The sequence below is a fragment of the Schistocerca serialis genome, chromosome 2 (assembly GCF_023864345.2).
Source record: "Schistocerca serialis cubense isolate TAMUIC-IGC-003099 chromosome 2, iqSchSeri2.2, whole genome shotgun sequence".
In the NCBI taxonomy this organism is placed as follows: Eukaryota; Metazoa; Arthropoda; class Insecta; order Orthoptera; family Acrididae; genus Schistocerca; species Schistocerca serialis.
In genome coordinates, this window is record NC_064639.1 from 742,349,078 (window position 1) to 742,421,166 (window position 72,089).

Genomic DNA, 72,089 nt, shown 5'->3' on the forward strand with positions numbered 1-72,089 from the left:
AATAGGAACAATTAAAACAGAGATGGGAACTTTGGGATCTGAAATTAAAACTGATATGGAAACAATGGCAACACGGTTAAGCTCACAAATAAGGACATGTTTCAAAAACATGAAAGATGAATTAAAGAAATAAATTAAAGAAGAAGTACAACCGATTTTGAATGCTCACAATAATAGATTAATTTCAACAGAAATCAGACAAAAGGAACAGGATTGAGAACAGGAAGAAAGAGCTCGCGTGATAGTACAAAAATCTTCAGAGTTAAATTTACAACGTGCACACGATAAGGAAGAAATATTTGAGAGAATCGAGGAATCCGTACCAAATGACAGATTAAATAACCTAAAACAACAGTATGAACAGTTAACTACCAAATGTGTTAATACTGAAACCCGAGTCGCGACACTTACGGAAGACGTAAATAAACAGAAAGAACAAATAGGTGATTTATCGGAGAGAGTTGAGGAGATTTCAGATAAATTGACAAGTCTTAGTTTAAATGGGGACAGAGATTCAGATGATACAGCACCATTGCCATTTGCAGAAACTGAAGAGTACCGGAACATAAATAAGCATGTTGAAAATCAGGGAAAATTTAATGAACGTGTCAAAAGGGAATTTGAGGCATTACGAAAGCAAGTCAAACAAATTGAAGGCGAAATCGTAGGAAAAGACAGCAGAAGAAATTTAGAATCACAGATAGCAGAGGGCTTTGAAGAAAATAATTTGTTTCATTTACGGGATGGCCAGGCGCGTGAACTTGACAATAATCGACATTCGGACTGGAACAGTCACGGTAGGTCTTTGTCGCCACTAGGAGAAAACTTTGACTATAAACACTTCTTAACTGTTCGGAAATTTAAGATCTTTCGCAATTCTAAGAATGACATACATCCATGTTGATGGATAGATCAATTTATGTACGCACTTCCACGAAACTGGCCACTAAGTCACAAACTGGAAATTATGTGTGGCTATTAATGTCCTCAGGGGATTCACTACACTAAGTGAATATGTGCCGTAGCATGCATAGGGCCCCGAGCTGTAGTGGTGCTATTTCCCTTTTAGTTTTCTGCTCCGCTGCCTACTCTTTTACTATTCTTTGCATCTGTCAAAACAACTCTTCGACTATCAATCTATCTAGACGGTAGGTAAAGAATAACTGGATATGACTATTTTACCCAGAAGTGATTTCGAAAATTACCGTTTGGACTTACTGTACCTTCAGCAGCATTCATTCGTAGTTTAAACGAAATTTTACCTGTTTATCTTCGTGACAATATTACTTAATATGTTGACGATATTCTTATTGCTAAACGTTCTTGGAGTGAGCACAACAAAATTTTGGATTCATTATTACGTATTTTTCCAAGAGTTGGCATTACAGTGAACTTGGAAAAATCTGAATTTGGTCGTTCTCAGGTGAAATTTCTCGGTCACATTATTTCTACAGAAGGTATTCTTCCTGATCCAGAGAAACTAGACGCTATTCGTAATTATGCTGTTCCTACTACAAAACGTGATGTTTGTAGTTTCCTTGGTGTGTGTAATTTTCTTAGACGCTTTGTTAGATTGGACGATTTGGCCACACCTCGTTTTTGCGAACTATCTGGAAAGTTCTTTTTAACCGAAAATCGGTTGACAACTCTTTTTGGTTAGTTTGTATTCCTGATGAGTGGGTCAATAAATTTATTTGGTACACACATTTCAGTTATGCACACTTTGGTCCCAGAAAATGCTTTCACAAATTACGAGAAAATTGCTACTTCAGTAATACGGAAAAACGTATTCGATCCGTTCTTGCCAAATGCAAATTATGTCAAAAGGCTAAGCCGCCAACTATTTCTCACAGAGCACCGTTGTTTCCTATCATTCCAGCGAAATTAAAGGACATGGCTGCAGTCGATTTGTTCGGTCCAGTGGTTCGTTCTACCAATGGTTTTGCGTATATTTTCGTAGCAGTGGAATTGACATCAAAATATGTGTGTTTTACACCGTTACGCAAAGCAACAGCTCGTTCAGTATCTAATGCTTTCATCAAACATTTTCTTAAAGAAGTGGGTCATGTTGATAAGGTTATATCAGATAATGGATCACAGTTTCGCTCTAAAATTTGGCTTCGTACTCTACGGCGTCGTAAGATTAAACCAATTTTCATTTCAGTTTTTCACCCTCAATCTAACGCTTCAGAGAGATGGATGAAGGAAATCAATAAATTGTGGCGTCTTTATTGTCATCAGAATCACAGAAAACTTGGGATCAGTATCTTCATATTTTTCAAAACATTCTGAATGAACTCCCTAATGATTCAACTTCTTTACCGCCTATATTAATACTAAAAAATAAAGCACCGACAAATCGCATTTCTGAAATCGTTCCTTTTCCGCCTACACGGCAACTGCGGCATTCTGAAGTTGTCAACCTGGCTCTGCAAAATATTGCATTTGCGGCTGCTAGAAGAGAGAAATCAGCTAAACGTCCTGGTCGTTTAAAACCCTTGTCAGTTGGTCAAAAGGTGTTAATTAAGTCTCATCGTTTGTCTCACAAAGGAAAAGGCTTGTGTCGCAAATTTTTTCTGCTTTTTAACGGTCCATATAGAGTTCGCAAAATAATTCATGATAACACTGTTGAAGTAGAAACTCTTAAATCTCGGCGCTCTAAGGGAATACATCATATATCGAAAGTTAAAATTTTTGTGGAACGACACACTTTAGAGAAACTAACAGCTACATGTAAACATGCAGAGAATACAAGGATACCGCGCTGTGTTTTGGCGGCGGCACATACTCAAAGCAACAGTCAAGTCTGTGCGCCGCACAAGGCAGTCGTTGACCGCAAACAATCACTTCCCACGTCACGCGCCTACAGCTGATCGAGCGCTCAGTGCGAATGCACTGACAGCCGTAAACAAATACACAGTTTAATTTCTCTGATTAAATTCAGTATAAAGCTATAGTGACTTGATGAATTACGTTATTAACGTTCAGTATTTTTCAGGATACGGTTGTATAAAATATTTAAGAACTTCAGGTAAATTCAGTGTGTGTCCGACGTTAAGAAGGCTTGCTATCGAGAAATTTTCAGGAAGAATGTAATTTCGAAGAAGAAACTAATAAACTAAAAAGGTAACTATTAATTGAGTTTATTTTTCAGGAAACATATTTCCGCTTAGGAACGTACTTTAGACGTAATTTGCTGCTCGCGAATACGTGATTCATACTTCGTGCTAATTTCATGTTCTATGAATTTACTTGTGAAGCGACGTGCTTGCGTACGTTAACTGATTTTGAAAATGATTGATTAATGAACAGGGTTGTTATTTGTATATATTATGCATCGCTTGGCTGCACTGCTTTTTCACTGATGTCATATCTATTTATTATGTTCCAGCTGTTCTTATTTATTTAAATTATAATTGTCACCTGATTAATTGTGCTGACTGTGGTTATGTATGTAAGTTATACTTTGTGATTTATCTGCTTGCGCCTTCATGTTTATTTATTAAGATTACATATCAACATTTATTTGCTTATGCTGATACGATGCTAATGACCTGTTTATTATGTAAGATATACACTCCTGGAAATTGAAATAAGAACACCGTGAATTCATTGTCCCAGGAAGGGGAAACTTTATTGACACATTCCTGGGGTCAGATACATCACATGATCACACTGACAGAACCACAGGCACATAGACACAGGCAACAGAGCATGCACAATGTCGGTACTAGTACAGTGTATATCCACCTTTCGCAGCAATGCAGGCTGCTATTCTCCCATGGAGACGATCGTAGAGATGCTGGATGTAGTCCTGTGGAACGGCTTGCCATGCCATTTCCACCTGGCGCCTCAGTTGGACCAGCGTTCGTGCTGGACGTGCAGACCGCGTGAGACGACGCTTCATCCAGTCCCAAACATGCTCAATGGGGGACAGATCCGGAGATCTTGCTGGCCAGGGTAGTTGACTTACACCTTCTAGAGCACGTTGGGTGGCACGGGATACATGCGGACGTGCATTGTCCTGTTGGAACAGCAAGTTCCCTTGCCGGTCTAGGAATGGTAGAACGATGGGTTCGATGACGGTTTGGATGTACCGTGCACTATTCAGTGTCCCCTCGACGATCACCAGTGGTGTACGGCCAGTGTAGGAGATCGCTCCCCACACCATGATGCCGGGTGTTGGCCCTGTGTGCCTCGGTCGTATGCAGTCCTGATTGTGGCGCTCACCTGCACGGCGCCAAACACGCATACGACCATCATTGGCACCAAGGCAGAAGCGACTCTCATCGCTGAAAACGACACTTCTCCATTCGTCCCTCCATTCACGCCTGTCGCGACACCACTGGAGGCGGGCTGCACGATGTTGGGGCGTGAGCGGAAGACGGCCTAACGGTGTGCGGGACTGTAGCCCAGCTTCATGGAGACGGTTGCGAATGGTCCTCACCGATACCCCAGGAGCAACAGTGTCCCTAATTTGCTGGGAAGTGGCGGTGCGGTCCCCTACGGCACTGCGTAGGATCCTACGGTCTTGGCGTGCATCCGTGCGTCGCTGCGGTCCGGTCCCAGGTCGACGGGCACGTGCACCTTCCGCCGACCACTGGCGACAACATCGATGTACTGTGGAGACCTCACGCCCCACGTGTTGAGCAATTCGGCGGTACGTCCACCCGGCCTCCCACATGCCCACTATACGCCCTCGCTCAAAGTCCGTCAACTGCACATACGGTTCACGTCCACGCTGTCGCGGCATGCTACCAGTGTTAAAGACTGCGATAGAGCTCCGTATGCCACGGCAAACTGGCTGACACTGACGGCGGCGGTGCACAAATGCTGCGCAGCTAGCGCCATTCGACGGCCAACACCGCGGTTCCTGGTGTGTCCGCTGTGCCGTGCGTGTGATCATTGCTTGTACAGCCCTCTCGCAGTGTCCGGAGCAAGTATGGTGGGTCTGACACACCGGTGTCAATGTGTTCTTTTTTCCATTTCCAGGAGTGTATATTTGCTGCTTTGCTTATGGATTGCATATTTACACATTTCTGTTTGTTGTCATAGCTACTCTTTAATTAGGTATATAGAAATGCTCACATACTGTGTATGAACATGGAGTTTAGGTCACACTATGGCATTAATTATAGATTGTTCGCATGGCAGAGCCTCGTTGTAGGAATTGTGCTGCATCCACTTGTTGACATTCTGTTCTCCACTGGTATATTTACTCGCTATTGCATGTTTTGCTTACGCACAGTGCCTTATATTTTAAGATAAGAAAATGAACTGCTATAATTCTACGAACGACATTGGTACAAGAAACTTCATTGAAGTCACATGAACTGGAGGTTTTATGGAAGCTGTATAAATTTATGTTACTAGGAAGGAAGCTAACGACATGACATACCAACACTAGGTTTAGACCATTGACAGTTATTACACTGCATTCTTCGTGAGCAATTGAAATAGCAAGTGACACTTGACACAAAAAATACTCCACATGTTTGCTTCTGCCATGATTCTTGAAGTGGTGTACACACTGTGAAATATTATGATCATTCACACTCCGTAATCGTACTTAATTACTGAGAGTTATTCGAACTAAAGTCTGTTAGAGGTCATGTATGCATTTCTCTTATTTAATGATGGACAAGGTAACCAAAATGTATTTTATAATTCATAATGAGTAGAAGATATGGGTCAGATGGATTACACAGAGGTTGTGTGTGGACATTCTGTCTACGGATTGTATGGGATGATGAAGTTTGCACTAGGATTTTATCTGTACTTGTTCGAGGAGACTGACTAGAAGAAAGAGTTGTTATGGAAGGGAAATGATATTGGCGATAAGGTTTATATGTGTCGACGTATTGAAGAGATATTATTGAGGTATTGAGATTGTGTGAAGTTGATGAGTATTGGAGTTTTGGTGGACAAGAGATAAGGTAAATGCTATTGATGATAAGGTTTATATGTATCGACGTAAGAGGTATTATTGAAGTATTAAGATTATGTGATGCTGATGATTATTGGAGTTTTGGTGGATAAGAGGTAAAGTAAATGAGGAGCATATTTTTTTTGTTGGTTTATATGCAACAAGGAGGATGAAGATGGTAGACTAGAACACTCAAGTAGAAGGAAGATTGTCTACACACACACACTTTGTTAAATCACTAAGCAGTATATACTTTTTTTTGAGAGAGGAAGAATTTGCATATCTTGGCTCACTGACAGTTGTTCAGCAACCGTACATTTGATTTGGCTTGGCAAACATTGGTCTTGACATGATGACTATGACGTTGACTAACTATTATTGACTGTTATACACTGTGCCACTACTACTTGATACACATGATGAACATCAAATCTTTGACAGAATTGCATTCACACAGTTAACACTATTCAATTACACAGTAGCACTAATGTGGACGAAAGATGAGTGAGTGTGTTTTGTGTGTTTTCCCTTCCTAATCCCAGATAATTGGTACCGACCTATCTCCTAAATATTATTTTACTTGTTTGTTGTGGCTTGCACTGACACCCATAAATATTATAGGTTTACTGATATTTGTGTATTGTAATAGTTAATATGACAATTATCTGATATCATTTGTGTGTTTCTTATAATTTGTATGTTAGTGTAAGAGCATTGATAATAATTTTGTAAAAGCAATTGCGTGTGCATTCAAACTGTTGTTCACACCTGTACCTGTTCAACATTGATGTGTGACACTTAGAAATGTTTAATTTCTGCTGATGAACTGTGTGATTAGTGATAGTGAATATTATGGACTGTTACTTGCACTTTTTCTACATGACTGGTGCCACTAGGACATGTTTAATTTCTGCTGATAAACTCTGATGAACAGTGTGATTAATGATAGTGAATATTATGGACTGTTACTTGCACTTTTTCTACATGATTGGTGCCACTAGGACATGTTTAATTTCTGCTGATAAACTCTGATGAACAGTGTGATTAGTGATAGTGAATATTATGGACTGCTGTCTGCACCTGTTCAACATTACTGGGTGTCACTAGTGGAACTGCTTATACTGAAATGATGTCACTTGTTGCTGTCTGCAACTGCTCAACATTGCTGGGTGCCACTGATGGACTGCTTCTACTGAGATAATGTCACTTGTTGGTGTCTGCACCTGTTCAACAATGCTGGGTGCCACTGATGGACTGCTTCTACTGAAAAGATGTCACCTGTTGATGTCTGCACTTGCTCAACATTGCTGGGTGCCACTGATGGACTGCGTCTACTGAAATAATGTCACTTGTTGGTGTCTGCACCTGTTCAACATTGCTAGGTGCCACTAATGGAACTGTTTCTACTGAAATGATGCCACTTGTTGGTGTCTGCACCTGTTCAACATTGCTGGGTGTCACTAATGGAGCTGCTTCTACTGACATAATGTCACTTGTTGGTGTCTGCACCTGTTCAACATTGCTGGGTGCAACTGATGGAACTGCTTCTATTGAAATGATGTCACTTGTCGGTGTCTGCACCTACTCAACATTGCTGGGTGCCACTGTTGGAACTGTTTCTACTGAAATGATGTTACTTCTTGCTGTTTGCACCTGTTGACCATTGCTGGGTGCTACCGCTGGAACTATCAACTACTTGTTTTTTTTGAATCATTGAAAGCATTTTATGTGAACATTTGTATAAACTAATTTTTTGTGTATTGTGTAAACTATTATGTAAAGTCACATGTATGAAGGAATTTGTATTGCTTACTGTATTTTATATATTAGGTTATTGAAAGGTCAGTGCAAAGCCAAAATTTTATCTAATTATGTGATATTTACGTATTAATATTATCTTTTATATTTGTCTGTATTTTTGTGGACGACTTTGGTGGTATTTTCACCACCAATGCTGGCAAAAATACCATCAAATTCTGGCCCGTGGAGGAAGGGCATATGAAAGGTGGCTACACTGAGCCACAGCGCCAGAGATTGCGCCAAAGAGTTTTATTCCGTCGCCTCCACTGGCAGTGCTTGTCGAGATGTGGCAGTAGGCAGTGCTTGTTGAGAAGTAGCAGTAGTGAGTCGGTGTTGAGATGTTGTAGTAGGGAGTGCTTGCTCCATGTTTTATGCAGTTGTTTGATGGGCTAGACAGCAGATGTTGTTCGAATGGAGATATTGTAATGATCAGAGTGCTTTTCGTCAATATATATGAAGGTAAAAAAATTCCCTTTTTTTCATTATTTCAATGTCTTAAATAATGCGTCATTACAGGTTCAGTCAACAAAGCATCTGGCTTGTGTTCTTGTATTAGAGTGTAATTCTGGTTTCCTTACGCAATTATAGTATTTCAATTTTTTTTAATTACTTCAGTATAAATGGTATTTAAAATTTCTTGTCTTATTGAAGAAGAACCGTGCCAGATGTGGACGTTGAATCACACTTCCACACACAGAACAGTTACACTTGTGCTTTGGTTTCGTGCGTTTTATAGTTGCTGGGGACTTAATTAATTAATTGTGTTAACGGAAATTTTCTTTCATTCTTTGTTGTTATTCTATGCAGTCAGATTGCGTACTAAACTAGTCAGGGCCAACAGTTTACGATGCTTCGTAATCGGACAGACAACTACTAAAAATTAAAAGTATTTGCATTTCATCTTTATATAACTAAGCCCCCATGCAAGCTGTCACCATAAGAAATACATACATACAAAACCGAAACCAACATTGTAAGTCTTGATACGTTGGAGTGTCTTTTTTTTTTTTACTTGTCATATAACAAAGAAGTTTCAAAGGAAAGGACTATGTTGCCGATTCTGGTACATGGACAACAGTGAAGGAAAGACTTTACAACTCAGCTTGAGGAAACTATGGTAAGTACATTACTAGCATTTAATGCTAGGACAATAATTTCTACCACATAATACATATGAAAACCATATGAAAATTATTTAATTGTGTCAACGACTAAAAAGACCCAAAGTTTATGAATTAGTATTATGTTTTCAAAACTGTGAGGGAAAGTAACTAATTTGTTTTGAAATTGCAGACACATTCATACAGCACCATTATATGAAAAGAAAATTTCACAAATGTGGCATATGCGTCCTGCAAACATAGCACAATTTCAATTAAAGGTGGAGTTGCTTCTCCTTTCTTAAAATACCATGAACTGCTGATCCAAAAATATACCCTCAATCAAAGAAATTCTACGAGATAACATTATCGTTAAATATCCTTCACAACTGCAGAAATAACTGAGACCGGAAACATTACACAAAGTTAAAATATTTCGTAGACAATCCCTTGCAATATGGTCCCCAGTTGAATGTGCATCCATGTTGCTGTTCCATGTTTTCTAAGTTTTCTAAGCTCAAGCATCCTCCTTGTACGCTTCGTTTTTTTCTTATCTCTTGAAATCCTGCAGGAAGCTCCAGGGGTCCATCTACGGCATATTCGTCTGACTATACACTATCTAATTAGAAGTATCTTTGCACCTATTAGTGGATGGACGTTAATGTGGGTAGTGTCCACCCATCGCTTTTATGACAACTTGAGCTCTTCTGGGGACGGTTTAAGCGAGTTGTATGATATAAATTTAATTTATCTCACGTACAAAGTGGGGCAAATAAAAGTGTTGCTGACATATTCGAACCACTTGTGGCAGCATTAACGGAGGAGACTAAGACCTACCGTTACTTCCAACAGGAGGGCAACTGCCATACAACCGGCCGAATCTTGGATGACATCTACACAATCTTCGCCGCCTGACAGAGCTGTTAGCAGAGGTCTGTGCGCTCGCGGTCCTAGCTGACCACCATATCACCCCATCTGTCAGTGTGCGACTACTTTGTGGGCGAGCCCTCAAGTCTAAGATGTAGGGCAACAATCCTCATAGTCTTTAAGAACTGCAGCAGAACATTTCGGATGAGATTGCAGCAATCAGCAGCCCAGCTCCGATCCGCTTTCACAAACTTGCTGATCATGGCCCAAAAGTGAAAGGGGATGAATGATGGTCATTTTCAACAACAGCTATAGTCAAGTTAGTACTGTATTTCCTTTCCTCTGCAGTCTTTATTTGTACGCTGGAACACTGTTCTCTGGCCCACTTTTATTTTCCCCACCATCATACATATTGTTCATAAAAAGTTCTACCTGATACTCTCACAGAAAGAAGAAAAGAAACTGACAGAACATACCATATCGTTCCAACGTATAAAACGTCATTCCGCAGCACATGGTTGTGCGGTAGCGTTCTCGCTTCCCACGCCCGGGTTCCCGGGTTCGATTCCCGGCGGGGTCAGGGATTTTCTCTGCCTCATGATGACTGGGTGTTGTGTGATGTCCTTAGCTTAGTTAGGTTTAAGTAGTTCTAAGTTCTAGGGGACTGATGACCGTAGATGCTAAGTCCCATAGTGCTCTCAGCCATTTTGTAAAACGTCATATGATATACAGTCAAGTACTGGGTCATTAAAACTACTGTATATTCTGTCATGCAGCTATTTAAGATACACACATCTCCTACAGGGCACCAATGCATGCGGAATTAAATAATTAAATAATTAAATTTATGGCCGCGCGGGATTAGCCGAGCGGTCTCAGACGCTGCAGTCATGGACTGTGCGGCTGGTCCCGGCGGAGGTTCGAGTCCTCCCTCGGGCATGGTTGTGTGTGTTTGTCCTTAGGATAATTTAGGTTAAGTAGTGTGTAAGCTTAGGGACTGATGACCTTAGTAGTTAAGTCCGATAATATTTCACACATATCTGAACATTTGAACAATTAAATTTATGTTATTAAAATGAGGTTAACCAAAATAAATTATTAGGTTGGCGTTTAAGATCGTGGTGTTTTTGTTTTGTAAGTTGCCATTCCGGTTGCTACTGGTTAGTTTATTGATTGTCATTTTTTATTTGTAGTCCAGTATTGCTATTTGAGTTTATATATTGTCATTTTGTCATTTGGGGATAGTGAGTGGAGCTGTGGAGACTAGAAAAGGAGTGGCAAGTGGAGGAATCGGAACATTTCCGACACGTTCTTCAGCCAGAGATCGGTAGAAGGGTGACAGCAACGGAGGAACCTAATGACATTTGCACCGCGTATGAGAATAATGCCAGTGGACAGAGCAAGGCAAGAAAATGGTTTCATCGTTTTAAGGAGGGTCGTTGCGACGTTATTGATTCTCCATGTTCAGGAAGACCTTCAGGGTTTGATGTAGATCGTTTAGACGCATTAATCCACAACGATCCACGTCATTGAACTCTAGGACTGGAAAGCGGTTACCCATTCAAGCAATGACTAGGCCAGACGTTGCTTAAATTCGGTGATCCGAAGAGAACCGTTGTATTCAACGGGGCAGGGCCACGGGCAAGTCTGATGTGGGGTATTGTGACGCATGCGCACTAAGGAGCCATTGGAGTAGACCTAGCGTATGGTGGTTAAGTAACTTGTGTCGTCGGAGTCTTTAGCGGCGGTATGACTGGATAAAATGTTCACGGTTCTCAAGCCGCGTCAATTCCAATAAAATTCTCAAACTTTCGATTGCGGAGCAAGCCATCGAAAACTCGAGAATTTTATTGGAATTGACGTGGCTTGGAAACCGAGAAGAATTTATCCGGTTAAGAAACTTGTCTGGCTGCAGCCATCCCACCTGAACGTATGAGGCTCTGACATGGTGAAACAGGCGGATATTGCATATGGAACTACTTCCTCATTTATTGGTGTTGCAAAACCTGGCGACTTACAGTGCTGGCTCGTTTTCTTCCAGGATCATAATTATACAGCAATGACTGATCACCTGTGATAATCGATTTCAGAAGCACATCTCCTCCATCAGCAGAGAGACAGACTACCTCACGACTTGTCTCCATTCACACAGCCTTTTGTTCGGAGTCAACAGACATGGCATCTAACTTTCACAAACAAAGGTCATATCGAGATCATCATGCATAACCGTAAAAACACTGCCATATGAACTTCTCAACGCTTCACAGAGGTTATGTAATGTTATCCGCCGATCCACACGGAAAATTACAGCACTTGTGTTGACGTCGACTTCAGTTGTAGCAGAAGCCGATCCACCCGGCCCACCATGCTTAACAGTAAGGTTCAAGCGAACACAGAATTTTATTGCGCCGTACAGCTCCTTTCGCGTCACCTGCACTGTTCGCTATGCGAAAGGCAAAGAGTGTCTTTAAAAGAGAGCATTACTACGAACCTGCTGATAAGAGAATGCTGCCGCCTGCCGACATTACACATAAAAACTTGCTCTTTTCAAATATTAATAGCACAGTTAGCACACTATCACGGAAACTCCAGCAAAAAATTAATCCCGTCACTAATCCTGTCCGATACTCGGTAAGCTCGTATTTTCTTTCACTGAACGATACTACCGGATTATAACAAATGTCTTCATGAAGTCAAGGAACGCGGCAGCAGTAAGATATCCAATGTCTGCAATGGTGTGATTCTCGTGGAGTAACAGAGAGAACTGAATTTCGGAACCTCTCTGTTTCCTGAATCTATGTTGATTTTCACAGAAGAGATTTTCGTTCTCCAAACAACGTTGTAATAGACCAGCCTGACCATTAAACGTGCTCCATAATTCTACACCAGATTGACGTCAGCAGTATAAGTCTATAATTACAGGCACCTGTCCTGTTGCTCTTCTTGAAAGGGAATGGCCTGCGCTTTTTTTCACACACTAAGTACGCTTCGTTGCTCTAGCGATCTACGATAAATTACTGCTGGAAAGGAGAAAATTTCTTTCGCATATTTCATTGTACAATTTTACTGGTACTTCATCTGGTTTTCCAGCCTTCCCACTACAAAGATATTGTATTTGCTTCTCTATTCCACGATCAATTATCTCAATATCTGCCGTTTTTCAGAGGACCATGTTTCGGCCTTCTGTCATCTTCCGGTCTTATGCCAGAAGTGTCACCGAGTGACTTAATAGATGATCTCGATCCCCTTAGTGATTTTACATGAGACAGAAACTTCTTAGGGGTTTTCGTCGGATCATTGTCAAAATTTTCTGTCAACGTCATTGAATACATCTCTCCTTTACACTCAATTTCGGTTCGTTATTTTGTTTGTCATCTATCTTTTGACTTCCCTTGAGTACGGGATGAACTTCTCTTTGTTTACGTATTACGCTTCTAAAACGACTGTGAGACGACGGTGGGTCTTGCCTATTCCTTAAAACCATGGTCGGAACATACTTGTCTAATCCGTATTGAAAGATGCTTTTGAACTGTATCTATTTGTGATCCAGATCTGTGTCATCAGCACTGAAACTTTGTTGCTGACTACTCAGATACCCTGCAATTTGTAACCTGCCATCTTTGCTAAGCGGGACTATTTTTCTACCTTTAACAGTCCCTATACGGGGTCCAATCACATTCATGTGATCACTGTCTACGCTCGATGTTAAAATGCAATAACCCCGCACAGACTGCAGGTGGTAACACTAGCAATGGGTGGGGGAGGGGGGAGAGGGGGAGGGTGATGTTCTATAAACCGTGTCGGGGGTCGCAGTAAACAGTGCTGTCGCACTTGTAATGCGGTAATGGGCAAGTTTGTAAACTGTTCGCGTGGAACCATGGTGAAAATATACCCTTCGCGACAAAGTGGCGCTATGCAAAACCGGCGCCAAGGCAACGGTGCTGTACCACGGACCATAGATGGCAGGAGTGAATGATTACTGCGGAGATGTGTACGGGCGAATATATGTGCAACTGTTTAGCAACTAGAATGAGATTTTCACTCTGCAGCGGAGTGTGCGCTGATATGAAACTTCCTGGCAGATTAAAACTGTGTGCCCGACCGAGACTCGAACTCGAGTTCGAGTCTCGGTCGGGCACACAGTTTTAATCTGCCAGAATGTTTAGCAACTGATTGCCCAGATGAACCAAGGGACTACCGAGAGCGTGTTCTCAGCGACCTACAGCGGAGGTTGCTGTGTACGGGACACCGCAGCATACGCACGGTCTATGCACCCGTGCTGAGTGCTGTTCATCAACAACAAGGGCTGGAATTTGCACGCCTGTACCGCAGCTGGACATCCACTGAGGGGTGAAAGGTGGCCTTTACAGATAAATCAGGTTTCATGCTCCATCGCACAGATGGTCGTTTCAGTGTACGGCCCTGCAACGATCGTCGGAAGAGTCCAGGAGGAAGATGAAACTGTATGGCCTGGGGAATGTCTTAGTGGTTTCTCCTGGGTGTCTCGGTATGTGGAAGGCACAGTGGATAACTACAAGTATGCATGTATCGTTGCGGACCCTGTCCACCCCTACTTGCAATTTGTTATCTCTCAACGCGATATCATCTACTTACAAGGCAAGGCAACGTGTCACACAGTACGCAGTTGCAATCTTTGCCGCGTACATGGAACGTGTGCCTTACGTTAACTTTTCGTAGTATATTGAATCTTGCGAGATATATTATTAAGACCTGTTTGAAACAAATTTACTATCGTTCTGATACTAATGAAGAAATGTATGATGTAATGTCATACTGTAATAAATATAGTATTATGGATTTCTTGCTTTCATTGGTGTCGACCATAGAAACCTCTTTGTTTCTTATCATAATGAATCAATTATGTATTGAACATAGGAATACTCAGTTCTGAATGAGTGAAATACTTAAGTAGATATTTATCTGTGGTACGTAATCATTAAAGCATTTATTACTCAGTCTCTTGTCTGCTGTGAATCTTTAGTAATGAACTCTAGTTTTTGTAATAATTAGTGACATACTTGAGCGCCTGCAGTTCGATTTGTTTCACCATTTTAGTCCAATAGCCACGGTCATTGTGCTATTGAACATAGAGTTTCATTAAATATTACTGCCTGCACTACACGAGAAGGACGTTCCGTTCGCAAATTAAGTAGTGGCTTGCTTACTTTAGGCCGTTCGCGCCAAGTATCCTCAGCCGTAGAACCTAACGCAGCTGGCGACGTCGCTGCAGTCTGTATGGCTCCGCATCCCAGTCGGTGGCTTCAAGAACCTCACTGACTGCCCTCCTGCACGTCTGAACTGCAAAAGCCAGTTATTCCGGCTTTTTATAGGTGGTTTCATTAATGTGACTGGACCGTGTAAAATCTTTTACCATTAATGCCACCACAGCCTAATGATCTCCGATTCCCTCTAAGTAAACTGATTTAAAAAGTATAGATCTGATGTTACCAGGAGGTCTAAGTCGGTCCCCTCACGATTTGCTTCTCTGGCTACTCGAAGTAATTTTTGTACAAGACATTCAGAATAATGTTAAACGAATAGTTGTCTCTGGCATCCATTTCTATCACATGCCTCTCCTATTCTGTAGCTGTTTAGTTGAAGTACCCCCTTGATCAGGGAAATTATTCACGAAATTCCGTAAGTACTCCATGAAGCGCTCTAGCAGTACAGCTCCAGCCGCAAGTGGTTTGTAAAAGCATCAGGGCGCCATTTTTAACTCACCTTTGGTTCTTAACTACACCGAGAATCTCACTAGATATTATTGAACTCTTCACTACAATAAATACGGCGCCGACATTGACGTTTAACGAATCCATACGATAATTGTGTTTGCCCGTACTTCCTGTTACTGAAAATCTTTCTCTTCTTGATAACAACTGAGCATTATTACATTTATTAAGCAATAATAACTCTACGACCCTACCACGGACGCATCTTCAGTTTATTAAAGTCATATTAGCCATTTCTGTTTCCGATCTGCGAGGACGCACATTCTTTGAGAATAATGTGGCTGATCTCTCTGCGATTCCGGCAAGCATTTCATCACTAATCGCAAGGGAGGTTTCTCTAACCTAATAAACCCTCATGTGCGCCATACCTACTCTGCTACCTTATTAACCGCGTCTTGCGTGTAGTGCACCACTGACCTATTTTATAAGGGAGGAGGGTTGTACGAGTTTTCACCCGATAGCAGTACTCGAGAAATTAGCGTCTGATGTCGTCGCAGAATCTGTATTAAACGTTTCACTTTGCTCCAAACCAGAAGAGCACGATCCCATCTGGGTACGATGTTACAAATAATTTAACCTGTTCCCCCGCATCCGATGATGGGTGCTTTCACCAAATCAGCAAACCGCTTAAAGGAGCGGAAGGTGGTGACTGAAGCCCAGCCGACGTGATCCACGACTGCAGCCAGTTGCACCTAGCTGGCGTTCACCAGCCGCCTTCCAGGAGGCATCTTGGACGAGACCTTCCGGCAGACATTCCGAGAGCACACAGGCAACCTTTCCCGACATGCATGCTGTTTCCCTGAGGGGCTATATTACCTGCCTTACGTTGGGGCTCACAATTACTAGCATACTCACTCTCTAAACTTGTCCGTAATGGGAAGGAAAATCAGCCACTGCCCCAAGTGGCAACTTGCACTGGTTCATATTTTTATGGGCACTGGGTGGTACCTCGTACCTGTCGCTAAGGCGTGAGAAGCTAGTTGTACTGTCAGTTCGAACTTTCGCCTTTGACCCAGAGATGAGCGAAACGACCATTGTCCGCCACTCTCTCTTGAATGAAGGCAAACCGGTCAGGCGGTGCACGTCGTACGACGTAGTGACAACGGGTTACCAGGGTTTTCCGACGGCATCAAAGGTGTCTCAGGTTTTATCAGTCGTGTACCGATGTCGTTGCAGCTTTGAGCAGTAATCAAAAGCACGTCGACCATGGCGAAGTCAGCTTCCAGACGTTTACGGACAGCGGGAAATGCTCCCTGTGTCCGCAGAGATCGAGTAAAACATTACCCATATCGTACTGTGTAAAATAAAAAATGCAGAGAGAGAGAATTTGGATGAAGCATATTTGTACCATCAGCTGTACTTATTTTCTTCCGGCCTCGATTGCTACAGTCATCGGAGAAAAACATTGTACATCAAGGGGTCAACCATACATTTCCATTATATATCTCATATTAATGTAGAGCATTTATAATTGTCATAATAGTCTGTCTTAGCACAGTTCATATTAACACTCCGTGTGATGGAACTATTACGGAAGCGCACATTTGGTGTTAACACCTCAATCTGTGGAGTAATCACAAAATGTACACTACAGTAATTGTGCCAAGAAATAGCGTTTTAATATTGACTGTGTTACGACGATTATGAAAATTACATGTGTTTTATATTTGTTTGGCTTATATACGAGTATGACGGAAATGTATGGGTGATTCGTTGACGCAAAATGTTATTCTCCTTGAAGACGATTGTAACAATCGAAACATTTTACCAATATATTTAGTAGCTGTAGACAATCACCTGCGGAAAGCTGTACAGACAAGACGGCCACGATTAACTGAGAAACAACAATCGGACCCTGGCTAGAGATCAAATTACACGACTGTGGCGCTACTCAACTTGGGATGCTCACATAATATAAAAGAGAAGGATACACAAAAACTGGGATCGGCACTTTAAATTTCTGTCACTCTACACAAAGGCAGCAAAATCCGCAAGCTCTTCAAACTGTAATAATGACACTGCTAAAAACAGATGTATGAATAGTTACTTTTCACTGGAAAGTGAGCTTACACAAAAGCTAATACACGAAATAACTACGTATGCTCTTACAAAGTGTGAAGAAACACTGGTCAGTTAAATAAAAGGGCAAGTAACATTCACTTCTTCGTGAAAGCTTGCAAGAGAAACAAACTGCTGCTGGCCACTCCTCTCCACTGGGTGCCTGGATCTAGACAGGTGCATCGACAGATACAGGGGAATGTAATGTCTCTAATACGAGTATTGCACTACACCTGGTGTTCGTATGAGTGTTTGGTAACAGAATTACAGAGGACTGCATGCTCTGCCATGTATATAAAAATAAATAATCATTCTCATAAAGTAAAATAACATGTAAATATTGCACTATATGTTGTCTTTGTTCCTCTTAATTTCTTTACGTAAATTCATACATTGTTTCTGCCATCAAACAGAGTATTTAATTTTATGTCTGTGAAAAAATGATACTCTCTTTATAACTCTCTTTATAACTAGATGCCGTAGCATGTCACTGACGCTATGAGGCCCGGCGTTAGTTAACTACCTGGTGGGACCGCCATCAGTCAGTTCGACCGATGACGTTTATCTTTCTTTTTTCTTCAGTTTAACTTGTTAAATTAATTCAGCACGGTGTTTTTAAATGTCACTAGTGTATTTTTTCAACCTTATGTTGGTTAATACATTGTGTTCTGCTTATATTTTTCTATAACATCTATAATTAACTAAAGAAGAAACAATCGTAGTAAAGAACACAACCTAAATACAATATTCACAAAATTAGACTGTATTACGAAACTTACTAATACAAATAAACATGTAATTATAAAATGACTCGCTATCAATCAAAGCCCCAAACAGGCTATAAACATATATGTATTAGGAAATACAAGGAAAAATGTTCATTAACTTCTGTGGCAAATACGAGAAAATAATATTGTCTGTGACATGTTTTCAGTCAAAGCCACCATCTTTATCAAAACACTTTGCACACCCCTACTGCACACTTCCCACACGTGGCCCACGTATGAAATTCTTGCATCGCACATACGGATTTTTAGTTTTGTTTGGATCTTTGCATCCTCCTGTCTGGCAGGTGTTCCTCACTGGTACCTTACTTATTTCAGTGGTCACAGTGAATTTATGAACAGGCACTTTCGTTGATGATAGATACAAAGAGAAGATTTCTTCTACTAAACTGGAAAGAAACAGTCACCAGCTAACTTTTCCTCCTGTTGTCTCCCTGTAAAGGTTCCGTGCGCTGATTCCGGCAAGATCTAGCACATTGAAAACAATGCGCGGAGGCCATCTGCGGCAGCCATATTGTACAGTGTACAGACGAGACATCTGGTCCAGATTATTAGTTCAAAATTTTATGGAATTGTAGATGTTCATCTGAATGAAAACACCGATGCACCATAACAATGAGGGACACTAAACTTCTACACACCACAACAACAGATTGGCAGAGCAGAGCAACTAAAGTATGTCCACCGTTCCACTAAATAAAGTAAAATGTAAAGAAAAACAGGGATCGAGACCACAACAATGAAATAGAATAAGCTATGCGGAAGTAAAAATCCATCATTGCGCTTTTTAGAAGCACGAAACCTAAAAATATCACACTGGTCAAATCGACCGGCTGCCATCCTAATTTCTGCAAATCGTTCAGCTTTCGTAACAGATGTTTGTCTTTTACAGAAATTGTAAATCACCAAAGTATACTAAAGCTCATGAAATACAGTCCCCCTAAATTAATACTTACGGTGTTTATTCATTTTTAAACTATTAAACAACACTCACCGGTCACATTGACCTGCACGGTTCTTCCAGTTTTCAGCGTTGGTCAGATACGATCATTTATTTAGTAGTCACTGTGGCGTAGTGAAGGAAAACGAGTGTCCTCTTCGGTTATAATGGAATTTTATTTCCCATTTTCATTGTGGAAGATCGTTGAACACGAGATACTATCGGGAACGTAGTTTCCCCCGCGAATGTATGTTCACAAATAGGTCCATTCCTCTGAAGAGTACGCGGTCTCTCCGGAGAGACCGTTTGTGCGCGGCTGTGACAAGCCGCGTCTGGCTGGTGACGAAACGGACACGGCGGTCACGGCAGCCACTCGCAGACGTAGCGCAGCGGCAGCTCGCAGGACACGTCGGCCAGGAAGCCGTGCGAGTGCAGCGCCACGCAGTCCTCGCCGGCGCCACCTCCGCCCCCGTCGTCCGGCTGCCCGGGCAGCCAGTCGTGGAACTCCAAGTCCGACAGGCGCTCATCTACAACAGACGTCGTCATTTCGCCCGTGTTTAAAATGCTGCAACAGCTTCATAATTAACTCTTTTAGTCAAATTCCACGAATAATAACAAAAAGTTCGCCCTGTGTCGAGGATCCGTGCTTCCTAACTCAAGTCTCACAGGTGTTACACATGTTAACTGTGACTCCCATTCTTTATTGGTCAAGTACAAAATTAGTATTTCATAGAGTGGGAACATCTACGACGTGAGCGCTCATATGCGCGAAACGAAATTTTCGCAGCCTATTTACACTCTCTCAGAAGTCTGACTGGTACAGCGTTCGTCTTACCTACAAGTGTCCTTAGGGCTTCGAGTGTCGTTACGTCGCTAGTACTGCCAAATCCTATTCAAAAATATCTTGATTTTGTACAGGTGATTGTCATCTTATCAATTTGCAACTGACCTCTTGACTGGACTTGAGTAAAAGCTTAGAAAAGACAAATACAACATAATTTTACCTTTTTTTTGAACAGTGCTACAACTAAGATGTGATATTTATTTTATTGGAAGGAAGACTAATCAGTGGTACTTTGCTGTTTTGTACTGCATCTTATCGTATTGTATCGCTGATACCTTACTTTCGTGAATTATGCTTCTATGACTACGAAATGGTTTCCTAGACCGTAAAAGTGTGAATGTTACGAAACATTTGTAGAGAGCTATCCGGAAAGCAAGGTCCGACAGGTGGCGAAATGGAAATGACAGGGAAAAAGACGATGAAACTCTGCATAGATGTGTTTGGCAGTGTCCCGAGTATGCCTGTCGATCGGGTCACATCGCTCTTCTCAGTTTTGAGCACACAGTGACCACGTAAAAATGCCTAGAACAATAATGTCTCTTATATGAATGCATCGCCTCTGTTCTTTAGCACATGTCACCATAACTGATTCTCCTCGATCGGCAATGAATTCACCATCTGCTGTGGTGATGCACAGATACGTTCGACCTCCTGAGGGAATCTCAAAAGTAGCGGGCATAGAGAACACGGAAGGGGATCGAGAATATGATGCGCTAGTTGGTAGTCGGTGGCCAACAGTTCCTTCACATTTCTTTCCTTTATCCCTCCACCTTCTGTTTACATTACATACTGAAGCACCAAAGAAACTGGTGTAGGCATGCGTATTCAAACAGAGAGATATGTAAACAGGCAGAATACGGCGCTGCGGTCGGCAACGCCTATATAGGACAACAAATGTCTGGCGCAGTTGTTACATCGGTTACTGCTGCTACAGTGGTAGATTATCAAGATTTAAGTGAGTTTGAACGTGATGTTATAGTCAGAGCACGAGCGATGAGACACAGCATCTCCGAGGTAGTGATGAAGTGGGGATTTTCCCAAACGACCATTTTTCGAGTTTTTCGTGAATATCAGGAATCCGATAAAACATCAAATCTCCGACATCGCTGCGATGGAAAAGATCCTGCAAGAACTGGACCAACGATGACTGAAGAGGATCGTTCAGCGTGACAAAATTGAATCCTTCAGCAAATTTCTGCAGATTTCAATGCTGGGCCATCAAGTGTCAGAGTGCGAACAATTCAAGGGAACGTCATCGATATCGGCTTTCGGAGCGTAAGGTCCACTCTTTTACACTTGGTGAATACACGACACAAACCTATACACCTCGCTTGGACCGGTCAACACCGACATTGGATTCTTGACGACTGGAAACAGGTTGCCTGGTCAGACGAGTCTCGTTACACATTGCATCGAGCGGATGGACGTGCACGGGTATGGAAACAACCTCTTAAATCCATGGACCCTGCATGTCTGCAGGGGACTGTTTATGCTGGTGGAGACTCTGTAATGGTGTGCGGTGTGTGCAGTTGAAGTGATACGGGACCTCTGATACATCTAGATGCGAACCTGACATGTAACAAGTACTTAATCATACTGTCTGATCAGCTGCATCCATTCATGTCCATTGTGCACTACAAATGACAGGAGGACAATGCGACACCCCACACGTCCAGAATTGCTACAGAGCGGCTCCAGAAACACTCTTATGAGTTTAAACACAACAGCTGGCCACCAAACTCCCAAGACATAAACATTACTGAGCGAATATGGGATGCCTTGAAATGTGCTGTTCAGAAGAGATCTCCAACCCCTCGTACTTTTACGTATTTATGGACAGCCCTGCAGGATTCATGGTGTCAATTCCCTCCAGCACTACTTTAGACATCAATCGAGTCCCACTGCGTGCTCGTGGGGGCTCTAAACGATGTTAGGCAGGTGTACCAGTTTCTTTGCCTCTTCAGGGTGTTATCTCTCGTCAAGTATGGATCTCCGCTGAGAGGTTTCGCCTGATATCATGCAACCCCACATAACGCAACTCTCATAAATTTCCTTCTTCATAACAATTCTCGTCCGCACATTGCAGGGGCAATGAAGTCGCCCGTGCAGCGTTTTCGTTTGGATTTGTGTGATCTGCCACCATACTGCCCGGACATGAGTTTTTCTGATGTTCACCTCTGCTCACATGAACCGTTGACTTTGATACAGAGAACGAACTTCAGATGAGCATAGAGAATTGGCGGGAAGCACAGGCGGCTACCTTCTGTGATCACGGTATTGGGAAGTTGGTACAATGCTACGACCGATATCTAAGTCTGAGAGGTGACAATGTGTCGAAGTAGTTGGGATATATAGCAAAATGTTGCAAATAACATTTTTGATTTTCACTGTGGTGCCCATTTCACAACTGATCGGACCTTACTTTCCGAATATCCTTCGTAATTTAGATGTAAGATCTACAGCAAATCGGCGATTCAACAAACTTTAAAATACTTTTTAGGGACAAAGCTCTTCCGTCTTCACAAACTGACACAGTCTTCACTCATCCTCAGAGGAACTAAAATACTGCTCGCACATAATCATTCGCCACGTAGCAGATATCACCAGCATAATTTCCCAGTTCAGAGCGATATGGAGCAATAGTTAGCACACTAGTCTAGTATTTGGAGGACGGCGGTTGAATTCCGCATCCGGTCATCCAGATTTGGGTTTTCCGATTTGTCTAAATCTTTCCAGACAAATGAGTGACTCATTTGAAGATGCAGAGCAGAGTTCCCTCCCATCCCTTGACACAATCAGAAATTGTGCTTCGTCTCTAATGACCTCAGTATCGACGAAACGTTAAACCTAACCTTCCTTCCATTAGTTTCCTATTGTACCTATCGTAAAATAAGCCTCATTGCTTGAAGATCTCTGCAATCCGAAGGAAACGATTTAGGCTGTCATATATAGGTCTTACCCGCACGTGAAAATAGTGCTCAGATACGTGGTGGAACGCTAAGCTATTAGAGCGCCGACAGGTCTCGTAATTCCATCCGGAATAGGAGATCCATACTTTATAAAGAGTTGAAGGCGAAGGAGACCTATATAAATGGTGAAATAAATAGTATTTTGTGGACCTGAATGCATGTTTTCCTATATTTCTTACTTTATCAAAATGGTAATCATATTTGGCTTCCTTTCTCCCACCAGTACTTCCATAATGACAGAGTTGCGTATCTTAGATTCTGTGTCTGGTACACATAGTCGCTGAGTAAAGATGTTGCGATGCGTCATTCAGTCAGTGTTTTGGATAATCATAACTGGGGAACCTGTCGGAGCTGTAACGATCTAGTAGAGTGAACGGCCATTTCTTAAAAGGCAGGTGGAAAGGTATGCTTGTCATTTTGATGCTGATTGTTAACTTAATTGTTCTGTTTCAAGATTTATTTTGTGTGATGAACGATGTGTTATGCCGAGGCAGGGATAACTGTTCGCATTTGAAGATTTAATTGGTCTTTGAAATTGCAGTTGTGGATGGCTGGTTGCGCTTGGGACCTGAAGACTGTCGAAACTGGTAGCATGTGTTAAGAGGAATAAACGACTTTCAATTCCAATACAGGTGTTGGTTTTGTTACTATTATTCAAATACTGAACGCAGTAGAAGTGCAGTTCTCGGAAAATAAAATGGATTGTACCACGTGAGAGTGCAGGGATGATGCCACGCTCTGAAATGACTGTAAATTATATCTGACATGTTGCCTGTCTCGGCTAATGTTGAATCAGTGCATGTATTGTGTGTGCAATACGTTCTCTCTATGCGTTTTTTTGCCCCTGTATTACTGCAACCATAACAGGTCGTTCTGCGATTGATGTCCCATAACTGAAATCCTCCGCAGACTTTTGTACCCTTGAAGCGTGTGTTTGTAGTTACTACTCGTATAGCCTCCAGCCCTTCCCCAATTACGAATTATAAGGTATGACTCTTTACATTAGTATTTTCTTATTTGAATCTGCGTTTATGGTTTCTTGAATGGTTTCTTATGTTTCCGAACGGTACATAAATGCCATGACTATTTGGAACAGTTTTAAAGCATGATCCAGAAAATAAATACTGAACATGTATAGCTCTGTAAGCTCCATACATCATTACTTTAAAATGTAGCTTGCATAATGATCTCCTTTGTCAACTTTTTATTGAAATGAATTGCTAAGTACTTTGTGTAACATCTGTGCTTACCAGGATATCTTTCCTCTCTTTGATTTATGAAATAACACAAGCTACTTGATGTGTTTTCCTTCAAATGATTGACTGGGAGGATACTCCCACACTACGGAACATATCTCGCACTTGAGTTGTAAATATTTGCCGACGCAGTCACATACATTGTCCCTATGGCATTAACTTTTTATTACCCTCTGCTGAGATATTTTTCAACACATAAAGCACCCCCTAGTAGTATTAGGGTTTTGTGGCTCTTACGTATGAGAAGTATCTTTTCCACACGAGAAATAAAAGCCATGTGTCATCTTGCAAAACCTGAACTCCACCCACATCCAGTTACGGTTCACCATAGAGATGGAGCAATATGTCCTGCCACGAGTTTAGGAAGTTATGTTAGAGACAAGACGGGATTGTGTCCGGCGGAAGACAATTGTTATAGACCGATACCTTCATGCCTCCAGTTGTCATCACGCAGCACAACAAGGAGTGCTAAACACGCTGATCCACTGAGCTCATTTGATTTACAACCAAAATATGTATAATACCAAATCCAGCGCACGTGGGGCTGTGTATCAGAAAGCTGGCTAGAGCGACCACCAAAGTAAATGCAACATGTGACAGCATGTGACAGAATGCGACAGCACAGTCGACACTAGCGGTGAATAAGCACTCAGCTAAAGCCTCTTGTACAAATTGCACGCTGTGTCTTAATTAAAGATCCAGTTTTATAAGGCTGTAGGAAGAGAACCACTGCTCGAAAGGTCGTCAAATTTTTATTAAATTGTTGATGCAGGAGGAAAGGTCTGGAAAAAAAAACAAAAAAAGGAAAAATACGAAAATTTCACTAATAGATGGCGCTTTAAGCGATTTAAACGTAAATTTTTTACGAAAATTGGATCGGCTACAGATAGACGTCTCGCAATCCGACGGCTGTGGTTTGAGTTGGGCATTGCACCGCCCGTAATGTTCAATGTGCATGACTGCACAAGTTCGTCAGCCAACACTTATGGCATTATTCGTCAGGAAAACTCAGCCATCACGCCAAGATTGTACCATACCGTGTGGGAAAAACCTATTTTTAATCATCCTCAGCCGCGCGGGATTAGCCGAGCGGTCTAAGGGCTGCAGTCTTGGACTGTGCGGCTGGTCCCGGCGGAGGTTCGAGTCCTCCCTCGGGCATGGGTGTGTGTGTTTGTCCTTCGGATAATTTAGGTTAAGCAGTGTGTAAGCTTAGGGACTGATGACCTTAGCAGTTAAGCCCCATAAGATTTCACACACACATTTTTTAATCATCCTCAGGTCAAAAACCGTATAGAAAGCAAAATAAATCACATATTAATTGTCTTGGGGCCAAAAACTGCATAAAAAGCGAAATGACATCGGTTTGTAATTGTCGTGAGACAAGAGCAGTTCAGTATTCTGTTCACCATTTTCTGCCACAAGTTGATATCGAGAAACTGCATGTTCCACAACAGACAGAAGTGTCTTGGGGACCACGTTCAGAATGCACTACGCAAAGCGTAACTTGAATTTAGCTGCGTTCCTGATTGGAGCACTGAACTCGACATCTCTCAGGTAACCCCACAGCTGGAAGTAATACAGGTTGAGATCAGATGATCTGGACGGCTGGGCAGTAGGGAAATGAAGGCTGATAATTCTAGCACTCTAGAGGAAAAATAAAGAAATTGCAAAAAGTAGGAAATTGATGAGGCGGGGCCCCGGTAAACTGAAACAACCATAAGTTGTTGAGAGTGCTAAATGCAGCGTTAGGTGACGATAGACAAGAACAGGGGAAAGGAATACAGTAGAACACGAATGGATGGCTTCTAGAGATGAAACAGTGAAGGCCTAGTTGAAAATTTTTGATAACACAGGAGATATTGAACTTAGCTGATGAAAGGAGAGATTATAAAATTGCAGTTAATGAAACAAGCGAAAAGGAATACAAAAGTCTAAAAAATTAGATTGGCAGGAAGTGCAAAATAGCTAAGCAGAAATGGCTAGAGGTCAGATGTAAGGGTTCAGAAGTGTATATCACCAAGAGAAAAATAAGTACCGCCTACAGGAAAATTAAATAGGGCTTCAGAGAAAAAAGAAGCACCTATATGAATGTGAAGATGTCAGATGGAAGACAGATCCTAAACAAAGAAGGGAAAGCTGAAAGATGGTAGGAGTATGTAGCAGGTCTACACAAGGGAGATGAACTTGAATGCAGTATTATAGAAAATAGAAGACTACTTAAATGAAAATGAGATGGAAGATGTGATACTGCGAAAAGAATTAGAGTACTGAAAGACATATGTGGAAAGAAGGCCCGGAAGTAGACGACATTCCGTCAGAACTACTGATAGCCTTGGGAGAGCCAGCCAAGATAAAACTCTTCTACCTGGTGTGCAAGACGTATGAGACAAGCGAAATACCCTGAGACGTCAAGAACAATATAATAATTCCAATTCCAAAGAAAGCAGGTGCTGACAGACTGAATATACCGAAGTATCAGTTTAATACATCATGGTTGACAATATTAATTGGAGTACTGTCTTTGAAATTCTGGAGGTAGCAGGGGTAAACATGGTGAGCGAAAAGCTATTTATATCTTGGATAAAAATCAGACACCAGTTATGAGTGTTGAGGGGAACGAAAGGAAAGCAGTGGTTGAGTAGGGAGTGAGACAGGTTTGTAGACTATCGCCAATGTTATTCAATATATTCCCTGGGCAAACGATACAGGAAACCTAAGAAATATTTGGAATTAAATTCCAGAGAGAAGAAACAAAAATTTTCGTATTTGCCGAGGACATTGTAATTCTATCAGGGACAGCAAAGGACTTCGAAGAGCAGTTGAGCGGAATGGACGGTTTCTTGAAAAGAGAGTATGAGACGAACATTAACAAAAGCAGAATTAGGATAATGCAATGCAATCGAATTAAATGAGATTAGGGAACGAGTCACTTAAAATAGTTGATAAGTTTTGCTATTTGGGCAGCCAAATAACTGAAATGGCCGAAGTAAAGAGGATACGGATTGTAGACAATGATTTGCAAGAAAAGTATTTCAGAAGACGACAGACTTGTTAACATCGAAAATAGATTCAAGCGTAAGGAAGTGTTTTCTTAAAGTATGTGCATTGACTGGATGAGCCTTGTTGGCTCGGTCTATGTTTTTTACATGACTGCCTCTTAGTGCGATCCTCCTCTGTCTAGTCGCCAGGTAGCGCTTCGGTCGCCTGTTAGTTGAGTCTTCGTTTGTTGTTCCTTGGAGCAGCTTGTTGACCACACTGGAAGTCAGTCTGTCGGAGTCACGAGAGAGCGAGAGAGAGACAAGAGGCCCATGTGACGTACGTGAGCTGTTCGCGGAGCTTACGGGCGCACTATTGTCTATGCGGCCGGTGGTCGGTAAGATGTGTTGGCCGGCAATGCTTGGGCCCAGTGTCGACGCAGCCCGTTTACCCTGGATTAACCTCGCATAGTTGCTGATATGGGTGTCGGAATGCTGTTCATTTTCTGGTGCCGTCTGTTCTGCCAGTTGGGGGTAAGATACTTGTTACTTGATTGACATATGTTCTCCCATGTTGAAATGGCTCCCGCTACGCTAGATTACCTGTGGCTCTCCATGTCTCTGTCTCAAGTGTTACATTCGTCCATTGGTGCTTCTGTTTGAAATTATCTGAGTGCTATATTTGTGTGTTTTAAAGTTTATTTTCATTACATGTCAGTTGCGCTTGAAATTAACTGCAATATGTTCTAAGCCGCCACGTATATTAGTGGCTACTGAGGTCGAAACTGAGTCTTCAAAATGGTTCAAATGCCTCTGAGCACTATGGGACTTAACTGCTGAGGTCATCATCCCCTAGAACTTAGAACTACTTAAACCTAACTAACCTAAGGACATCACACACACCCATGCCCGAGGCAGGATTCGAACCTGTGACTGTAGAAGTCGCGCGGCTCCAGGCTGTAGCGCCTAGAACCGCTCGGCCACCGCGGCCGGCGAAATTGAGTCTTATTTGTGTTGGAAGTTGTTACTTCCCTGCCTCATGTAGTAACTATAAAACTACCTACTGCTGTGGCAAGTAAACGCCAGCTGTCCAGTGAATCTTGGCTCATTTGGATAATTAAGTTCCGTAACTCTTGTGAGATTTTGCCCCTCTCAAGGAAATTAATATTTATTGTTTTAAATATAATTACTGTTGTAGTTGTTTGAGTGTTAGCTCTCAAGCCACTTGAGATAATGTGTCTGAGCACTCTGTGATTTCCTGGTTATTAAATTAACTTGTCAAATTTTGACAGTAATCGGTTAATCCGTTTAGTAGTTTTTAGTGTAAAATTCTTGCTGTTATACGTAAGATTTGGTTGGGACTTCAGGCCACGCCCACATTGAGTTTCTTGTGTAGATGTGAACATTCTCATATGTTCTACGATTATTATGTACGAATTACATGTTTGCTTGTTTGCTCTCGGCCGAGCTGTTCGTAGCGTTTGGAGGCGCTCCCCTGGGGTGTTATCTGTTTTTGGTACAGTTTCAACAAATGATTGTTATTTTTTGAAGTAACAAATGACTTTTGATAAATGGGTTGCATCTTTCCCATACTCGTTTAGTTGTTTCTTCACCCTGGGGCGTCTACTGAAAATTTCAATGGAGGGAGCCATGTAAGGAAGTGAAACATGTACGATAGACTAGACAAGAAGGTATTATAAGCTTCTGAAAAGTGCAAAGAGTGAACAGTGCTGAATATTAGATGGATAGATCAATTAACTACAGGGGCGCTAATCAACAGAACTGGGGAGAAAAGAAATTTAGGGCACAACCTTGCTACAGGGAGTCTGTTGATAGGACCCACTTTGAGACATTAAAGGATCACCAGTTTAGTAGTGGAGGGCAGTGGGGGTAAAAATCACGGGAACACGAGGAGATGAATACAATGAGCAAATTCAGGAGGATGTGGGTTGCAGTAGTTATTCGAAAATGAGTCTTGCACAGGATAGAGGAGCATGGAGAGCAGCATCAAATCAGTTCTCGGACTGAAGATTACAACAACAATTTTAGCATTTGGAAATGCCTCTGCAGCTGCCATTTCTACTGGCTGTGCAATGTGCGAAGGATCACCATCTTGTATAAAAAAGATCCTACCCACTCACACAAGCTGTTGAAGGGTTAGAATGACGTTGGTGCTCAAAAGACTGTCAAAGTTTACGGGAGACGCTACAGGTAATAAGACCAGCAGAATTCATCTCCTCAAAAAATGTGGCCCCACGATAAACGATACCGTCAAACCGCACCACACAGTCACCTCTGCAGAACGAAGCGTTACCGACTGATGTGCGAGCAAACTTTCCGTTTCCCATTACTGCGTATTGATTTTCTTGAAGGGGGAAATGGGCTTCGTCTGTCCACAGAATGTTCCATCGCCACAGAGATCCACATGAGAGCAAGAAATTCCAGAGAGAACGTTTGTCTTGCTGGCAGGTTGGCAGGAAGCAACTCATGGACAAGGGTGTTTTTCATAAACAGCAATGCAGGATGTTTCGCAGGTATTTGCGACGTTCGGGCAATTCGTCGTGCATTGCATATTAGCACATTACCTCTCAATCCCCCGAGCAGTGCTTTGGCCACTGCTTTCCTCCGTCTGTCACACTGTAGTTAGTCATTCTCTCCACACCCTTAGTAGGCATCGGACCAGTGCCTTTTTCATATTCTTGAGTATCCGGAACTTCTCTAGGGCTATTGGTGCATAGTCGCCGTTCTTGTGGAAGAGCTTTACCGGCAGCGCGCGAAACTTTATGGAGATTGTGATGTTGATCCTCTCGGATCCAGACTGAGGAAAAGCCGTGTGCCACGCGTCTGATGGTGCACATTCCAATTCTTACAGCGCCATCTATTGGTAAAATTTTCTAATTTTTTTTTATTTTCGTTCCATGACGTTTCCCCGAGTCAATAATATGCTCCCATTCTGAGCAGTGGTTTCTTCCTAGAGCGTTTGGAAATTGGAAATTTAACTGTGGACACCTTGTATATTACCCTTCTTTCCCTATACCTTCCTCGTATTTTCTTAGAATTTCAAATACCTTGCACCACTTGATGAACGTTTCTTCTAGATCCTGTGAGGGTGTCTTTTTCTCGAGCCTTTGCTTCACTATCAAGCGCAATGTGAGAACTTCCCCAATGTGAGAAATGCCTCTCTGATGCTTTTAACTTTGATAAAACCAAACTGACCGTCATCCAACAGGTCTTCAGTTTCCTTTTCCGTTCTTCTGTACACTACGCTTGTTAGCAACTTTCATGCATGAGCTGCTGAGGCGAATTTTAGATAGTTTTCATACTTATCTGCCCTTCCTATCTCGAGTACTCTGTGTATGATATTTTTACAAAACTCTGATGGTATTTCTTCAGACTCATAGGTTCTACAGGCCAACCGGAGTGATTTAGGTATCCCTTTGCCCAATGACTTAAGAAGTTCCGAAGGAATGTTGTCTGCCCCTCTGCCTTATTTGATGGCATGTTTTCCAAAGCTCTGTCAGACGCTAGCATTGGATCAGGTAGTCTCCATATGCCCCTCTTTTCAGAGAAGGTTGCGGGACTCGGCTGTTAACGTCAAATCATACACCGTTCAACTGTCTAATTTCCAGACTCTTATTTCATTGGGCTACCAGTTTCAGCGTTATATTGCGCCATCTTCAGGCCTCTTGACCAACGTGCAGGTTCTGGTCAAAGTAAGGACCAGCATTCAAAGACTGCGATCTGTTTATCTCTGTTTGAAGTAATCGGTGTATCATGCAGAAATTTACAGATACCACTCTTTGAATGATGGCTATATATCGACCGGAATCGAGGTTGCAATCTTCCTACACGTCGGTCAGGAGGCCTGAAGATGGCTTAATACACTACTGGCCATTAAAATTACTACACAACGAAGATGACGAGCTACAGACGTGAAATTTAATCGACAGGAAGAAGATGGTGTGATACGCAAATGATTCGCTTTTCAGAGCATTCACAAAGGTTGGTGCCGGTAGCGACATCTACAACGAGCTGACATGAGGAAAGTTTCCCACAGATTTCTCATACCCAAACAGCAGTTGACCGGCGTTGCCTGGTGAAACGTTGTTGTGATGCCTCGTGTAAGGAGGAGAAATGTGTACCAACACGTTTCCGACTTTGATAAAGGTCGGATTGTAGCTTATCGCGATTGCGGTTTATCGTATCGCGACATTGCTGCTCACGTTGGTCGATATCCAATGACTGTTAGCAGAATATGGAATTGGTGGGTTCAGGAGGGTAATACGGAACGCCGTGCTGGATCCCAACAGCATCGTCTCACTAGCAGTCGAGATGACAGGCATCTTATCCGCATGGCTGTAACGGATCGTGCAGCCACGTCTCGATCCCTGAGTCAACAGATGGGGAAGTTTGCAAGACAACCACCATCTGCACGAACAGCTCTACGACGTTTGCAGCAGCATGGACTATCAGCTCGCAGACCATGGCTGCGGTTACCCTCGACGCAGCATCACAGACAGGAGCGCCTGCGATGGTGTAATCAATGAGGAACCTGGGGGCACGAATGGGATACCGTCATTTTTACAGATGAATCCAGGTTCTGTTTACAGCATCATGATGGTCGAATCCGTGTTTGGCGACATCGCGGTGAACGCAAATTGGAATTGTGTATTCCTCATCGCCCTACTGGCGTATCACCCGGCGTGATGGTATGGGGTGCCATTGGTTACACGTCTCGGTCACCTCTTGTTCGCATTGAAGGCACTTTGAACAGAAGACGTTACATTTCAGATGTGTTACGACCCATGGCTCTACCCTTCATTCGATGCCTGCGAAACCCTACATTTCAGCAGGATAATGCACGACCGCACGTTGGCCATCCTGTATGGGCCTTTCTGGATACAGAAAATGTTCGACTGCTGCCCTGGCAAGATCTCTCACCAACTGAAAACGTCTGGTCAGTGGTGGCCGAGCAACTGGCTCGTCACAATACCCCAGTCACTACTCTCGATGAACTGTGGTATCGTGTTGAAGCTGCATGCACAGCTGTATCTGTACACGCCTTCCAAGCTCTGTTTGACTCAATGCCTAGGCGTATCAATTCCGTTATTACGGCCAGAGTTGGTTGCTCTGGGTACTGATTTTTCAGGTTATATGCACCCGAATTCCGTGAAAATGTAATCACATGTCAGTTCTAGTAAAATATATTTGACCAATGAATACCCGTTAATCATCTGCATTTCTTCTTGGTGTAGCATTTTAATGGCCAGTAGCGTATATCGCCGAAACTGGTAGCCCGATAAAATAAGTTTGGAAATCAGACGGATGAAAGGTGTTTGATTTGATATTCTTGTATCCGACACGTCTTCCAGTCTACTCGATTCAAGCAAGAGTGGAAAACCGCAGAGTGACGGATCGCGTGAGGTTCGCGGTGCCGTCTCACCCGTGCTGGTGACGAAGAATCCCTCGTCGTCGCGGTCGTTGACGTCGACCAGCATGTCGCCGCTGTCGACGGGCACGTGCCGCAGGAGCGCCTCCACGCGGTCCCTGGTGTCCGGCACGAAGAGCGCCGCCCCGTCGGCGGCACACGCGTCGGCGGCGGCCTCGTAGGGGCGGCGGTCTTCGCTGAGGCGCAGGAAGGTGCCCGCGCCGGCCGCCAGCGAGTAGCCAGGGGGCGGCGGCGCCCGCAGCCGCCACTCGCACAGGTACTGCAGCGTCTCCTCGCAGCCGCGGTCGTTGACTCCGCCATCCCGGTTCCACGCCAAGCAGTCCTCGTTGCCGCCCGCGTTGTTGGGTTCGTAAGTCCTCCAGCGTACGTCCAATGGCTTACCTGAGAACAACCAGTATGCCGCGTGTTGTTGACCTGGTCATAAAAGACACTTAAAATCTTGACGCGGCAAGGTGTAACCGTCATCAACTTGCGTTGCTAATTAATGGTGTACGTGTAGACCGGGTCACAAGAAATGTCGTGACAGACAGTACAGACAGTTTCGACGGTCTGTTGTTAACGTTATTACTTGTCGGCTACGACAATGAGACAGAGTGCCATTGCAGATGATTACTGGTTATGCTTTCAAACTTCCTTAATGTTATTACAAGGTAATATGTAAATAATTGAGGGAACAATACGACATGAGAAGAAGTAGCCTTTTCCCGTTCCAGAATGAAATTTCCACTCTGATATGAAACTGTGAGGACGGGGCGTAAGTCGTGCTTGAGTAGCTCAGATGTAGGAGCGCTTGCCCGCGAAAGGCAAAGGCCCCGAATTCGAGTCTCTGTCCGGCACACAGTTTTAATCTGCCAGGAAGTTTCAGCCTTTTCCCTTTGCTTGGATAACAAGACATGACATGTGTGAATCTGACCCAACCATAGCTTCAATACGTCGTTATTGCAAAACGCAAATACGAATTAATTACGGAAGAATGGGTGGTGATAGAAAATGACACGGGAGGAAGCTCAGCTTAGAGATTCGGGAAATGCACGAACACGGGAAGCAATACTCACTGTACGAGTCGTCTTACAAGATACAAGGGGCATTCAAATGAAAACGATAGAAATGGGAAAAAAATGCACAAGCGCGATTACGAATCTCGCACTTTGGTTTCCGTACAGACTTATTTATGTAAATGTAGTTCACTCATTCTGACGCCCGAGTAAATTAATGATTTTTGCTTTTTATCGACATTGACGCTCTCAAGATGTAGGTTCCAGGTATTCCAAGTCATTCGACAACGTTTTAATTTCAAGTTTGAAGTCAGATGACAGATGACAAAAGAAATGTTTTTATCGCCTGATGTAATTACAAATTAATAATTTTACGATTTATTTGTCGTCTTGTACCGTGAAACCTTGGTTTTGCCGAGTTTCAGGATTCTATGTCAACGAGAAGTTTCCTATTGCTTTCAGTGAGTGAGTTTGCGGGAATCAAAATATGAGATTGACGTTCCTCGTTTTGAGATGACAGAAGGAACGATGTTTTATTTGCTAAGAATGTTCTAAAGCCAAGATGGGATAAATATTTCTTTACTTAAACAACCGGTTTCGACAGACATTGGTGTCATTCACCGGTCTTAAGGAATCTTTTTCTTATGTAACGCGTTCAGCTTCCCAGGGAAACTACAATACCCTGCCGAAATTTCGCTGGGAGGCCCTACATCCTCCATCACATGTCGAGCTCTCCTCATAGGGTTTCCATGTTTATGGAGCCCTGAAGGAATACATTCGTGGTCGTCGATATGCTTCGGACGAAGAGGTGAATGCGTGGGTACAATCATGGTTCCGCAGGCAACCGCAAACATTTTTCCGTGGTGGCATTCTTTGTTTTGTGTCAAAGTGGGATAAATATACACTGGTGTCAGAAATTAAGGCAACAAACAGAAATTTTGCAAGGTTGCATTTATTTTGCCACAAAACAGTATAATCAGGTGATAGTGAACAAGAAACAGTATAGAGAATACACAACCTAAACAAGTGCAACATACATAACGGCAGACAAAATTGTTCTTCGTTTCTTTCAACTTAACGGATTTAAACACATTTCGACAACTGGTTAATGCGCTCAGTATGGGGTGTGATCAGCTCTGGCAGCAATACGGGCCTGACAAACGACGGGACATGATGTGAATGATCCCAGCATTCTCAAGTTGACGTAATAACGCGCATTCCTCCTGCAGCGCTACTAGCAAGTCTTTAAGAGTGGTTGGTGGGTGCTGACGTGATGAAACACATGTCCCTTGTGCGTCCCAGACGACCACAACGGGATTCAAATGGGGAGAGCGAGCAGGTCATGCCATGCTTCCAATACCTTCTGTTTCCAAGAAAACATCAACGACACGTGCGTTATAAGGTCGACCATTATCGTCCAGCAGTACCAAGTCTGGGCCCACAGCATCTTGCAACAACCGCAGATTAGGTCCCAATATCTCGTCACGACACATGACAGCAGTTAAACTTTGCCAATTTAACCGTACAATTTCATGAAAATGTGTTCGAGTGGTCAACATAACCCCTGTTCACACTATTAGGGATCATCCTCGATATCAGTCTCTTACCATAAAGTCTTATCCCCGAAATCGTGTTCCACGTTGCCGCAAGATGCAAATACTGTTTTAAAGGTCGAGTAGTCCTTCGTTATGAATTACCATTAGTTTTTCAATCACAGATCTTTGAATCTCGGTTAGCTCTATTCGCTCGACGGATCCAATGTTGAGATCCAGTTTCTCGACTTGATTTCCGAAAGCCTTCGACAAAGCCACACCATCTTCTTGGAAACGAAATAAGAGCATACGGCCTGTTAAGCTAGACGGAAGAATTCGTAACAAACGGATATCGGTGCTGTGATTTCGAAATTCCGAGAACCCGCTTTGTAGTGCAAGTCAAGAACCACATCACTTCTTCAGAATACAAGTGGCAAAAATACTTTTTAATCATCGAGTAAGAAAATACTTGAGGAGTTACGACAGATGTTTCCTGCAGGCTGGTGTTACGTGGAATAGGAAAGGAGACGTACTGGGAAGTGGCACGGTTCAACGTCCCGTCGAAACCAAGACCACCAGAGGAGAAACATCACTTCTGCGAGAAACTATAAAGGTGAGAGAGAACAGGTCTGTCGCAGCTCGCTTTAAGGCGTCATCACTGCAACCCTTAAAATATTTAGGAAATATGCGTTGAGTCTGTGTGACGATTACTTCTAAGTAAAGACTCACGTTTTCTCAACACCACAGTGCTCCGTAAAAAGATTTACGTTGAATCATTATAGAGTTTATAGCAGCAGTAACGATGTTCTACCGATACGACAGTCCGTGTTTAACGAAATACGCACAAATAGAGGGTGTTGTACTCTGCCCATCAGAGGTTTTGTACAGTGTTGTCGGTGTGCCATGATAGTAAGCAAGACGACGAGTGGTTTGAATCTCCCCATTAGCTTTTATTATTCATTTTTGCCTAATTATTTATTTATTTCTTTAACCTGATATGATGAGCGCTATCAGATCCTCGCTTACATCGGGCCACGGTTTCACACATATAGTACCTTTAACAGTTCATGTTACAAATAATATAAAAATGATCAGTGTCTACAGTGAAGTTGTGAATAAATGATACTGCTATGAACTAACAAAGTTAATATTTCAGTACTTGTGCTACTGCTGCCACTAATAGTAATAAGAGTAATAATAATAACAAAAATGACAATAATAGCAAAAATAATAGTGGAAGACATAAAAAGACTTTACACGTGTACAAAATACCAATTTTCTGATATAGCAAGTAGTGGGGAAAGGAACTTCCTAATGTTCTTTTCCCAGTCTGTAAAGTAACAGCAGCATAATTCATTAGTATAACAAATAAATCATGGTAGAAAATGCTCTGATAAACACCAACATGATCATTTCACAGCGGTAAGACATTATCGACACTGCCTTCCAACTAAATTAGAAGAAGGTAACAACAGCTATTTCATACCGGCTTAATTTGCGGCTTATGTTTCAACTCTTCTGCTGTTACCGTCTGCTGGGTTCGGAGTTAATGAATACAGCAAATAAAGATATCAAAAGACTCGCATATTTTGACACATAAGCCTTAAACACACATTCATGTTGAGAGTTACGTCTGGAGGAGGAACAATATTTGTCCTTAAGTTATACGTCTATTTGATAGTTTATATCCTATGTGTCTGGTATGTAAAAGGAATTTGTTTAAATTTCCGAACGGTGCTTTGTGTGTCGTTGCTAATACAAGAAATAGGTTTACTTTAAGTGGAAACACTACATGGTGTAATAAAAGGGTATGGTTAAACTTCAAGGAAACACTTGTCACACGTACAGGCACAAAATGTGTTATCTAGACATGGGTCCGGAAACGCTTCATTTCGATGGTAGAGCTAATTTACTACTTCACTGAACGACCACATAAATCTTGGGAAGCCCACAGAAACCGAACGTACCAGCTGAGCCGCGCAGGCTCGCATCGATCAATCGATCGCTAGATAGCGCTAGGGGTGCACGATTTTTGGCGGTTCTCTACGCGACGAGCTTCGACTGGCACGAAGCAGGACAGTTAGAATTTGCGGGCCGAATTGAACGGAACACTTGCTGGACGAGAGGCAGGCTTACCTCCGCTGTCTGGAACTGAGAGCAAACGGCTCTTGCAGAGCACAGACTTCATCCCGCGAAGACGGTACTTTTGGTTCGCTGTGCTGGCAATGGGACTCTGAAAATTTGCCTGTGCCGAGCGTGTGGAGATTTTGAGTAATACGTCGCTACACATTCTTCAAGTATTTTAGTGAGGATCCTTCTGTGGCCTCTGCGCTTTGTTTTGTAGGGCTGCGACTAAGTGTCTACTTCCTGAAAGGTCTGCTGTGTTTGTTGATTACGGGGCTCGCTGCTAAAGGCCAGAAGTTTATCTTAATGCAAGCAACACTGTTTCAGTACAAAAGTTAGTCGCAACTGCTGGTGAAATATTTGTAAGTTGCGTATTACAGAGCTATTGGAGGTTCATTAAACAGAACTGGCTGTTTAAATTTGTCATATTTCAATTGGCTTACCGTGCACCATGTGGGCTGAACTGTGTGTTGTTCTTTCTTTTAAATACAGTGAACTCTAAGTTAATTAGAGAGTCTATCACTGTAATTATTTTAGTTAAGCGTTTGTAAGACGTTTTAGTGGGGTTAGTCTAATTTAATCATAGCGCCTTTCCACTGTAATCGTTTTGGTTCTGTATTTGTAAAACATTTTGGTGGGGTTGTTAGTTGACCCGCCCTGAGATTCTCTATGGTAAATTCACGTAAAATAAGAATCTACTTTTGCCCCGCAGTTGTTACGGGCAGCCTGGTAAACGAAGTTTCATATCTGAGATTCGGTTATTTATATTTTTTAAACAGTAGAGTTTACGCGAGATTCGTTACTTATGGCTTGTGTTTTACTGAAAAACATGTTAGAAGTCAGCGAGCACGAATTTTTTTCCGTTTCAAAATAGTGTGTAATTAGTGTTCCTGCTGAACAAGTAGTGCTAGCAACTGTTTGCCATTTAATTTTGAGGCCACGTAAGCCTTATTGGTTTTCTCATTCCTCTAATCTGAGTGCTATCTAGCTGTTAAGAGCTTTGTTGCTTATCATCGTATCGATGATTGGGTTGATGTTTGCTTATTTATTTAAATTCCCTCTTAAATGGTAACATAATGAAATATGTGCCGTCCTTTGTGAAGCGATGCATTGGTACTAGTTTTCTAAGGTTACTTCTTAGTCTGATGTAGTTCACGTTGTACGGGCGGGACCTGCTCCATCCTCCAGCACACGTGTGGGAGACGCGCTCATCCCATCCACCCTGTTCTGTCGGGGAGCTGAATTGCATCTAAATAACTTGTCCTTCTTCTGAACTGTCGCCAGATGACGTGACGCACTGCTTGTGTTACTACTGTCGTTACCAAATCTGCTGCAGTCATTTAAGATATTATATTTAAAAGTTAACTGAAATTTTTTGTAAATATTAGGGTGTTGTCTATTAAAACGAAGCTTGACTGACTTCAGATACTTGTTATGTTTAACAAACTCCTTAACTTTTTAAAACCTCTTTCGCTAACGTCAGTTGCTGATCTCACTGCCTCGCTAAAACACGGCAAGTTGTTTAATTTCTTACTTGTTCTTAAAGGCTATTTTACTGATGCCATAAGTTGTTGATTTTTACCTAAAAAAAAAGAGATTCTGCATGTTCTCAATGCGAACGCTGCTTTATTGCCTCCAGCCAAGCCCTACCTCTCAACAGCGTATCAAGCTGCTTTAGGGTACCTACGCCCAGTTCACCAGCATTAAATGAAATGTTTTCTTACATGAAATGTTCAGAACTTCCTCTTAGTAAGCTTTGGTTAGAATGTACAGTAAACTGTAATTCTTAGGTTCACCATCAGTGTCTGCTGTTCCAAAGGAATGATGGTAACAATGTCATGTGACTAACTTCATTGCTCTACCAGCATCAAGCATGTGTCATCAACGGTTTAGTTTTCATCGCCGACTTCGTTTCCAGTGAAGTGCAGTGGAAGTGTACTCAATAGCAGAGTTGCAGATGACCGTTGCTATACGGATTAGCAGGTAGTAATGGACCTGGACCTCAGCGTTTGCATAAGGAGAAATTTCCAGAATGACAGTGTCCCGACTAGAAGTCGTTCGAAGGAACTGATCGTCGTTATAGAGAGCACGGGCTGTTTAAGCCTGCTACTCGCAATTTGGAGAGGCGTAGAATATCGATGACACCTCAACTGGACTAGGAAATTCGTGCAGTTGACTAAACCCTTGTGTCAGCTTAAGATGATTACCTTCCACAAGTAAAGATGACCACATCGCAGTCTGGAGAGTGTTAGATGGGAATCTGTTCTATCCATACCATGTTCAGCTTGTGCAGGTACTATCAGCTGCTGATTTTATTACACGGGTATATTTCCGCTAACGCTTCATTTAATAACGTCTCAACCATCGTTTCAGCGCCAGTGTGCTGTTCACGGATGAAACTGGTTTAAAGTAGATGATAAAGTTATTCCATATTATTCACTGAATGCGAATTTCATGTAATCAGCTTCAAAATTTGTGCCGGACAGGGACACGAAACGATATTTCCCGCTCATAGCGGGCGACCTCCTTAACCTGTTTGGTCATCCACGCACGCTACACCGCCCAACCTAATCCTCCAGATATCGTAGTCTTATTTACGTTTCCCTTAAGTTCGTGCCGGCCGGTGTGGCCGAGCGGTGCTAGGCGCTTCAGTCTGGAAACCGCGCAACCGCTACGGTTACAGATTCGAATCCCGCCTCGGGCATGGATGTGTGTGACGTCCTTAAATTAGTTAGGTAATTCTAAGTTCTAGGGGACTGATGACCTCAGGTGTTAAGTCTCATAGTACTTAGAGCCATCTGAACCATTTGAGCCTTAACTTCGTAAAATCACTAGCTTTCCGCTGAAGGGGAATGACACCACTCGCTATGAGCGGGAAATCGTGTCACGGTCCGACACAAATTTTTCATATGTCACAACTGGGGGATACAGCTATACCCATTGCTGCTGATGTTATGAAACTCTCATTCAGCGAATAATTTGGAATAATATTTCATGCAGCCGCTGATCGTCAAATCTTATGTAATATGAACAATGTATTGAAGAGCTATAGATACTGAGACCTAAGATAGAGATAAAGCATTTCGTGACCTTTCTCCATATAACATACATTATGTGATCAAAAGTATCCGGACACCTGGCTGAAAATTTTTTTCAAGTTCTTAATGCTGGAATCCAGTATGGTGTTGGCCCACCCATAGCCTTGATGACAGCTTCCACTCTCGCAGGAATATGTTCAATGAGGTGCTGCAACGTTTCTTGGAGTTGGCAGCCCATTTTTCACGGAGTTCTTAGCTGAGGGGAGATATCGCTGTCGGTCGGTGAGGCCTGGTACGAGGTCGGCGTTCGAAAACATCTCATAGGTGTTCTAAAGGATTCAGGTCAGAACTCTGTGCAGATCAGTCCATTATAGTGATGTTATTTCGTCTAACCACTCCGCCACAGGCTATGCATTATGAACAGGTGCTCGATTGTGTTGAAAGATGCAATCGCCATCTCTGAATTGATCTTCAACAGTGGAAAGCAAGAAGATGCTTAAAACATAATGTAGGCCTGTGCCCTTATAGTGCCACGCAAAACAACAAGGGGTGCAAGGTGCAACATGAAAAACTCGACCACACCATAAAACCACCGCCTCCGAATTTTACTGTTCAAATGTGTCTGAATTCCTATGGGACCAAACTGCTGAAGTCATCGGTCCCTAAGCTTATACACTACTTAATCTAACGTAAACTGACTCACGCTAAGGACAACACACACACCCATGCCCGAGGGATGAGTCGAACCCCCGATGGGGGTAGCCGCGCTGACCGCGACAACGTATCTAAGACCGCACAGATACCCCGCTCTACGCATTTTCAGTAGGAGATCAGTGATAGCCAGAAAAGTCTCTTACCACGAATATTAATAACAATTGAAACTTTAATATTTCAAAAAAAATTAATTTTCACCTAAATTCGATGACCTAATAATCGATACGTCTTTTATGCACTTCTTACAGTTATTAATTGCTAGTAAAATACTGAAATTCAGTATCTGCGAAGAAGGTAGAATACGAGATACAGTCATAAATGTATTTTTTTAAATTGTTTCATAGGTTTGATGTGCCATGAATTCGTGTCCTGTGTCAAAATCTTCATTTCAGTGGTGCAACAGCAGCCAACGTCGTCAGTTATTTCTAGCATATATATTCCAATCTCTGTCCTCCCCAACCATGATTGCCTTCTACTGCTCTCTCTGTCACCACTGAAGCTATTCCCTTGTTTCTCAACACATGTCCTTTTACCTTCTCCATTCATCTTGTCAATGTATTGCACATAGTCCTCTCCTTGCCTATTCTGCAGAGAAGTTCCGCATATGTTATGAGTCCGAGTAATTTTCAAAACCCTTCTACAGCTCTATATCTCGAACTTATCGATTCTTTTCTTTTCCGCTTTTCCCACAGCCCATAATTCATATCCATACAATGCTGTGCTGCAAACTTATATTCTCAGAAATTTCTTCATGAGCTAAACCGCGATGTTTCGTCCTAGCAGACTTATTTTAAACAGGAATGTTCTTTTTTGCCTGCACTGATCTGCTATGTGTTATTTTGCTTCCAAAGCAGCAGAATTCCTTCGCATTGTTCACTTCATGATCTTCAGTTTTGATTACAATTTTGGGTTTTTAAACTTGCATTTTAAACTTGTATACATGGAAGAAGCCTGGAGATACTGGAAGGTCTCAGATAGATTATATAATAGCAAGACAGAGTTCAGGAACTAGGTTTTAAATTGTAAGACATTTCCAGGAGCTGATGTGAACGCTGACCACAATCTACTGCTTATGAACTGTCGATTGAAACTGATGAAACTACAAAAAGGTGGGAATTTAAGGAGATGGGACCTGGATAAACTGATAGAACCAGAGGTTGTAAGGAGATTCAGGAAGAGTGGAAGGGAATGATTGACAGGAATAGGGGAAAGAAATACAGGTAGCAGAAGAATGGGTAGTTTGAGGGATGAAATAGTGAAGGCAGCAGGGGATCAATTACGTAAAAAGACGAGGGCTAGTAGACATCCTTGGGTAACAGAAGAGAGATTGAATTTTATTGGTGAAGGGAGAAAATATAAAACTGCAGTAAGTGAAGCAGGTAAAAAAGAATACAAACGTCTCAAAAATGAGATCGACAGAAAGTGTGAAATCGCTAAGCAGGCATGGCTAGAGGACAAATGTTAGGATGTAGGGGCATATCTAACTAGGGGTAAGATAGATACCGCCTACAGGAAAATTAAAGAGACCTTTGGAGAGAAGAGAACCACTTGTATGAATATCAAGAGCTCAGATGGAAACCCAGTTCTAAGCAAAGAAGGGAAAGCAGAAAGGCGGAAGGACTACATAGAAGGTCTATACAAGGACGATGTTCTTGAGGACAATATTATGGAAATGGAAAGGAATGTAGAGGAAGTTGAAGTAGCAGATATGATACTGCGTGAAGAGCTTGACAGAGCACTGAAAGACCTAAGTCGAAACAAGGCCCTGGGAGTAGACAACATTCCATCAGAACTACTGACAGCCTTGGGAGCGCCAAGCCTAACAAAACTCTACCATCTAGTTAGCAAGATGTATGAGACAGGCGAAATCCCCTCAAACTTCAAGAAGAATATCGTAACTCCAATCCCAAAGAAAGCAGGTGTCGACGGATGTGAAAATTACCCAACTATCAGTTTAATAAGCCACGGCTGCAAAATACTAACTCGAATTCTTTACAGACGAATGGAAAAACCAGTAGAAGCGGACCTCGGGGAAGATCAGTTTGGATTCCATAGAAATGTTGGAACACGTAAAGCAATACTGACCCTATGACTTATCTTAGAAGATAGATTAAGGAAAGGCAAAAATACGTTTCTAGCATTTGTAGACTCAGAGAAAGCTTCTGACAATGTTGACTAGAATAATATCTTTCGAATCCTGAAGGTGGGAGGGGTAAAATACGGGAGCGAAAGGCTATTTACAATTTGTACAGAAACCAGATGGCAGTTATAGAAGTCGAGGGGCATGAAAGTTAAGCAGTGGTTGGGAAGGGAGTGAGAGAGGGTTGTAGCCTATCCCCGATGTTATTCAATCTGTCTATTGAGCAAGCAGTAAAGGAAACAAAAGATAAATTCCGAGTCCCAATTAAAATGCATGGAAGAAAAATAAAAACTTTGAGGTTCGCCGATGACATTGTCATTCTGAACGGAATGGACAGTGACTTGAAAGGACGATATAAGATGAACATCAACAAAAGCAAAACGAGGATAATGGAACGTAGTCGAATAAAATCGGTCGATGCTGTGAGAATTAGATTAGGAAATGAGACTCTTAAAGTAGTAAATGAGTTTTGCTATTTGGGGAGCAAAATAACTGGTGACGGTCGAAGTCGAGAGGTTACAAAATGTAGACTGGCAATGGCAAGGAAAGCGTTTCTGAAGAAGAGAAATTTGTTAACATCGAGTATAGATGTGTCAGGAAGTCGTTTCTGAAAGTATTTGTATTGAGTTGTACCATGTATGGAAGTGAGACGTGGACGATAAATAGTTTGGACAAGAAGAGAATAGAAGCTTTCGAAACGTGGTGCTACAGAAGAATGCTGAAGATTAGGCGGGTAGATCACATAACTAATGAGGAGTTATTGAATAGAATTCGAGAGAAGAGAAATTTGCCGCACAAACTGACTAGAAGAAGGGATCGGTTGGTAGGGCATATTCTGAGGCATCAAGGGATCACCAATTTAGTATTGGAGGGCAGCGTGGAGGGTAAAAATCGTAGAGGGAGACCAAGAGATGAATACACTTAACAGATTCAGAAGGATGTAGGTTGCATTAGGTACTGGGAGATAAAGAAGCTTCCACAGGATAGAGTAGCATCGAGAGCTGCATCAAACCAGTGTCTGGACTGTAGACCACAACAACAACAACAACAACAACAAACTTGCATCTGCAAAAGAGAGTTTCTTTCTATTCCTTCTATTTACTTATATATGTTTCGAAACCTACGCATCACCATCTTCTTTGGGAAACATGAGAAATAACGTTAACAGTTGCTTCGAATCTCAGCAAGTTGATTATTGCAGAGCTGTGCCTAATATTTGATTTTAATTTTATGACTGATGTCATCTTTGCTGCTCCTTATTACTTTCGACTTTTTTCAGTTTATCTTCAATCCATATTTCGTGCTCATTAGACTCTTAATTGAATTTGGCAGGTCATGTAATTCATCTTCGCTTTCACTAAGGATAATGTTGTAGGCGAATCTTTCATCGTAAAGTTATCAAGTTATCATCACTAAAAATTAAACTTATGTATTTATTTATTTATTTATTTATTTTTTTTTTTTTTTGCAGGTACGTCTCTGCAGTCCGCGTACACATTAAAATTCCGGAGCTAACTACCATAGCACGCAATTACAGGAGCCAAAACGAAATGATGCAACCAATTGGTAAATATATTGTGACAGTAACGTGTACGAGCACTGCAAACACGTACCTGCAGGCACAGAAAATAAATTAAATAGCTTCAGTTTTTCCAAGTTATGACTAAAACTACATGACTAACCTGGTATTAGAAAAATGCCACGTCGCAGAAAGGAAAAAGGAAGCCACTGACCTTCAATGTCTACAAAGTTCCCCTCCGACACCATATCACTAGCGCCAAGGAAGGCCTCTAGATCGTTGAAGAGCTCGGAGAATGGACTACGACTGAGCAGCTCCATGGCGTCCCGGTCGCGTGGCACCAGCAGGTCGGCCCCCACCAGAGCACAGGCGCTGCGCGCGCCCTGCCACGTGTTGCCATTGCGCGAGAAGAGCACCATGGAGCGGCCCGACAGCGGCATAAAGCCGTCGCGCAGATATCGCGGCGCTGGAGGGGTGGGCGGCCGTCGCTCTCCTGCGGGCAAAGACACTTAAAATTGTATGACCAGCATCTCCACTTCCTGTATAAGACATGCAGAAAATGTATGCCTCATCATTAATTAATGCGATCCAGCAACCAGCCACTCTTTTTAACATTATCATATATGTCTAGGATCTCCTGCAAAACGTCTGAATAGGTTTCAGCCAAAGTTAGCACAGTTGCCACGAGTATTAGCATTGTGGGGTTTATAATTGTCTACAAATAGCAGCAGAGATAAAAGCAGAAGTGAGGTTTTTCTCTAGGCCCTGCCTTGTAGGCTGCACTGCACGACAGGTGTGTTGTGTGGAAACGGTATCAGCCGCCTTATCGACCTGCCTTGTAAGGCAGCCTATGTGGCAAAGGCAAGAAACTATTATCCAGTTCCCAGGTGGCTCTGTATGACATGTGTATTGTGATAGTAGAATCAGCCTTATTTATCGAATTGTGTTGCAAGGGCTACACAGAAAGACTGGAGGAGGAATAGGTGGACACAGAGAGAGTGGGGGAGGAGGTGTGTGTCAAGCACTTTAGCAAGTGATGCCGTGAGGAAAATTGATTTTCCACCCATCGCCTACAGAATGCAATCCGATTCTTAGGACTGTTCTGATCGGCCGCTATGTCAATAGCGCCCAATGGCTGGAAGTGTGAGGGCACTGGGTCAACACACCGCTCTCTCCGCTGTTGTAAGACTTCCGAACCTTGGAACTGGTACTTTAACTCCAGCAGCTCCTCAGTCGGTCCCGAAAGCTTGTGTAAAAGGTGTACCAATCCACAAAGAAATATTCGCTGCCGTAGAGGTTACTGAACACGGTTTCTCCACATGACAGATTCACTAACCGCTCAACTGCGCGGCCTTCTGTGATTGTACAAAGTCCGAATTTTGACACAGTCCAATTGTTTACACAGTCCAACGTAACCACTATCACGAATGATAATGATGACGATGCAGCACAAACACCCAGTCTCCGGGCAGAGAAAATCCCCAACCCAGCTGCGAATCGAACCCAGGACCCCGTGATCAAGAGGCAGCAACGCTAACCACTAGACCACGAGCTACGGAAGGATCAGTGGAATGCACGCTGTACGGTGCTTGGCTCGGAGGTATCCTTGAAGTAACCGATTTATAGCAGTTCTATGTGTCACTACTGTGCCAACTGCTGCCGGCCGCGGTGTCCGTGCGTTTCTAGGCGCTCCAGTCCGGAGCCGCGCTGCTGCTACGGTCGCAGGTTCAAATCCTGCCTTGGGCATGGGTGTGTGTGATGTCCTTAGGTTAGTTAGGTTTAAGTAGTTCTAAGTTCTAGGGGACTGATGACCACAGCAGTTGAGTCCCATAGTGCTCAGAGCCATTTGAACCATTTTTTTTTTTTTTTTTTTGTGCCAACTGCTACTGAAACTGTAAGTGCATTGCGATGCGCCAGAGCCGTACGCCGAATATGATGGTCAATCTCTTGGTAGTGCCACATGGACGTCTGCAGCCCTGTACTCCTGCGACCGTGGGTTCTCCTGAGCACCGCTGCCAGCAATCGCGTACAGTGGCTACATTACTCCCAACTCTCTCTACTATATCGCAGAAGTAACATCCAGCTTCTGGCAGCCATAGTACACGAGATCGTTCAGAATCAGTGAGATTTCGTCTTGAAGGTAATCTTGACTAACGTCGACTCACCACGTGTAATCTGAAAGGTAACTAACACTCACAACCGTTACAGCGTGTATTTAAGGCAAACCTGATTTGCTTCCTTATAGTGGTGCTACTAACGGCGCTGTCTCGAAATCTGAACAGATCTTATCTTTCATTTGTAGAAACGCATCTTCCGACTTCCGTTTATATCGCACAACCCCTTCTTGATGTTGCGCCCAGTGTGTTGCGTTGTGCACTCTTGTGAACATTTATCGTCTCATGTTTGTGCAAACGTGACATTGCAATACAAGCACAAACAAGTAGGAAATATTATATTTCCAAAAATGAATACTTGCATATTGTATGAATCTTAAGCAGATTCTTCAGGAAGATGTGTCTTGTAACTGCATATAATATCTTAAAAATGCTTGCTACAATAACGTGAAGTATGTAGCTGGTTTTACTGTGCTCCACAGCCTACGTTGGACATGGACGCTTCTGGGAAATATCAGTTATTTGGTATTGGTAAGGCGTAACCTATTATTGTACTCGACATTATCAGTTTCACCATTCCTTATTGCGGAATTACTTTGCACGGTACACTAGATACAGTTCATTGAAATATTAATAGCCCTATGCTCGAACCACAAACGACTCCTAAAATAAACAGAAATGATCTAGAACGGGTAAAGCGGCGTCGTGGTCTCAAACCTTTTTCGAATTATGCGGTTAGTTACCGATGGCCGATGGACCAATGTGGAGATTACGAAACGGCTACAGACGTGTCGTTGCCGAGGAATAGAGGAATATGGCATTCGATTCCTTATGAAACTTTGTGCAAATTCTACCTAAGCACCTGGCCGTCGTAATTTTCCACAGAAAATGGTCATATATCTTGCATGTTGTAACAGCTGCACGTAAATTATTTCTGGTACACGGTTGTTGATGAGAATACAGTGAATCTACTGTTTAAACTACACGAATAATAAAAATGAATACTTCATGCTTCAGTGGCAACAGCTTTGAGTAACTGTTGTGGATTTGAAAAAAGATGATTGTATTGAAGAATTTTAAGTTACACATGCTGTCATACGTAAATGCGGGTGTGAGGGCTTACCGTTGAAACTTAGACCTCTAATGTGGACCTACAAGTTTGAATAATTGAAACTTCCAGCTTACATTGATGACAAAAACAGCTATCGAAAAGCTGCTCTCATATTTTTTATGTTATGAGCTTTATGTTAATTTGTGATGCTTTTAGCACTTGTTAATTTCTTCGAATTTTTCAATTGTTTTCAATCGGCAAAGAATTCAGTTCTGTATTTACGTTCGTAGGCTTTCAGAATCAGTGTCATTTTGAATAAAATATTTTGAGTATTAAGCGGTGTTATTATACACCATTGAAGCAACTAACTGCCATAATAAGGCGGCCTAATACCCAAAATTATTTTAGTTAAAATCAGTAGTTCTCTACTGCATGCATAGATGTGATAGTATTGTGAACATACCTTTCAAGCAGCTTAGCTCCTTGCTTCCATTCTGAAATGAAAGAAAACATCCGTTGTTAGTTGTCTGGAGATAAAGTTGTGTGGTACGTGAAAATATTCGTACAGAATATTTTAGGTTATTCAAGGTGTATACTTCATTCAAGAATATATCGATTTATTTCTACCCATTCTTTGCAAATTTTGTCAAAATTCCTCGCACTTCTCGTACCCCTCCCCCACACCCTATTTAATTCTCTCTCTCTCTCTCTCTTTCTTCTTTATTTATGTTACGATCTCTTTAACGATGAGAAGTTTAATATTAACTACCGAACTAGATATAATGCATCTTGATAAACGGTTAGTGCAACAGGTTGAACACCTGTAACAACTTGTCCTATCTGAATCAGTCAGCTAAATATAAATCTGGCGTTATATATCCTTTTAATTAACTACTACGAACCAAAATTGCTATGAGTACAGAATTAATTGTTCCACATTAATGCAAAAATTTTGTGCATTTTTTCGGGTTCCACGATGCGGTATTTGACAATGTACGTGCTGTTTATAGTCAGAAACTACAAAAAAATATCCATGCTCTGCACCAACCGTGCAGTGCTCCAGACTGAACTATTACGAATGGACACTGGCGTTCTTTCCCGACCTGCCCGATATTTTCATAAGGGACTCCACCACAAGCCTAATAATGGAGCTCCCAGTGACCCCAAAACTTACTCTTTGGGCTTGTCTCGACCTTTCAGGAAGATCGGCTCCGGTCCAACAGACAAGCCATTCCATGCAACCTCAGATGTACAGGGTTATTACAAATGATTGAAGCGATTTCACAGCTCTACAATAACTTTATTATTTGAGATATTTTGACAATGCTTTGCACACACATACAAAAACTCAAAAAGTTTTTTTAGGCATTCACAAATGTTCGATATGTGCCCCTTTAGTGATTCGGCAGACATCAAGCCGATAATCAAGTTCCTCCCACACTCGGCGCAGCATGTCCCCATCAATGAGTTCGAAAGCATCGTTGATGCGAGCTCGCATTTCTGGCACGTTTCTTGGTAGAGGAGGTTTAAACACTGAAATTTTCACATAACCCCACAGAAAGAAATCGCATGGGGTTAAGTCGGGAGAGCGTGGAGGCCATGACATGAATTGCTGATCATAATCCCCACCACGACCAATCCATCGGTTTTCCAATCTCCTGTTTAAGAAATGCCGAACATCATGATGGAAGTGCGGTGGAGCGCCATCCTGTGGTACGTTTAGCTCCCTGCTTGCTTTATTCGTCGACTTCCGCGGGTTACGCGTGAAACTTGCCCGCACGCGTTCAACCGTTTCTTCGCTCACTGCAGGCCGACCCGTTGATTTCCCCTTACAGAGGCATCCAGAAGTTTTAAACTGCGCATACCATCGCCGAATGGAGTTAGCAGTTGGTGGATCTTTGTTGAACTTCGTCCTGAAAGTGTCGTTGCACTGTTATGACTGACTGATGTGGGTGCATTTCAAGCACGACATACGCTTTCTCGGCTACTGTCGCCATTTTGTCTTACTGTGCTCTCGAGCGCTCCGGCGGCAGAAACCTGAATTGCGGCTTCAGCCGAACAAAACTTTATGAGTATTTCTACGTATCAGTAGTGTGTCGTGACCATATGTCAATGAATGGAGCTACAGTGAATTTATGAAATCGCTTCAATCATTTGTAATAGCCCTGTAGTTTCAGCCATAGGCAGGACCTCATACCTGTTTTCCAGACGTAATGGGATAGCCGTGTCGCCATCCACCTGGGAGTTCGCGAACTCTTCTTCCCGCCATTCGTAATCTGATGAGTGGTGACCGGCCAGAACGAGCGAAACGGGAGGCACTGTGTCATCGAAGATCACTGGCGACGCTATACGCACAAAAGGTGGCAAAGCTTTCGCTCCAGGTGCCTCAAACCACCTCAACCCAAGGAAGCACCCTGAAGACTCTCAACCATGGCTATTAAATCTCCAAATCATTTCCGATAAGCGGCAAATTACACCTGAGTCCTTACGCAACAGTCTCTCGAAGTGAGTTAAGTGCCGACTGACTATCAAAAAATCTCAAACTAGACTTTTTTTAAATTCCTAGTTTTCGATAAATTACTGTACCGCAAGTAAGGGAGACCCGCTGATGAGGCATTATAACCGCCTGATAAGTGGTATGTTGGTCCTGCTCTGCAATGTAATACAGCAGCGATTCTGCTTTGTATGGACTCGTCATTGGCAGATTTGCGGAGGCAAGTGGCACAGGATGTGTACGTACAGGTCACGCAGTTCCCGCAAAGTACGACATGGTGGTTTGCGGATGCGGAGCTGGGGCCTGATAGCGTTTCAGTTGTTTGCAAAGGGACTCATATGAGACGAGTTTGGTAGCCGAAATATCGACTTAAATTCGCTACCTAGCTCCTCAGACAACCGTAGCACGAATCTGGCCTTGCGAAATGGGCACCTATCCTGCTGAAACATGCCATAGCCGCTGGGGAACACACCAAGCTCGAAGGGACGCAGATGGCCCTCAGAAATATTCACGTAGATCGTAGCTCTCATGACGCTTTCAGTTACTACTGCATAGCCGTGGAAGCCCTTGTGAATGTCGACCATCGAATAATACTGCCTCCATGGGGAAGCCCTTGTGAATGCCGACCGAATAATACTGCCTCCATTGGCCTGCCTTCATGGCGAGCTGCATGTTTCGAGCAGCTGTTCGACTGGATAATGGCATGTCTGGAGACGCCCTCCGTAATTTGATTCATCCGACGAAGCGTCAAGTTTCCACTAATCCGTGGTTCAATTTCGATGATCCTGTGTCCACTGAAGTTGTAATCCACGTTATAATTGTGTCACCAGTGGAAAACGTAGGGCTCTTCTGCTGCCAGTCCCTTTGTTCAATAATGTGCATTGAACTGTGTGTTCCTAAAGACGTATACCAGCATTTCACCGTTGTAATCCCTCGTTTGATCTGCCAGAAAGCTCTGTCTCTCCTGCTTCACAGGGCAGCCAAGCGCCCGAACTTCAGGTCCTATACTGAGACGTGGACTTCAAACATTTTTACGCCAACCCTACCTCTTTATAGATGCTCACGATAGTGGCTCGCTGTATCCCAGATTGTCACCCGCAGGCGCCCGTTATAACAATCTGCTCCTTGTCAAAGTCTCTTAGGTCAAAGTATTACCCCTTTGCAGTCCCTATCATCGCTAGACATTTTCCCAGCCGGCCGAAGTGGCCGTGCGGTTAAAGGCGCTGCAGTCTGGAACCGCAAGACCGCTACGGTCGCAGGTTCGAATCCTGCCTCGGGCATGGATGTTTGTGATGTCCTTAGGTTAGTTAGGTTTAACTAGTTCTAAGTTCTAGGGGACTAATGACCTCAGCAGTTGAGTCCCATAGTGCTCAGAGCCATTTGAACCATTTTTGAACATTTTCCCAGTCTTTTCTGCTCCACCTTCGCTCTTTCCTTACCGCGTCTCGTGCCCGCCCTTCAATTCTCGTTGTGGACAGTTTATAATATTTCGGTTTATCAGCGTATTTGAAGAAATTTCGTTTGTATTAAAATACCGTTTCATCTGCTGTCTTTCTGTTCTTTCATTGTATTTTGTTTCTGCTTTTCTCTTCTCTCCTCTGCAGTTATATTTTAGTCTGTCTCTTTAAATTCTTTTTGTTATTTATATGTATGATATCTCACACAGGCCATAAGACAAACTCAAAGAATATTTATTGGTCTTTTGGAGAGCTGTCCCAGGAAAATCAGTGATCTTTATAGTAGTAAAGTTTATTTCAATAGACATAGTCGTGATCGCATTTACATTCTTATTCTCCGCGACTGGACAGATGGACCCACTCCATGCAACGGTTCCTACGGTCATCAAATAATGTAAGAGCCGTAGATTACCTCTCTGATGATCGAAACCGATCATTTAAAAATAAAAATAAACAACGCAAATGCGATTACGACTGTGTCTGTTTAAATAAGCTATTACATTATAAAGATAGCTGCTTTTCCTGGGACAATGTTCCAAAAAGCAATAAAAGTTCGTTTAACTTTTCTTTAGGCTTGTGTAAGATAGCACATATTTCAATAATAAGCAAAAATATAAAATCCAGAATAAACTATGTGCCGAGTAGAGAAGGGAAGATCAGAAACAAAATGCAATGAAAGAAGGCCAGTAGGTGAAACGGTATTTTAGTACTAACGAAATTTCTTCAAATACACTATCTATTGAAATAAGCTGGAATATTTATTGGTTTGATAGTACAATAATCTAGTACATGGTATGTTAATACTGGCAGTCATCTCCTTTGTTCATTGAAGCTGAACTTCAACGTATCTGGCAAATTTATCGTCGTGAACGTGAACATTGCCGTACCTTTTCAAAACTGCTTTGTTCTTCTAGTATTATTGTGTTTAAGCGGGGCGTTTGAAAAGCGCACACGTTTTCATAGGAGACAACACTGCTCATAAGTACAGAAAAAGTACTACGAAAAGATGTCCCGAAAAAACGTTCACTGAGATTTGGATAATTTTCCTTATGTCTAGAATGATCAGCACCCAGTGCTGTAGATTGTGTTCCTATTGTTTTACATCACTCGTTTCCATTTCATTGTTTTTTCTTCCGCAGCCAGTCCTCTGACTCTATTGCAGTTCTTAAATTCACAGCCATCTGCTACGTTAGCCGTTCCGTAAGGATGGTTTTGGGGACGTACTGGCATCATAGCAAGGTGATGGAGTATATGAAGTGTGAACAACGTAAAATGTGTATTGCAGTCTTATTATTCTATGTTTGGAATGACACACGTGATGTTCTTATATGGTTTAGCCAACAGCTTTGAAAAACATGTTCAGTGTTGCATTCCGTCTGAAGAAAAGTGTTCAGCAGGTTGTTGTTGCTACTTTTAGACAATACACATTTCTCAAGAAGCCGCGGCAAACATCGCGCAGGTCGCACGCCAAATACGGAGGAGCGTGTGTCGCAATAAATAGCTACTGATACAAGTGTCCAAAGAGCTGATGCTACTGATACAAGCGTAAAAAGAGCTAAAGCTGTATAATGTTCTGGAATTATTTGTTCTGGCACAGGCTGTTACCTTATCTGTGCCATTTAGATCTCGTCCGATCTGAGACCAGAAGACAACCACACTCAGTAACGGTTCTGATAGAGTATTCTGATACGGAACGTTGAATATCCGCAGGTCAGTCTTCATTGTATTATGTTAGAGGTGTGGTTCACCCAGAAAGGAACAATGAATTTTCACAATAACGATTTGTGGGCAGATGAAAGTGCGATCATGAAAGTGAACCGTCAGGTTTGCTTTCGCATCTGTGTTGCAGGAATTGAGAGAGATGTATTTCCAGGGCCATATATTTCAAGGGGCGAATTAACAGCGTCCTGTTAACCAGGCGCTTCAGTAAAACAAATTAACCACATTTTTGGAGAAAGTTATGCTGGGAGAGTAACAGTGGATGTGTTTTACACATGACGCAGCTCCTGTCAGTTTTCTACCCTCGTGCGACAAAACCTGGCATAGTCGTTTGATGTGCGGTGGATTAAGCGAGGAGGTCCAGTGACGAGATCTCCCCATTCACCTGACGTTCAGCCCTTAGATTTATAGATCTTTAAAGGCACGGCTGTGGCCCACGCACATTGAAAACTTTATAAGAATATGTGTAACGTGTGAACACATAAAAGGGCAGCCCGTCATGTTTGCGAGATCCTGAATGTTTGAGAAGGATAGGTTCAAATGGCTCTGAGCACTATGGGACTTAACATCTTAGGTCATCTGTCCCCTAGAACTTAGAACTACTTAAACCTAACTAACCTAAGGACATCACACACAACCATGCCCGAGACAGGATTCGAACTTGCGACCATAGCAGTCTCGCGGTTCCGGACTGAAGCGCCCAGAACCGCTCGGCCACCACGGCCGGCTTGTATTTTTCCTTGAAATTATTATACACATAAACTCGTGAAATTTTTATCGTTCTTTTTTCCAGAAGCATGATCTGCTGTTTCAATGACTGAAACTTGTTTAATTTGCATACTTATTGTGTATTATATCTTATGGTGTTGTATTCTGAGGCAACTCTTGTGAATTCTGAACGAATATTCTTCGTCCAGAAAAGGGCAGTCAGCGATCTGCATGTCAGTTCACGTATTTCATCCAGGCCGTTGTTGAAGTGTCTCGTAATTCTGGCTCTACCATCACCGTACAAATTTTCCGGTGTGATTTGCAGTTAGTAATACGAAATTGCTAACAAGAACCTACCATATTCACTCAGTGATCACTCACAAGGAAAATGATTTATGCTTGAATAACTCTTCTTTAACCAATGCACACAAAAACACTCATTATTCTAGGAACAAATTTTTCATTAGACTTCCAGCAGAATTGAATAATCTCACACTCTGAGATCCGAATATATAGGGCGCGGAATACAATTTGACCAAAGGCGTAGGGTAGAAAGACTGCAACAAAACAAAGTAATTTGAGACTAGGAACTAGGAGTCACAGTTGCATATTTTCGGTGACACACTAACTGATATCGGACGTACATTTCAAAATCAAATGTGATATACAGCACTACTTTAGAACTGAAAATAATCACATGTCCATGTTTTACGCTTCAATATGTCCTACAAGGTCAAAGTAAGTGAAAAATGAGTATGCTCTAGTACACAGACTTGCGACCTGTTAATTAATATAAGTATGGCCTAACAGATGTCCAAACAGACCACTATTTTCACGGTGGCGTAAAGTCGTAAATATTCAACTGTGTCCCCTACTTCCTATACTCAAATTTCTTCGTTTGATGCTGTCTTTCTGCCGTACTGTTTTGGTCTAACTGCTTTTTCGCACCCTGTGTGGTCTTCCTCGTAGCTTATTACCTATATTCTGTACACGAGATACACGAGGTCCTTGTATCAGTTTAGCGCCTTGCGCTGCAATGGTATTATTCATTGCAATTTATTTTCGCGAATTTTTTATGATTATAATATCCATTTTTGCATTTTATCAGACATAAAAGCTTTTAGTGGCACATTTTACGACCAAGCAGCTTTGGCTCTCATTGCCTCACGGAACGTCTAATGAAATTTCTTTAAAATTATGTAACAAATAGGTATAATGAACAGAAAGAGTGTTTCTTTAAAAATGTTGCATACAGCGTTATCTGCGTTGACCAAATAAGATTCGTGCACCGTAGAACATAACTTTAAGAGAAGGACAAGTGGTGGAGACAAACTCACGTGCACGTTGGGGCAGGTGACGTTGACCATCGCGCCTTTCTGTGTCCTGAGGCGGCAGGCACACTCCAAATCGCCATCCGCGAAGGACAGCGCAGCACCCCCTAGTAGCACCAGCAACATCCACAGCCAGCTGGAACCACTGGCTGTCCCCCTAAACACAACAGATTGCTCCTACATACGATCTAATACAAAGAAATGCTGCCTAATGTCTTTAAAATCAACCTTATTGGTCCTGTACAAGCTCCAGTCAACAGTTGCTCTTTAGATTTTCTCTACCGAAACGCTCCAACGTCGCATGGATATACACCCGTATCTGGCGTACTTTCGGAATGACTGATTCGATATTTGTCGACAATAGATTCGAGTTTCATAATATACGTAAAACACATCGATCTAATCGATTGTACTTACAACGCCGCCATAATCACGTATGTAATTATTATTTCAACAGATCACAAATTCAGAAGCGCTTACAATTAATAAAGTACAAATACAGAAATATACGCGAATAGAACATACAAAATATTTTAAAATATCAATACAATGTATATCGTCAAATAGTAAATACCCGTGCGATGTGTAGGTACATTCTACCAGCGACGCAGTCTCCAGGCACAACAGCGCTTTCTATTTGACAGATGAGATTAGTGCAGTCAGGAATGATGCCTAATTTAGGTTGCGAATACACTTTTCGTTTCAGGTAGGTACGCATCAGAATAAGAAATCTGTGTAGCTTTAAGGAGGAGATTTGTGTTTAACATCCCGCCGACAGCGAGGTCACTACAGACGGAGCACAAGGTCGGAGGTGGGAGAGACGGAGAAGTAAATTGGCCGTGCCTTTTCAAAGGAACCACCACGGCATTTGCCTTAAGTGGCTTAGGGAAATCACGGAAAACCCAAATCTGGGTGACGGTCGTGGGTCCGTTGCGAGTCCAGTCCACCTCGCTCGGTCATAAGGCTTTAACATATGTATGTCTATACAGCTACTTTAACAAACTTGATGTAACGTAAGAGTTGTATAACGAGAGACAGCTACAGTAAAACACTGAAGCACCAATCACAGGGCTACTGACCGAAAAGAGGTGGCATGGTGGAGCCCAAAAGCAGAGAGAGAAAAAAAAAATCAACAAGTATACAAGAAAAGCCAATGACAAAATCAGAGGTAAAATAACTCCCAGGCAACTAGTGCGTAATCCATGTACTGGTCGCCTGGGAGTCAGTTTATCTGTGATTTTATCTTTGCCTTTTGTTGTATTCTTGTTGACTGGTAGCTTTTGCTCCTTTTGGCGTCCACCACTTGTCTCACATTGTACAACGCGTGTATTAGCCTAAGTTTGTTAAAATTTCACGAAAGCTGTATAGATGCACAGGTATTAATGTATTTGTTATTTTAATGTTGACCTAACACATTAACTGAAATGGAAAATATATTTGTTACCTAATTTACGTTTCATTCCTGTATGCACTTAGCGTCATTTGTCGAATAGAGTGCGATGTTGTGTTTTGGGCGCACCTGGTAGCAGCTGAATGATCCACCTTCGTCCTCTTGCAAGGGACTGCACTGCCACTCGTATGCACCTGCGATTCGTGCGGTCATCAGTGCCCTAGAACTTAGAACTACTTAAACCTAACTAACCTAGGGACATCACACACATCCATGCCTGAGGCAGGATTCGAACCTGCAACCGTAGCGGTCACGTGGTTCCAAATTGCAGCGCCTAGAACCGCACGGCCACAACGGCCGGCAATAGAGAGGTCAGTTCGTGGACAAAGTCCTGCATCGGCAACACTTTCGCAGTCATGGATGGTTATTCACTATTTCTGCAGGCGCTTCCAACGACGTATTGTGTGTATGCCACGTCGATTTGGTACACTACGATGGCCAAAATGAGGTCCGACACGATATTAGGGGCCTCCCGTGAATTTTGTCGCAGCAGTGTACTAGTATGTTACTGCATTTGTACGCTATTAATTGTGAGCATTTCTCAATTTGCAATCTTGCGAAATAACATGCATCCCATGGTTACTTCCTTTTCTTACAAAAATACTTTTGTAATATGTCTAAAGAACTGTATGTCCCATATTCTTACTCTTCGTCTTATGACAGATCCGGTTATGGCAATTAGCCGAAACCCGTTCGCACATTATAAAAACTTGTGTGTGGGGAATGCTGAATAATTTCTATGTGTTTGTGGCAGGTAATGGCCAGCGACCTACATAAAAAGTCCTGTCTGCTGAATTTACAGCTGTCTATGGTTAAGAAATTAAAAGCTTGGAAACCTATTCTGTTCCGTCTTCTTCACCACCTAAGTTACATAAAACAATATTTATGAAAGAGAATTATTTACTACACGGTAAACAAAATGTGTAGAACTTTTTCAAATAGTACTTCTACTTATAAATTCCTTGCTAAACATTCTATTGAAGTAAAACCGTGGTGTGTACTCTCAGACAGCTACCAGACTTGTATCCTGAGAATTTCATGCATTTTCGGTGTATTAACGATATCGTCATACCTTCCATCTGTGTGACAAGAACTATCGCACAACGCGACAGCTTCCCGCGCTAATCTTTATGTGACCGCTACAGTGGGATTTTTTTTAGCGGCAGACGCTGGACTCACCTCATCGTTCCCCGGCGTGCCGCGCTGCGCCGCCGCGCTGCCAGTGAGTGGACACGGAATTCGCGCGCTCTAATGTCAGTGGTGCCGGTGGTCGTTGGCGGCTTCCTGCTGACGCACTCGCGGACGCGTGCTACGGTTCAGCTGCCAGGCGGGCCTGGGACGAGGAAGCAGGAAACCAGTAGTAGGCTTCTTTGAAAACAAATAGCCGTACAGTGTGGAAAACGCAGGAGGTTAACACCTGAAAGCTGGATATTAGGAAATGTTTTCCACTAACTCTCAACTTTCTGTACTTTACCGTACTATATTCACTCATTTTGACCCCACATAACATTTAGCTAAACCCCCACTCAGTCACTTGTGCTGTGTGTCTTCTGGTGTGGCCAGTTTCCTCACAGCACTCACAAGGGAACCTCCTCATCGCACCCCCTCAGATTTAGTTATAATTTGGCACAGTGGATGGGTCTTGAAAAACTGAACACAGACCAATCGAGAAAACAGGAAGAAGTTGTGTGGAACTATGAAGAAATAAACAAAATATACAAACTGAGTAGTCCATGTGTGACATAGGCCACATCAAGGAAGACGTAAGCTCAGGAGCGCGGTGGCCCGGTGGTTAGCGCGAGCAGCTGCGGAGCGAGAGGTCCTTGGTTCAAGTCTCCCCTCGAGCGAAAAGTTTACCTACTTTATTTTTGCAAAGTTATGATCTGTCCGTTCGTTCATTGACGTCTCTGTTCACTGTAATAAGTTTAGTGTCGGTTTTGCGACCGCACCGCAAAACCGTGCGATTAGAAGACGAAAGGACGTGCCTCTCCAATGGGAACCGAAAACATTTGATTCAGGAAAACTCGTCTGATATATTCTATACGACACTGGTGACGGCATGTGCGTCACATGTCAGGAATATGTTGTCCACCCACCTAACTTGCACACTTGGCGAATGGGTAAAAAGATTCTTCTACCTTGCCCGATTTAGGTTTTCTTGTGGATTTGATAATCACTCCCAAAAAAGTGATGAAAACATAAGAGTGTGTCACATAAACTGCAACAAATGAATGCAACAGTCGCACAGTTTTTTCTGTGCTCTGTCAAAACATATGTTTTTAACGTTTTCAAATTTTTCCGTGTGTAGACCGTCAAATTCTGCATATGTCCAAGCAAATCTGAACATGTCCTGGAATTTTGGAGAGCGAAGTTGATTATGTGTGCCTGAACTCTGATAATTGTCTGAAAATAAAAATATAAACTTTTCACTCGAGGGAAGACTCGAACCAAGGACCTCTCGTTCCGCAGCTGTTCGCGCTAACCACGGGACCATGGCGCTCCTGACTTCACATCATCTTTGATGTGGCATATGTTGCCCATGGACTACTCAGTTTGTATATTTAGCTTATTTTTTCATAGTTCCACACAACTTCTTCCTGTTTTTTTCGATTGATCTGTGTTCAGTTTTTCAAGGCCTGTCCACTGTGCCAACTTATAACTAAATCTGAGGGGGGTGCGATGGGGAGGTTCCCTTGTCAGTTAAACCCCCCCACAAAAGAGGAAAAACAGGCACTGTAGACGATTACCGCCCGATTTCTTTTCTCAGGTTTTTGAGAAAGTACTCTCCGACCACTTTATCGTAATTTCACTCTAGAGAGCTGCACGGTCACCAATGGCAACTGTCCAAAAGAACAGATGCCATCTTCATATTTCATTTCATAACATAATTTGTAGTCAACTCGTAGTGGAGATTCAGAAAAGATATATCGGCAGAAAATGCCGTTTACTGTTTTGTGTTTGAGACTCTAGCAGGGCTAAATCATATTCGGAGGACGGCAGTATTTTTTGATTGAATAAAGGTATTTGATTGTTTAGACCATGCAATACTCCTCAATAAAGTGGAGCAATATAGATTCAGTGAAAAGTTTCTCAGCAGTGATTGATTTCGTACCGGGAGAGGAGGAAGGATAGGGCTGTATGGACGAGATTTGACTCTGACTAGGGAAGTGAGGGCCGAGATAGGATTCTGCAGTGCTTTTCTTGATATACAGGGATTTCCCGTGATCATGTTACAAACATTCAGGGACGCTGGAGAAGGATTCTACATCTACATCTATACACATACTCCGCAATCCACCATACGGTGAGTAGCGGAGTGTACCTCGCACCACAACTAGCACCTTCTCTCCCTGTTCCACTCCCAAACAGAACGAGGGAAAAATGACTGCCTATATGCCTCTGTACGAGCCCTAATCTCTCTTTTCTTATCTTTGTGGTCTTTCCGCGAAATGTAAGTTGGCGGCAGTAAAATTGCACTGCAGTCAGCCTCAAATGCTGGTTCTCTACATTTCCTCAGTAGCGATTCACGAAAAGAACGCCTCCTTTCCCCTAGAGACTGCCACCCGAGTTTCTGAAGCATTTCCGTAACACTCGCGTTATGATCAAACCTACCAGTAACAAATCTAGCAGCCAGCCTCTGAATTGCTTCTATGTCCTCCTTCAATCCGACCTGATAGGGATCCCAAACGCTCGAGCACTACTCAAGAATAGGTCGTATTAGTGTTTTACAAGCGGTCTCCTTTGCAGATGAACCAAATCTTCCCAAAATTCTACCAATGAGCCGAAGACGACTATCAGCCTTCCCTACAACTGCCATTACCTGCTTGTCCCACTTCATATCGCTCTGCAATGTTACGCCCAAATATTTAATCGACGTTACTGTGTCAAGCGCTACAGTACTAATGGAGTATTCAAACATTACAGGATTCTTTTTCCTATTCATCTGCATTAATTTACATTTATCTATATTTAGAGTTAGCTGTCATTCTTTACACCAATCACAAATCTATTTAAGATAAGGGATCCTCGGCTGGAAACGGCCGAGTTGAAACTTTAAGCGAAAATCATTCTGACTCCTCTGACAAAGAAGAAGATGTACTGGCAATTTGGTTGCTAAGATCGTTGGGTAGGCAACATTCTGCGGTAGTAGTAAGGTCTAGAACAAGTAAAAAATGTCTAGTAAACATGGGCTCTACAAATACATTAAGAGCTATGAACCTTTGTTCGTCTTCGTTACTGCGAAACACGTCTCTTCTACTGGAAATGGAAGTGAGGGTATGACGTCAGTGGCCGGGAATTCCCAGAAGGAAAGTTCGGCCGCCAAGGGCAGGTCTTACCAGTGAACACGCCACCTTGGGCGACCTGCGCGTCGACAGTGGGGATTAAATGACGATGAGGACAGCAGAACACCCAGTCCCTGAGGTGAGAAAATCTCCCTCCCCAGCCGGGAATCGAACCCTGGCCCTTGTGCGTGGCAATCCAACGCGCTGACCGTTCAGCCAATGGGCCGGACGTCTGTTCTACTAAAAACTCATTTCTATACTTTTGGAAGATTTAGTATGGACCAGAGAGAGGCAAACGCCCAATAAGTATGGGCTCTAAAATGCATACTTTAAATGCTACGAGCACTTTTTCAGTAGAAGAGATGAGTTCCACAATAGCGAGGCTGGACGAGTGGTCATAACTCTGATGGTAGCATTTTAGAGCCCATGTTTCCTAGAAATTTTGGTTTTTATATATAATACCACCTCTGAAAGTTGCCAACTCCACAATATTAGCAACAACAGTACCGATATATACATCTGTTCCACTGTCAGAGACATCAGAAGACGTTTCGACTCACATTGCGGGCTAGGGTCCCTTTTTCTCGAACTGATACATTTACTCTTCTCCATTACCCATAAATGTTTGTAACATCATCACGGAATCACCCTGTCATATCGAGATGCAAGTCGCCGAAATGGCGTCACATAAAAAAAAATTGCACCAGGCGGCTGAACAACCCTAGACAAACACTACTCGCCAACAATTCCATGCGATTATCAACATGTTATTAATGATCTGACACTAAACATGACGGATGATCCAAAAAAAATTAATTTGCAGATTGTTTAAGCGTTATAATAAATGGCGTGGAACGCAATGTACATGAACTAGCTGGCAGTATAGACGGTAGCATCAGCACGTGCCCTTCATAAAACTGAATGACAAACGTAAATGAGAAATTTTGCTGTGCCAAGGTGGTCAGTAAGTAATTGAAATCGATAATTTTAAATTCTCTGTAAGTGAGGGCTGATGTAAAGCTTTCTTGTTAGCATCTTGAGCAGAAGCCAAATCTTGCTGCCCACTATAAAAATAACTTCGTCTGTGGCCTTAAAACATGAAGGCTTGCTTACTTTTCTTACTTTAATTCTAATGTATTCTGTGGTATCATTCCGGCAGCTCTGTGCACTAAACAATAATATCCTTAGCACAGAAGAAGGTCGGTTAGGCAAATCTGCGGTATTAGTTCACGAAATTTGTGTAGCCCATTGTTTGTCGGAATTTCTAACTCTACCACTCTTGAAGATATACTGCATATTGAGATCTGTTGTTAACAGCACTGATCCATTCTGACGAAACTGCAACATTCATTCAGAGAACAAAAGACGTTGCAGCAATTTGCACGTGGCTAATACATCCGGAAACATTGCACAGGGGTCTTTCCACTATTAAGTAAGTTTCAACAGGCTCCCAGCAGAACAGAAAAATGAAACCAAATTTTTGAAATCTAACAAGGGGATAATACAGCAATCACATTTCTGTATTTTTAGGGCTTCATGCCTGAATATGCAAAAGGATACCATTACAGGTTTGCTTTGTTGTCCGTGCGTCTGCATGTCTGTCTGAGGTCACTTCCCGTTGACCTACATTCATGAAATTTGCCAAGACGCAAGGCTTAACAGTGCAAGTAAAAGGAAAAATCCGAAAGTGTTGATTTGTAATTACATGACGTGAAAAAAAATATTTCTTCTGTCACTTGTTATCCGACTTCCGACTTGAAATTAAAATATTCTCGAAAGTATTGGAATTCCTGGGACCGTTTTCTCGCCATTATGTTAGTCGATGACAGCCAAATATCATTATCATAAACTTTTATACACATATTGTTAATAATGCATAAACCGTTATGTACGTAATTAAGTTTGTGCGGAACCATCAATGCACGAGTCCTCGCACATGTCCATTTTTTTATGCTTAGTATACACGAAGTACAGAACTCAAATATTAATCTCCAAAAGCAGATCCACACACCTGTTGAAAAGTTTCAAAACAATCGACTTTTAAATTATCCTGCCGTCTTTAATACGCTCAGGTAAAATCGATTTATCTCGATACACAGCTTGGCTGTGTGGTAGAATGCTTTCGTGCGGTATGGCACTTTCGAGACTCGTTCCTCCTATAATTTTTTGTCGTTTTTCTATGTTCTGGGCAGCAGATACGTACTGGAGGAAGAATTCACACATGCTTCCTTACTGGGCAGTTTATTGTTTCCTAATAACACTAGTCAACAGCCGTTTTGCATCTGGGATATGATACATCAACTAGTATGTATTTTGGTGTGTGGAGTCTGAATATACCCTTCAAATTGTTCTAGCACGTAGCATTTTTGGGTTTTTAAAGGTTTTTCTTTTTCGTATTCAGTATTTCACTTTTTGCTATTCTTCTGTTTTGATGTTTAATTGCTTATTTTTGATTTGCAGAGGAGAGCTAGAAGATCTATAAATCGTCAGTAAATTGTTGGTGTGGTAATCCAGTGGTGTGAAGTAGATCCTCAGTGAGTGTTTCCTGTGAAAGATAGTGCAAACATTTAGTGTTTAAAACATACACTAAGAAAAATGGCAACCAGTATATCTCGTTGCTGTCTAAACCACCCCGACAACTTTTGTTACGTGTGTGGGAAATTCACTCCAAAAGCCCAAAGAAAACCAATCACTGATTTGGTTAAGAAGGCCTATAAATTGCATTATGGTTGTACTGTTGGTGACCAAGACAAAAATTTTGCACCTCATATTGTATGCATAACCTGTACTACAATCTTAACCGAGTGGTTGAAAGGAAAAAGACCAGTCATGCCATTCGCTGTTCCGATGGTGTGGTGTGAGCCTAAAGAGCACATTATTCAGACCGTTACTTCTGTCTTACAACTATTTCGGGACATTCAAGCAAAACTAGACATAAAACAATGTATCCAAATGTATCTTCAGTGCATCTTCCTGTGCCACATGATGAACGTGCAAGCCACGGAACCAGACACCATGTCAAGTGAATCAGGAAGTATTGAACATATAGAAGAGCCTCTGATCTTTAATTAAAAGGAATTGAACGATTTGGTTCGCGATCTACAACTTTCGAAACTGTAAGTTGAACTCTTGGGGTCGAGACTGCTACAACGGAACCTTATAGCTGCAGGGACAAAAATTTCCTGTTTCAGATCAGAAGGTGCTTTCTTCGCTCAATATTTCGATGTGTAGAATTCAATGTGTGTATGTAGAGATGTCGATGGTCTGATGATGCAGCTAGGTGTACAACATAATCCACAGGAGTGTCGTGTATTTATTGACTCCAGTAAAACCGGCATGAATGCAGTACTACTGCGAAATGGCAATGCATTTCCATCGGTACCTTTGGCTTACGCAGCAGACATGAATGAAATTTAGGAAACCATGGCTTTGCTGTTAGAGGCAATCAAATATAAGGAACATGAATGGTAGCTTTGCTGTGATTTAAAAGTTGTTGCACTCCTTAGAGGTTTACAGGCTCGATTCACGAAATACTGCTCCTTTTTCTGCCTTTGGGACAGCCGTGACACCAAGAACCACTATACAGTCAAGGAATGGCCTATAAGGAAGTCATATGTTCCTGAAAACGTAAATGTGAACGGTACCCCATTGGCTGAGAACGATAAAATCATTTTGCCTCCGCTTCATATCATGTTGGGCGTTATCCAGAACTTTGCAAAAGTTCTGGATAAAGAAGGTGAGGCCTTCAATCACTTAAAAGTAAAGTTTCCCAAATTAAATGAGGCAAAGCTGAAAGAGTGTGTATTTGTTGGACCACAAATAAGATAATTGCTGAAAGCTCCAACTTTTGATACTACACTCACAGATATCCAATTAGCTGCTTGGTCTTCTTTTAAAGCAATTGTGAAGGACTTTCTAGGTAACAGGAAAGACAAAAACTATGTTACCATTGTGAATGATCTTTTGGACAACTATAAGAAGATGGGGTGTAGAATGTCGCTTAAAATTCACTTTTTACATTCTCACCTTGATTTCTTCCCAGAAAATTTGGAAGCCGTAAGTGATGAGCATGGTGAACCCTTTCACCAAGACATTCTTACCATGAAACACCGTTACCAAGTCTTTTGGAACCCTTCGAGGATGGGTGATTACTGCTGGGGTCTTGTTAGGGAGAGTGATGAAATGGCAAACAAAAGAAGAGCTCCGTCGTCGCATTTTTCAAAAACCAAAGACGATTAAAGGTGAAAATATGTTCTGTACTCATCTGGACCTTTTATTGGCATCATGCCCATATATACATACAAAATAGTATTGATTTCACACGTTCTGAAGGTGTATATTTGTTTGATTTAATTGTCAATTTTCGCTGTTGCCAATTTTTTAACTTCTGTGTATCTAGTAAATGTGACCTAAAAGAGAAAAAGTGATTTTACCAGTGTATTCAGCATCCCAAAATTAGGTAAATACACCCATTTACAAACCAGATGCAGAAAAAAGTTTAAATTTGTGAAATAGTGTTCTTTGGTTCAGATCTCTTATAAAACATTGAGTAAAATTTAAAAAAAAAATGCTATTTATTTTTCGGTGTTATGTACTTTACACTTCAAGGAAAAGTTCATGGAAGATGGACCTTTGTTTATAAATTTTTATCATGTATGGAAATCGAACCTGGAAAACCGATTGGCAGATGATTATTGGCGGCCGTTGTGGCCGACCAGTTCTAGGCGCTTCAGTCCGGAACCGCGCGATTGCTACGGTCGCAGGTTCGAATCCTGCCTCGGGCATGGATGTGTGTGGTGTACTTGGGTTAGTTGGGTTTAAGTAGTTATAAGTGCTAGGGGACTGATGACCTCAGATGTTAATAAGTTGAACGTCCGATTCACACCCTGGCTCGCTACTGACTGCAGCTAAATTACGATTCCACGAGCTTCTGAGCAGTGATGTGACGTCACATGTTTTGAATACGTAGGCGGATAGAGCAAGGAAAGTCTGTTAACCGTAGCTGCTTGACGAAAAGAATTGTCCAAATGGCTCTGAGTACTATGGGACTTGACATCTGAGGTCATCAGTCCCCTTGAGTTTAGAACTACTCAATCCTAACAACCCCAAGGACATCACACAAATCAATGCCCGAGGCAGGATTCGAAGCTGCGACCGTAGCAATCGCGCGGTTCCTGACTGAAGCGCCTAGAACCGCTCGGCCACCGCGGCCGGCTGCTGCTTGACGCAGAATTAAAATATCTCATCACTGCATCTCTCAAGAATGGTTATTCGTTCGCTGAGGTGAAAAGAGCGTTAAGACCACCGCTCAGAAGACATAGTGATGCCCAAGCGCCTGTGTAATGGAAAGTTTTCTTGACATTCGTTAAGAACGTGTCTTACCGCATAGGAAACATCTCGAGAAAGCGGAACATCGAGGTAATTTACACACACGCACGGAAGATGCAAGATCACCAAAAACGGCCAAGGATGCTCGCCAACCACAGGAAAAAGATGGAATTTATAGGATTCCGTGTACTTGAGGAGAGGTGTAAGTGGGTACTGCAAAAAGATCAGTCAAAAAAGAAAAAACAACACAGAGAGCACAAAGCAATTGCAGAAGAGGGGAGACTTACATATCAGCTGTTGAGGAACATGCTTTATAGCCAAGAGACCATCACATTCATTTTAACCAGACTAAAGTTCTGGCAGCCACAAATGGATACCTCGAAAGCTTATACAGAGAGGCCATAGAGATTGTGAAACAACCCAAGGATTTTAGTAGGAAGGAGGAGTGCGTGAAATTGAATGAAATTGTGTTTATGGTGCTGAAAAAGATGTGTATCAGTTTCCCACGATGGGATGATGGTAACAGCGGACGACAGCAGTCCACAACGGCCAGCTGCGCTCACGTGTTCAAAACATGTGACGTCACGCCACTGCACGGAAGCTCGCGGAATCGGAAATTTGCTGTAGTCAGTAGCGAGCCAGGGTGTAAATCGGACTTTCAACAAAGCTACGACCCTCCTTCAAAATGTCCTCCGTATTTGGGGAGGAAACGTCGGGTTTTGAAGTGAAATCCCTTAGACCGCGGCATAATAGCCAAGACTATTTTATTAATTGTGAATAGGTGTCTTCTTAAGGATTTTAGTAACTTCAGTTTAGCTAGTGACAGCATTAGGTCCACTCGCCCCATTTCTGCCAGAGGAGCGGTACCTGAAGGCTGACCCGCGTATAAAGGCGTCTGCCTCATTCCAGACAGGACCTCTGCCCTTCCACTCAGCGAGAACCATTTTCTTTCTTTCGGGTATCAAGTGGCAACTGCAGTCCCGTGAGATTGTTATAACTGAGATCTGCCGGCCCGTGTGGCCGAGTGGTACTAGGCGCTTCAGGCTGAAATCGCGCGACCTCTACGGTCGCAGGTTCGAATCCTGCCTCCGGCATGGATGTGTGTGATGTTCTTAAGCTAGTTAGATTTAAGTAGTTCTACTTTCTAGGGGCTGATGGCCTCAGATATTAAGCCTCACAGTGCTCAGAGTCATTTGAACCATTTGAACTGAGATCTATGGGTGGCAACCACTGCAAACAGATTTCGCATCAGCACACACGCGTACTATGAGTTGTTTTGAAAACTTGTGCAAGAGGATAACGCTGAGGTTGGTCCCTCAGCACGGCACAATAGAAAAACTCTCATGAGGACGAAAACAACCACCAGAAGATGCACTTCGTGACTTCCAGCGGAGGTCCATGGATCGAGCCTTCGTGGAGTATATCTACAAGGCGATGCACCTGAACGACAGTTCGTCACACTATGACTCTGAGGTTATCCGTGTTGAGTTTTGAGAGATGATGCAGCTGAACAGGGCATGCCACGGGGCCTACAGTACACGGTGATAGCACCCAAACCAGAATACTGGGGGGACTGGAGGTGAGGAGAGAGAGACAATGTGGTTGCCACATTAGGGGTCTTGTGCTGAGTTCAGATAGGAAATGTGGATGGATGGCAGCTTGTCACTGGGACCACAGCCTGCCATGAGAGCCCCCACGCTAGAAATGGGGTCACTCATGGTGAGTGCAGAGAGGTGACGTGGCAGAATGAAGGATTGATACTGGGACTGTAGCCCACCATAAGAGTACCCACTCTAGGGGTGAGCACAGAGAAGTAATGTGCCTAAATGGCAGATTGCCACTGGGTCTGTAGCCCACCACGAGATCACCCACACTAAAACATTGGTTACTCTCATGAAAAGTGAAGAGAGATGACCCAGTTGATTCGGCTTGCAATTGGGACCACAGCCTGCTATAGGAGCACCCACACCCACACTAAGTCATCGGGGCAATAGTGGTGAGTGCAGAGAGGTGAGGTCGCTGAATGGGTGCCTGCCACTGGGAATGCAGCCCACAGTGCAATCATCCACACTAGAAAAACATGGGTATTCAGGGTGAGCACAGAGGGGCGATATGGCTGAATGACAGCTGACCACTGTGACTGCAGCCTGACACGTGGTCATCAACATTAGAACGTTCGAAGAACGTGTAGTGAGTGCAGAGAGGTGATGTGTCCGAACAGCAGCTTCTCACTGGGACAGGAGCCCGCCATATGAGCACCACACTAGAACATCTGGAGTACTTATGGCGAGCACAGAGAGGCAATGGGGCTGAGTAGCAGCTTGGCATTTGGTCTGCTGCCCATCATGGGATCGCCCACTCTACAACATCGGGGTCAGTCATGCTGAGTGCAGAGAGGCGAACTAACTGACTGAATGGCAGCATGCTACTGTGGCCACAGCCAACCATGAGGTCACCCACACTAGAGGTTTGGGGGCACTTGTGGTGATTGCAGAGAGACGATGTGACTAAATGATAGCTTGCCACTGGGACCACAGCTCACTGTGAGCTATGAACGTAAGAGGCACTTGTGATGAGCTCAGAGAGGTGATGTGGCTCAGTAGGAGCTCACCATGAGAGCACCTGCACTACAGCACTCATGGCGAGCCCAGAGGTAATCACAGAAAACACAGCTGCCAGCTGAGTTGCCTACCCTATCGATGTCGCCACGGATGGTAAGAACTGGGGTTGCTTCTTCTTCAGAGGAACAGGCCAATATCGACATCCATTGTTGACATGCTTTTCCCTTCCCAGCTATAATGATCATGTTGCAAAACGATTCACAGTTTGCCACTGTGAACATTGGTCTTACAAGTCAGAGTTGAATTTTAACCTTCTGTGGACTCAACTGAATGCGAAGTTTGATTGGCATAACAAGAAGTTGAAGAATTTAAGCACATGTTTTGATGCAAAATTCACCCTTTGAGTCATGAATTAGAGACTGACAAACCGCGCCAAGACACACAGTTTACTGTCTCAGAATGGCTAGCTTGACCGTATTGGCGAAAAGCTTGACGAGGTTTTCACTGAAATAATTCATTGTCAAGTACGAAAGAACATGTGGTAACTAAACGGATTGAGTACCATTTCGTCAACTGTCGAGCAGCATTCCAAAATGGTGATCGCCACGGAGTTCAACCTTAGCAGTGTTACTACAGTAGTCTCAGTCACAAGAGGTCGATGGTGATCGCCACGGCGTCCAACCTTACCAATGTTACTACAGTAGTCTCAGCCACAATATGTCGACGGTTTCCACTGCACGTTCGTGAGGTAGTTCTGTATTCCCTGGAGCTGCTCCAGGGAAGTGGAGCAGCTTCAGCTACATACCTTCGAGCAGCTGATCTCAGTCGACGCCACAGTGGGCGACTTGCGTGTCGGTGATGAGGCTGAAATGATGATGGATGACAACACAACACCCAGTCTCCTAGCGGAGAAAACTGTGAATAGTCTTTCCATCACATCTCCAACCCAGTCGGGAATCGAAACCGGGCCAGCTTCCATGGGAAGCGAGCATGTTACCACCCAGCTAAGCAGGCGGATAGTTGTCCTCACTGACATTTAGGCATTCATTTCTGTTGTGTCAGAAACAATTTTCGATACGTATCTTTATTATCCATAATAGTGGATGGCGATAACGCTATCAGCATAGTAACAATAATAAGTAAAATAGCCTCAGACAGTAGTTATGGTTTATAAGTCTTATTCCATGATCAGCTTCTAGATGACGCAGTAATTTGCTAAATCGAAACAGGGTGTCGATTGCAAGGCAGGTGAACATACACTCCATCAGCAACACCATGCAAAGCCACGCCACACCGGTATGGTGAGTGAGACAACTTGACTAAGTGATTGGATAATCCTGAGACATCAAGACATGATATGGGAATGGTAGGACTGTTGGGGAGGAGGGGGCGTAGGGGGAGGGAGGAGCGGAGGAGGCAGTGTACAAACCGTAAAAGGAGATCAAGATTTGACTTCAGTAAACGGATTCAGATGAATGTTGGTTGCAGTAGTTATGCAGATACGAACAGTCTTGCACAGGGGAGACTAGCGCGGAGCAATGCAGTCCTCGGACTAAAGGCCACAACAAGCAAGTACTCGCTCAGAATTTTAGTTTTTTCTTTGCATAATTTTTACAGTCAGCATTCTGCTGACTACGTACAGACTAGTTCCATGCCCAAGTGACTTTGGCTCACATGGTCTTGTTCCCTTGGAACCTCATAGATAAGTAAACTACTTTACCTCCAGATTTAAGTTTTTTACATTCTTGAAAGACAATGAGAAGTAGCGACTTAATGATGAATCGTTACTCGATGGAAATAACTTTTCCCGTTACTTATTTTTTTATTCTTTCATTTGTCGAAATTTCGTTTATTACGATGCCATAAGTGAACTAGATGAAGTCCTCCTTTATGGTAATTGGCTTTTCTCGGTAATCTAAATATGTCGTCTTACCGGAAAGAATTCGATGAATTTCTTCAGCGCCCTTCGTCAGGAATATGGAATCGCTTATCACAGTCCACTGTCAGCACAACTTTTTTTCCGTTTTAGTTCATGTGACCTTTATTGCCAACGCCTTGTCAAAGACTATAATACATTAAGGAATTTTGATACTTTTCCCCCTCAACTAATTTACTATCTTCTCTCAGTATCAGATAGAAGGAAAAAGATTTTACAGTCTTTGTACCCAATACTGATGAATCCCCTTTGATACTGCTTCATGAAACTGACAGCGGACTTCAGGTAACCTATCATTTAAAGAGATAGGGTAATGCACAAGGAATTGTCTACTGACACTCCTTTGTATTTTGTATATATGTGGTGTCTCTTTCTTCGGACATGTTCAAAAGAACAGACACCATCTCGATCCTGCAGCCACCACGAATCAAGACACAGAGGAATTAAAGACATTAGCTGCAGGCGGGCACTGATTTATGTCAGTGGGTTAAGTTGAAAACTTGTGCTGGGCCGGGATTCCAATCCGGATCCTCTGCTTACTAGGCAGTTGCGCTGACCACCACACCCCCTGGACACGGCGGTCAGCACAGCCGCATCGACTACCCTAGCACGCCTCCCGTCAGATCCAAATTCTCAACTTATACCACACGCTACTGATATAGTGCCCCTGCTCATTAGCCTCATTACTCGCGGCATCTTGCCGATTTCCGTAAGAGTTCGAGTTGGGTCTGCATCTGCACTGAAGGGATCATTGGTCATCATCGCTTTAATTATATATGTGCTCTCTGTCCTTTCGTACATGTCTTCATAAAATCTATTCATAAGAGAAGCTGACCAGATATTTGTAAACATTTAATGCATATGAGCCACCTACTG

General features: G+C 42.7%; 1 protein-coding gene across 1 annotated transcript; it reads right to left on the reverse strand.

Annotated features, from left to right (window-relative positions):
• Nucleotides 1-18,288: 18,288 nt before the first annotated feature.
• Nucleotides 18,289-58,391, reverse strand: LOC126457944 (macrophage mannose receptor 1-like). Its single transcript, XM_050094673.1, has 6 exons — nt 58,285-58,391; nt 55,662-55,812; nt 48,410-48,440; nt 44,996-45,274; nt 32,714-33,100; nt 18,289-19,753 (listed from the first exon to the last, which is right to left on the reverse strand). Exons 1-6 carry the CDS (start codon nt 58,287-58,289, stop codon nt 19,587-19,589), a joined length of 1,020 nt encoding a protein of 339 aa, XP_049950630.1. The 5' UTR covers nt 58,290-58,391; the 3' UTR covers nt 18,289-19,586.
• Nucleotides 58,392-72,089: the final 13,698 nt, after the last annotated feature.

Bases quoted from the DNA above. Each gene is read 5' to 3' on its own strand.
- LOC126457944 (XM_050094673.1), bottom strand. The intron at 45,275-48,409 runs GTATGTTCACAA...CTTTGCCCGCAG, and splicing joins GGAGCTAAGCTGCTTGAAAG to GAGAGCGACGGCCGCCCACC. The intron at 33,101-44,995 runs GTCAGTGGCTTC...GGTTGTTCTCAG, and splicing joins GAACTTTGTAGACATTGAAG to GTAAGCCATTGGACGTACGC.